Here is a 72089-nt window from a genome sequence, read left to right on the forward strand (position 1 = left end):
TTACACAGAGGATCTCAAAGAACGAAACAGGAGAAAACATAACAATTTTTAAGCGCAACAGAACATCTCTCATTTAGTTTAGAATTCAACATGCTCATACTGAATGATACCAGAGAAGCTATTTATTACAAGTGCTTAACAGTGGAGCAGCAAATACACATTTACTAAGCTGCCTCAAATATGATCTGTGGTACTCACGTGGCCAACTGTAAGTCTGAACTACCACAGTAAGAACTTGGTTTTTTTTTGTTTTTTTTTTTTTTTCATATCTGGAGCTGGAATGAGAGCCACTGCTGAGAACGGGTATTGAAAATGTGAGGTTGTATAGAAACTGTTACTGTTCTCTGAAGGGGCACAATGCCAAAAGTGGGGAAAAAAATGCCCCAAATGCCAGGAACTGGCTGCTGTAACTCCAGCATTACCTTCTATCTTCAATCTCCTATGCCTCCGCTGTATTTTGAATTATACACAAAAGGTGTGCAGCCAGAACTCATTACCTGCCAGATAGAGGCCCGCTGTGGAGGAAAAACACAAAACAAAATCTGCAGAATTCCAATTACTTAGCATTCTCCCTTTTGAATTGGTAAAAAAAAAAAAATAATAAAAAAAAATCACCTGCCGTAACTGTGAACAAACACTACTACAGGAGTCAGCACACAAGTTTTGTGCCTGTGAATAAAGGGAATAGTAAGGAATATATCAAGCATCAGTAGAACTGCAATGGTGTCAGTGTTGTGGGTGCAAATAAACCACCTCCACACATCAACTAAAACTACCTGCAGACACTGCCAAGCTTCTGCCTCAGGGACCAAAGGAGATGCTTAGAGGAACCTCCAGCAGTGTGAGGCTACCCAACCCAGTCGTACGAGCCTGGGAAGAGCCAGAGCAGGATGGGGAGAACCCACAGCCAGCTCTCCAATCATCTTATACAAAGGAATTGCCCTCAACTTTCTATATATATATATTTCTATTTCAGTTCCATAATCTTTGCACAGCAGCTGCCATTTCCCAACACAATGCAAAGAGCAACAGACTGCCAAACAGTGGAAGAAGAAGCCTGTGAAGAGCTGTGTGACTCTGAGACTTACAGCTCCAACTGCTCATCAACAGCAGAATCCAACTCCGGTATAATCCTTTCTAATACTGTAATTGCTGTGTCCTGCTGTCATTTCATTGCTTCATTTTTCTGTCTTTGGATAGTAAATGTGAATCTGTCACTCTTCTCTCCGTGAGCTCTACTTTTCCCAGTTTTTTTTTTTCCTCTGTTGTAATTTATTTTTGGAACAAATCTAGGAAAAGTATTCTAACTCCATAATTGACGCTCATATTGTAAAAAGCCTCTGGATTTTATTTAGACATCAGAGAATTATTTCTCAAGCACCGCCAGAGAGCTGATTATAACATAAATTGGTTGGGCTGGCACTGCTGAAGCTGTAGTATTACAAATTTTAACACAAGCTAAGCCACTTTGTGTGAACACCGACCAAGAACTGCAGGCAGGCATCAATCAAAATCCATGCATTCCAGAGCAAAATTGTCCTTTGCAGTTGAATGTAGTATCATCTATGCATATCCTGCTACTAGGCTTCTAATGGCTGCACAGTCATTATGTGCTCTGATTTCCAGTGAGTTTGGTTGGAGCAGTTAAGCTGAGCTATCCTGAACATCCACCCTACAAGCTATGATGAAACACATTAGCACTACACTACAGTGGGACTGACACTTGCTCAACAGCAGCATATGTTTTTTCAACATACACTGAAGAAGTGTTTCAGAACCCTCTTTTTGTAGAAGGGTTAAAAATTCAAGAAACCCAGCTCTTTTATTGAGCGGCAGTATAACAGGTTACAGCATAAATGGCAGTTACTCTTCTTTCTGAAACATGAAGCTTAGCATTCTGTATCTGCTGGCCATCTTCTAGCAGTAATATATTTAATGAACTTGATATGCCTATCTAAAAAGATTTGACTATTTGGTATCTGATTTTAAGAGTCAGTAGGAAAAAAAAAAAAAAAAGGAAAAGTACTTAAATCCCAACCATAATATGAGCTGCAGAAGGCAACTTCTCTGTATTTTATATTTTGGTATCTGTGAAGTGCCATGTAAACACTCAATCACAGAAACAACTTAAAAGCTTGTGCAGTTCCAGCCTGCCCCACCAGCTCAGGCTGCCCAAGGCCCCACCCAGCCTGGCCTGAGTACCTCCAGGGATGGGGCATCCATAAGTTCTACTGGACAGCCCGTTATAAACACTGCTTCTGCTCCTTCAGCAGCCAGACTGCCAACATCGGGAGAGCAGATGGTCTTGAATCCCATCACCTGACAGCTTTTCCAGTGCATGTGCTCATGTACAATATTCACAAACTCCTTCTCCTCCTTTAAAAAGCTGTGCATTAATACATGCATATAAAATACCCATTTCATCTTTTCTCTCTCACAGATTCACCAGTAATTCTTAAAATATTGCAGAACTGGGCTCCTACAGTTTCCCACTACTTTGACAAAGAGCATTATATTTATGCAGGCCAGCACATTGTCATCCAGGAATCTATAGAACACTTTGGAGCAGTGGTATGGCCTGGGGTAAGTACTCAGTATGGCATCCAGGGAGTTGACGTGACTGATAAATCAGAAATGACAATGGCAGACAAACTAGTATTTTTTTAGTTAACACCTATTTCTTGTGAGGAACTAAACTGTGAAACGCTAGAGCAGAAAGCTTTGCCTTACACTGATTTGGTAGTTTGCACCAAAAGAAATGGGGCATGGAAGTGGCATGTAGGTAGTAAATTATTTCCACTTACAGAAGTAAGAAAAAAAAAATGTGCACACACCTTCCTTTCTATTTGTCAAATGGATAAAGATATTGAGGAAAAAAATAAGTTAAAATTGTTTGGAAAAAATTGTTGCTTCTTCCACATTTCCAGTCACTCTTGGGAAGCAATCAATCAGCGTTACAAAAAGGAAACTAAAGAAGAAAATTGTGAAAGATAAAATAAGGTATTTTAAAATAATGAAAATGTTTCTTTTAAAGAAGAGCGTGGAAGTATTCCAGTGCAGTATGGAAAATCATACTTGCAAACAGGTCTTTTCCAATCTTCTTTCCTCTTGCTGCAAAAAAGAACTTTATGTAGACTCAAATGTGGCTCTGGAGGAAAAAAGGGTGTTTCTTCCCTTTTCAGATCTACTTTTATTTACTTTTATGGGAAAAGCTCACCAACAATGTCTGACAAAAAAAAAAAGATAAAAATAAAGTGTATGGATAAATGAAACGGTATCTTAATCTGGAATGTCAGAACATCAGTTCTCAAATTAACCAGGTGTCAGAATGCAGATGGTAAAACTTTCCAAGAAAAGCGCGAGGTTGTGCAAATTGGGCTGGTGATTCATGAGTTGTCAGCCTGCCCAGAGCAGGTAGACAGCGCTGCATTATGAGAAAGCATGGGAGTTAAAACCCTAACACCAATCCAAAGACGACATCTGTTTATGTTATTTATCAATAGAATGGTTCCCATCTGTACACTACCTATCTTGAGCTGTGAGAGGAATCATAAAAGATATACATGTCTGCTGCAAATCCATTACCTCATAAAACCTAAAATTAATAATAAATTAGTTTAGTTGGATTGCTTGACATAAAGAACAGGACACAATTTTTCTTTCCATATTATGTTTATGTTACAGCCATCAGTGTTTTCCACTGTATAAAAAAATACAGTATAAAAACATCAAATTAATTTTTGTGCAACTTAATTGATACCATCTTATGAATACGTGGTAACTATTTCAGGCACTGGCTTTGTCGCAGTATCTGGAATCAAATCAAGAACGATTCAACCTCAAAGACAAGAAAGTTTTGGAAATTGGTGCTGGAACAGGCTTAGTTTCCATCGTGGCTTCTATCTTAGGTCAGTAAACTATTTCCTTTCAGATTTCTTATGAAACAATCTAGAACTGTGACTGCCACTTGAAAGCAATGAAGCAACAGATGAAATTAATACATTCGTCACTGCTTTTTAAAAAATGAAAGCAAGTTGAACACTGTTTTGTTAATAAAGATTCTAGTTATTGTTGAGGGGGAAGCAGGGGAAGCAATATCAAAAGTTTGTATCTTTAGGTTTAACTATATAGCTCTGAATTAAAACAAATCTATGTGTTCCTTAGGAGCTTATGTTACAGCTACTGATTTGCCTGAAGTTCTTGAAAATCTCTCATTTAACATTTCAAGAAATACACACAACATGAATACGCACAAACCTGAAGTAAGAAAACTGGTGTGGGGAGAAGACCTCAATGAAGATTTCCCTTCATCAACTTACCATTATGATTTTATACTGGCAAGTGATGTTGTATATCATCATACTGCTCTGGATGCCCTGCTAGCAACAATGGTGCACTTCTGCCAGCCAGGGACAGTATTACTGTGGGCAAATAAATTCAGATTCAGTACAGACTATGAATTTTTGGAACAACTTTGCAATATATTTGATACATCCATCCTAGCAGAATTTCCAGAATCAAATGTCAAGTTGCTTAAAGCCACGGTAAGAGAGAACTGAAGAAAAAAACAACTGCTAATTTTGATTTCATGCCCGCATCTTGCAGTTTGGAATGTTATGTGCAATTATGGTATGCCCTCTGTGCATTTACATCTGTGAAGTTGTAGCTGTAGCTGAACTCTGCACGTTTTGTTAAGAAATCTGGCAAGACAGCAATATAGCTCATTTGTCTTGGGTTCATACTTACAACCTATTCAAACAGACCAATTCGCTCCACTGGAGGAACAATGTCAGTAAGTAGTCAGATAGCAGGGGGACATTAACAGAAGCATTGATCTTCTAGGCTGCACTGAACTTCTGCTGTTTGGAAGGTGTTCTCTTTCAGCAAATTTCATTTACATACTCTTAAATGAACCAATATTTTTAGCTTTATTTGTTTTTATCACTTATAAAATAATCTTTTAAAGTATCAGAGCGCACATGGTGTTTTTTTGATCGTCAGTTTTGCACATTTATTCTGTTGTGTTTTACATTTTTAACATTATTAAACATATATGTATAGCTTTACAATACCTGGTCAAGATTTAACTGTCTGGCACTTTATACATGTATCAGCCTCTCCTGATACTCAGGTTCACATGGATTTTTGAGTTTGCCTGAAATCACTCCAAAATGAAGATTTACAGGAGCACCTATGCATCAGCAATTCTGAGCTGCATGTATTAACAGTTTCAGAGGTTGAATTTTTCTTTTTTAAAAAAAAAAAGAACAAAACCACAAATGTAAACTCTTGCAAACAATACGGATAATTATGTCCCATTACTTTTGTCTAATAAATAAGATTTTAGCTACTCCTGAAGTAGCTTTAAGGCCTTCATACTATTGAAAATGAAACTAAGATCAAATGTGTTAAAAGTCATTTTACTGTAAAAAATACAGAGCTTTTACAGGTTTGCAGTTAAAATTAACAGTTAAGAACCTAACATGCATGCAGTAAGCTATATCAGCCTAATTCCAAATCTTTTGTGTTGGCAGTTCTGGCACATCCATTGCCAGCAATGGGATGCACAATAAGGTAACTCCCTGATGACTGGAGTCAGGTTAACAGGTATTAAGCTGTACCCAGGTGCCTTTACTGATAAATACACACAATTTAATGATTGACATTCAGTAATGAAAACATGCGTTCCTATAAAAAAAATCAAACTTATCTTTTCATATCCTGCCCTTATAGAATTACTTTAGGTTTACAATTTCCAGATTTCTAGAATACACAATAATCAGGGGGATACATAACAGGAAGCCAGTTTTCAGAGAAAGTTGCACAGTGAGTCCATCCCAGTAACTTCATTAGCTGAAGGAAGAAAGCAAACATGAAAAAAAAAGTGAGATGCTCATGGATCATATTCTTCAAATTAAGTCCTTCCAACACACATTGGATTGACATTAACAACTCACTAAGGATATCTGTAATCAGAAAGATAAGTCTGGAGAACTTGAATTTATTTAGATCTGAAAGGCTTTCAATTAAACATACAAATATTTGATGTGATAAAACTTTGCAGGAGGTACAGTAATTCCCATTAATTCTCTACCTACATGATACCAGTACTATTTGTGATTACTAACAGTAATGATAACAGAAGTTAAACACCCATATAATGATTTAAATATGCAGAAGAGTTTTGGTAAATACTCTAGGAAAAATGAAAGAAGAAACTGCATTAAAAAAATGGGACCAAACATCAAAAGCTTGAATAAGGTTAACATTTTGAGTCCTACAATATAAATATAACAAAGATTACACCTCCTATGTTTGAACATTTACTCAGCATTAATACAGACCATCGTTTTACTAAACACAATTTACCTGAATGCAGTTTTTCAGGTTGTCTTTTGTTGGCTTTTCTTCCGCAAGTTTTGTTGCAAACTTGAGACCTCTCCCATACATTTTGTTCACCAATGCATGCTTATAGGCAAAAGTCAAAACCTACAATGTGAAAATAGAACAGTTTAGATATTAAAATACTTGTCTCTTACAAGGCTTAACAAATAATAGCAGATTCTCTTCAGGAAGTAGAAGCGATTTAAAGCAAAACATTTACATGAAACAGATTACATTTTTTTTTGCAGGAAAACAGATGATGCCCAGTAGCAGTTATAAACAAGAACATCCTAGAAACTACTTATGACTTCATGAACATATCTGACTTCAGAACATTTTATGCAATACAGACATCATTATTCCAATTCTTTAGTCATCACATTTCTAGGTTCTTTGATTTTTCATTTGCTAGAGGCAACCGCATAGTAAAAAGTAGTTTAAACAAAATAAAATCATCAAGAACCAGGCAGACGTATCTTTGATCCACAGAAACAAAGACCCCATTAAGAGCGTTGGTTCGCAGGAAATAAACTTACTGCAGAAACAAATATGAACATATATATTGAATGATATATGTGTGTGTATATATATGTATACATACAGAGGTATGCACATAGTCATAAACAGGCAATGAAGACAGGTAAGCATGAAGACAAACCTCAGATTCTGGTCAACTCCTCAACACTATTAAGAATAGATTATAAGAAAACTTCCTCTTGATACTACAAATTCCAAAGATAGAGTTCAAATACCTGACAATGCTGCAACTAGCGTTTGTAAATTAATGTGTTTACTTCAGAGATAATGTGAAATAAATCAGGTTCTGAACACGGTAACAGTGTTCAGTTTTGCAAGGTGGTTCATACTATTTCACACATCATTAAGAACTAGTGATGAATCAGGACACTTTCATCTATTTCCTTTGGAATGCTCGCAGTAATTTTTTTTTTTTTTTTTTTTTTTAAGAGCAACAGCACCCAAGTTGGAGAACGTGACATTGCATTAAAACTGTACTAAAAATAATAGTAACCTGGTATTAGAGTTCGCAATTCATTTTCCCCTCAGTCAGTGCAATGATTTTCCTTTCCTCTGATTCCTCAAATGAAAGTCAGTTTTCCAACAATGTATACTTAAAATTCACCATTGAGAAGCCAACTAAAAAAATACCTCAAGGATGTTCAGAAATAAATATTTTGCATGATAAAGATTTAAAATATTTTCTACTAATAAAATATTAAGGAATCCAATATTCCTATCCTGCAAGGACTGAAGATCCTGCCTCATTTTAGCTAACTGAACACTACTCCTGAAAGTTAACTGACATGCAATATTTTGCAGTATCTGTACCTGAAAGACAGAGCTAGAAAAGGAAGTGGCACACCTAATTATCATGGAAGTGAAGGTACAGTTTTCAAGCTCTGAAGAGCCAAGTACTTCATATGCCAAGCACTCAAGCACTGTCCATTCTTCTTCTGTCTCCCACTATTATTTGGTTATGTTGAAGTATTCACTTAAGCTGCAATAGCTTTTGAATACAATTTGTACTAGTTAAAGCACACACACATATGCAACAATGAGCATAGAGCACCATTCACATACAAATCTTTCCAAATATTGCTATTGGAAAAGTACTTTGCATGCTGCATTCTCAATCCAAACACTTCTGAACAACTGCTCAGTGGATCCATCAGCAGACTCAATTGATTAAACTAAACTTAAAGAAGTAAAATGAAGAACAAAAATCCTTTCTGAAAGTATGATAGAACCACAAACCAAACCAAAAACAGAACAAAATTAAGTGAGAGATGCATTGGAGCTTTCAGCAAATATAACATAATAAAGGCTAACCAGAAATAATGTCACTGCTCTATTAAGAAAGCTCTTACCTGACCCTGTCAGTTTTGAATGGTTACTGAACATCAGTGATAAAGGCAGGATGAAAGCCACTTGACAGCATTTCTTTCGTAACAGGGCTTCCTAGAGTTTTTGTGGCAAGAAAACAAAGTATTTTACGAAACACCCTTACTCTAGCCAAATAAAAGTTTGGGTATTTCTAAATGAGGAAAAAAAAAAATCTCTCAAGGATCAAAAGGTTGAAACAATGCTCCAAGACCTTTTGATAAAAGATCATTTCTATGTGCTTGAAAAACAAACAAACAAAAAAAAACCCAGTCAGCTGTAAACAAGTAAAAATACTAAAAGTTTGCTAGCACTTCAGAAGTTAAGAATAATGCATGAAATGCTTTAAAATCAGTTAGATTATCAAGCAAAGATTTAAGAAATAATACTTCATTACTTGTGCATATATTGATCAAATTAAGCCTTATAAATTACAATATTGCAAGCTTTACAGTATCACAGAACTGGAGGTCATTCCTTGATGTGTGTAAACAATAAAAACAGGAATGCTATTAAGACATAACCAACAGCTGCTATCAGATTGTATACAACAGCAAATAAACAAATCTATAGTGTACAAAACAGCTGCTAGATGTAAGAATAGGAATGAATTCTAAATGCTTCATATTATTTTATAATTTCAATAAATACAAGGCCAGCTTTTACAGAACAAATGATATAGATGAGAAATTGACCAAAGAACTGTATCAAGGGAAACAAAAAACAATATGCACTTTTAGGATGCTTTGGGATTGGAAAATAAATGTTAGCTCCTACGTTCCCAAGCTAATGGCCTGTAATAATAAGTGTACTGAAAGCCAGACCCACAGAAATAGTTGGTAATTGCCTAACTTGCTGACAGCTACAAAAAGATGCATATACTTTGGAGGATAAAGTTCTGAAATGATCTCTCAAGACATTTGCATGGCTACAGTATTTTCAAATCTGAAAATGCTCCTTGAAAACCAGCACACTTAAGATCCACCAATACTCAACAATTACCTAATGAAAACCTTTCTGGGATCTTAATACCAATATTTAGCAAAAAGAAAAGAGACTTGTATAATTAGTTACTTCATTATATGAACTGTTTTGATTAAAATGTACCTACAATAACAAATAATTAAAATGCTACATTACACAACGCCTATAGACAACACAACTCACTGTAAGAATTATAAGCATGACAGCTTCAGTATTATCAGGGAGTGAGCTTCTTCAGGCTCAAATATAGCTATGGGAATAAACTAAGGTTTCTCAGCTTCTTACGTTGACTCACTGCTCAATCAAATATTACAAACAAAAGCAATATTCATACAAAAATTGACTTATCTTATTTTCAGAGAGGGAAGGGAGTTCATGGAATCAAGTGCACAGCAACAACCTTTTGGCAGTGACTGAGTATGATCTGCTGGAACAGACAGCTGCATCTGACAGTAATATGAAAAACACTCCAGGCCAAAGATGCTTAAAAGGCAGGATGGAAAGGTCTGGGTATTTTATCTGTTTGCTTATTTTTAAACATGACTTTTTGCTTAACCTTTGGATTAGCTGTTAGGGATAAGGGGAGTTAAATTCTATAGACGAGTCAATGTCAGCAAGAAATAGGTAAATCCTACTACTCTCCTGCAGAAGTTTTGTTTAACTCTGGTCATTTTGGCCTGGAAAGTGTACAGATACGATCAGGTAAATAAAAAAACAAAGTTTATACTTCAATACTAAAAAAATACTAAAGCACCATCACAAATGTGCCTGCATAATCAAACAAATACCTGCTGAACAGAGCTATCTCAACTGTGGTATATTCAAATTCCTTTTCTATATAGAATACATATTTTCTTTCATGCATCATTTAAAGTAAAACTTCAGAGAGAAGTGATCTAACTAGAACAGAGGAAGCAGGAGCAATGTACTTACTATCAACAGCAAGCACCAGCCTTCCTACATACTTGCTATAACAAGACAAACATGACACTTCAATGGAAAATAGGCAAGTAAGGGAACTTAACACTCTGTGGTAATGCACATACTTCAACAGCAGAAGAGAGGCAGCATACAAATAGCACCTGATTTACTAGAGGGTGAGCAAAACCATACAGAAATGATGATATTCTCAGTACATCTTATACACACAGAAGAAAGCATGCTCTCTCTCAGCTTTCAGAAATTCACTTAGCTTTTAAACATTGTCAACATCTGGAAGAACTCTGACCCAAGTGAAGCTTTGAGGTAAAAAAACTGTTTCTATCAATGCAATATTTTTATCTAAAGCTGTTAACATACTTGAAGCACTAAAGTACTGTACCGATTATTAACATCCATTCGTTCTCACCCTGTTGCTCTACCTTTTGAGTATCAATGACACAGAGTCATGTTCACGTACAGTAAGAGCTCTACATTTTCAGTTCTAACCTCGTATTAGAATAACTTAGCTGCCTCTTGAGGATTATGAGGATGTTCAACACAAGGCCTACTCCTGCTCCTACATCACTATTCCAAACTTTACCTTTCCTCTTTCCACATTTCTATTCCCCAAAAAAAGAAATTAGTCATCCAAGGCTAGGCAATACAATTAAGCCATAACACTTCATTTTGTTGGTCTCATTTAAGTCTTTCCAGAACACAGTCACAGAAATGCATTTTAGTCTTTTTTTTGTTTGTTTACTACCAATGGGAATTTTGTCAAGCCCAAGTCCTCTGTACTGAAGATTATCATCAACAAAAAAGACACTTTTGCCCTTTGTTGCAACAATACTTGTCTGTTCCTTACAATTTGTTTTGAAGGTTTAAATACTACTATGTCCTCAATGCTATTCTCAAACTTCCCTGCAGAAATCTTGATGGAAGATGGACAGTTGGACTAGGTGATCTTGGAAGTCTTTTCCAACCTTGGTGATTCTACGACTCCTTGCTACACAAACATTAAGGCTCCTCTGAGATGCTCAAAACCTCAGATTTTCCCCTACCAGTCTTCAAAACAAAATTACATGCACTAGGCACATTGTTTCTAAAGCAGTAAAATAATCCAGTAGTAAAACAGTAAAACTGTATGCAACAACAGTAAAACTGTATGCAACACTGAACCTGAGACTTATAGGAACAATTATTCTACATGGATAAAAAGTTAGAAAAAACTAAATGCTAATGGTGATATTTAAAACAAGACACTTGTGTTTATTCAAGCAGAAGGTTGAGAAAGTTTTAAATACAATCCCACCTCCTAAACTTGCCATGATAAAAATAGATGAATATTGACCAGGCAGCTTGAACATCAGATGCAGTTTGGTAGAAGTGAGTGGAAGGAACTGCAAATTGTTAAATTCATTTTTTTTTGTAGAAAAGCAACACACATATTGCTATTCTCACAGTACACAGCAATAGACAGTAGAACATAACTACGTTTTTCCTATCTATTTTCATGTCAGACTATACCATTATACAGACCTGTAATTTAGGACATTAATTGAGCTAAAAAAAGCATAATTGGATCATTGTTATATGTGTATGTTTTTGAATGACCACATGCAGTGGAATTGCCAGATCATGGTCTCAAACAATGGTTGAGCACTAGGTGAGAAGGCGTAGCTAACCTGAGGAGCTCAGGTGCAAGCAAAGCACCTGAGTGTCCAGAAGTAGTGGAGCCTGGGTCCACACCTCCTCACCCCCCATTTAAGGATTAGCAGCCAAGGGAACAGCATCTCTCCAGATAGCTATCACTCCCCAGTCAAGCTGTTACTGTTTATGAGAAGGGATGAGCCAATTTTCCTTCTTTGTCTGCTATCGCTCTATAGTGCATTTGAGAGCACTGTCATTGCCTTCTTTTGTCACAGACTACACAAAGAGCACTCCTTTGCTGGCTGGAAAGCATAGTGCTAACAGCTCAAACAGCAGGTATGAGCATACTAGTTAGTTCTAAAGGATTTTTAGGATGACTCAGAATTTTCAGAAGCCATTGGTCTAAAATACCCAGAGCATTCCACAATAGTTCTGCACTAAAAGTATTATTCCTAATCAGTTTAGATTTGCTCTTGACTAGTAACTCCAAGAAGGAAACAAACACATTGCATAACCGCAATAGAACTCACTTCCACATGAAATGCCACAACAATGTTGGCCTTTTAGTTACTTATTTAACAATACAGAAACATACATTTTCAGAGCAAAACCTGAACTTGCACACAGATAGGTCCCATGCTTGGATTCAAGAGAAGTTTAGATCCCTAATCTGCCCAAATCAAACCCAAATTGCTCATTCCAGACCCAGAGCACTTTTCTTGATACGCTTCCAGTAGGACAGCTGTGCTGATAGTTTTTCCATTGAAAACATTAACATCATGTTTATAATCCAAAGATTAAAGCAGAACAGGATTCACTATTACTAGTATTTTAGTTACAGATAAGCAACAAGAAAATTCCGTCCTACAAAGTATGATTAAAGCACAATCTGCTACCATGGGATACTACAATCAGATTAAGATCAGAAGAAAAATGCTTAAAATATGTATGTGTACAAGAATACATGCACTAAAAGAAGCGAGAGCAGTCACCAACAACTTTCTTGTTGAAACCTCCTGCAAAATCACAAGTTCTTACTAGGAAGACTATTTATTGTCAAGAAAATTAATTAATTTTATTATTTTCTTTTGTAACTATCTGAAGTGCTTTGGCAGCTTAACTGAAGTAGAAATAAACGCATTAGCCAATTTTGTCTTCCAAAGCCATATGTAGAGTTACACACAGCTAATTAAATAATACACAGTAATTCAACCATTAAAAAGTTGAACTCAGTGAATTAGAAGCTACACAAGTATAATGACTCAAGTAATTTTTTTCTTCTGGAATAGCTGTTTCAAACTGAAACAAAGTTAATTCTGGTCTTAGTAAACTTAAAATAACAGGAATTTTTCTGCTAATAAATTTTTCAGTGTAAACATTTCCAAGAATTTATTTTACTTCTATAGACATTACTGACAGCAAAACACAAAACTTCTGTCTATTTTGTAGATGAGGGAACAGAATGGAGGACTAAACAGAGTAGCTGTTTGTATTTCTGCGTACAGCTACAGCAGCTCACAAGCTAACCAAAAACAATGCCTGAAAGGTACAGAGAGAGGCAATTCAATAAAGCAAGCACTTTTTTAAAGAAAACCTGGTACACTATACCCTTCCTTTGAACTCTATGTTAACATACAGAGAGATGGGCTTACCACAGATTTGCAAAATCTCTAAGGAAAAAGGTCATTAGGGGAGCACAACTTATGGGGACAGCATGAAAATGCAGAAGGGAGGAACATACATGTGCACAAAGAGGTGGTGCATAATTCCAAGAGAAGCATAAAGAAATACAATATGCAAAAGGAAGTCTGCTCTGCACTCTTACCTTGCTGTCAAATAGATCGGTCCATTTTGTCGTTTCCCAGAATGTCTCTGTCAAGGCTTCTGAGCAACTCTCATGATCTTCATCTTTGCTTTCAGCATCACTGGAAGCAGCCCCATCTTGGGTCTGCAGATGAAGAAGCTGGTCAGCCAGTGCGCTTCCTTTTCGACAAAGTGCATCCACTAAAGTAGTCTTCTGTTTTTCCATTTCACTAGAAAAAAAACAGCATGAAAAATATTAAGGGCTATTCATAGACACATCATTAAGAACAGAATCAGTACTGACAATCAGCAGTTAGCACACACAGACTGAAAATAAGCACAAACATCATCTTGAAAACTGGGCTATTTACTATAAATAAAACTGAGAAAAAATACATATATTTCTGAGACATACTATACATTACAAAAACTCGATTGTTCTCCTCAGATTAAAACATCTTTGGTGTCTTAAGGCAAGGGCAGTTCAGGATTTTAAAACTGGGTAAGCCAGCATCTAGAAATAAAGCTTTATAGCTCTTGGCATTATAAACAGAGTAAAATCCAGCACTAACATGAGCAGATACAATTCTGCTGACTTCAAAGGAACTGCACCCATTTAAAGCACCATTACATCTGGTGTTCAGTTTCAGATGTTAGATTCAACCACATGATCTAATGGTTCAACTTACCAAGAAATGTTTAGAATGATATTTATTATAGCATAACTTTGTTTTTATGTCAGTAACTCTAAAATTACATACACACATTCAGGAAAGCTAAACTACTTTTACAACTGAAATCTGGTATATGATCTAACATAACAAATAAGTGTTCCTTCCTCCCCTTCTAAGGCCCTGATCTTCAAATCTGTGGCTCTTGTATTTGTGACTAAAACCACACCACAATAGTTCTCCAGTCTAGGGTATTAATTTGAAAATACTGTCTTCCTAGAGATGAATACTGGTAATTCAGGGAAACATATCTAAAAGTAAAAAGAAACATAGGAAAAAAAAAAATTCTCAAGAATACTCAGAAGCAGAAGTATGGTCAATATATCTTAAACAAATGAGATTTTCGGCAAGCAGTTACTTCTAAGACTGCTGTCAATTTTAGCTTCTAATCCAGTTACAAAAGGTTGCAAAGTATTACAAAAAGGAAGTTAGCATTCCAAATACAAGCCTCTACACATCAAGGTTATAATGGTTCCTCTGATGTGACATTAAGCTTGATACAACCTTAGTATCCCATTTTTTCAGATTCATTTACATCCTGAAAGCATCCTTACTTTATTTATCATTTCTAGGCAACAAATTGCAGACTTCAGTGTTCCTGTATTCTTGAAATATATTAAGGAAGAAAATCCTGCAAACAAGCTTGAAATCTGTGCTTAAAACAATAACACAAACCCTTCAAAACAATTACAGTCATTCCAATTCTAATATGCAGAAAAAGTACAGAGATTACAAAAATAGGATGCAAGAAAATTATTTACTGGTTAGGTACTTTTTTATAGTAGTTGCATCAGGTCTGGGATCAGTCTTCATAGCAAAATAAACTGCTAATGCTGTTTGATCAATATGAGAGATTACGGTATTTGCGGCTTCAACAATTTCATCAAGTCTTTTCATACGTTCCTAAAAGGAGAGGAAGAAATGTATTTAGTGATATGAAATCATGCTACTTGATTGCTGATTTTATTACCACCAGGATAATTGCAAAGGCATGCAGAAATAAGATTAAGTGATTCAATATGCCTTTTTCTACAGCTCCAACTTCTCGCATGGAAAAACCTGATGATAAGTCTGCATTATCAAGATACCCCATGTACGTAGTACATTTCACTCAAAACAGACTGTAAAAAAAAAAAGTAAACACACAGATGCAGATTTTACAGGAATAAAACACCTTCCAGAACAAACTGATGATCTCTCAAGGAATAACGGTAGCAGTTATTCACTTCTGACTCAAATGCAAAATCAGAATCAAACAGAAAAAAAAATTAAAACTACTGACATAAACATGAAGGTGTCCATCTTCAAGATGAACAAAAATAATCCATGCACACAGACGTTTCTGTGTTATAGTTTGCAGTTCTCATTTTTGAGGACAATTACAGATGGTAAATATAGCTGTATTATTTCAAAGGGTTACTGTTCTCACTTGTCTGGGCAATTTTGTTATAACATATTGTCAGTTCATAAGAGGAGCAAAATGGGAAATATGCTCTGCTCAGATACCATCTGAGTAATACTTTGTAGCCTAAAGCAGTAAGCAAGCTTACAATATGTTTAACTGAACAAGGAACAGATGAAAAGCCAACATACTGAAGGCACACCTTCTTTCATTATGGATTAAGTAATTCATGTTCAGTTAGCTTACATCACTCTCAATCTAATCTAATCAGGAATTTCTGCTTTATTGTACTGAGTACAGCTATGGTAATCAGTTCAAAGCCAAACATGTATAAAGATTCAGTTGTTTAGGCTAAATAGATGTAGTGAGACAAAGTTTTAAAACGTTAAATAACCTTTTCAGAATCCAGCTGATGAAGTCTCGCAACATATAGTGGAAGATGATTAGGAAAGGCTTCTTTCAACTCATTGTACACATCAGGGGTATCCAGCCTAGAAGAGAGGAGAACATGAAAATACAAATTCTGAAGTTCAAAGCAACGTTTTTCCTAGTTTTTTTTTTTTTTTTTTTTTTTTAAAGCTGCTTCAAGGTTCTGTAGTAACAACAGCAGACATACTTGGTCATCCATTGTATTTTTAGATCTCGTAAAGCTTCAGCAAATTCTTCTTTTACATCTTTTTCTTTTTCCTGTTCTCTTTCTTTTTCTTTGCTGCCATTTTTACTCTTGGAAGGTGATGGTATCAGATGATAGTGAACTGTAAGAACATCCTGGAAGTGGGAGAAGAGGCACATACTGAGGGGTATACAAAAGCTAAATAAATCACAGCAAGCAACTACTCTGAGCTACACATACACTGAATAGGAATTCCAAGAACAAAAAGTATTATTAGTCTTTAAGAACTATTTTTATTTTTTTTTTTAAGCGATATAAAGGTGCAAATAACAAAATAGCACACTTGGTACAAGACTAAGCTTAAAATTGAACAAGTTGACTTTTGTGTACTCAGATAATTTTATATAATACTAGTTAGGAAAACAGCAGTGGCTTTTTTTTGTTGTTTTTGTTTTTAAGGAGAGCAAATACCTTGGTTAAAAGGTAAAGAAGTCAGAGATCCTATCCTACAAATCTGATAATAAACAAGCAAACAAAGATGACTGAACTCTAGAAATACTACAATAATATACACATGAATTAGATCATACAATAAACAAGTTTATTTCTCCTGAATGAGCGTTTCTTCCCTTAACCAGCTACTGCACTCACAGTCTGCTATGTCCTAGCTTGCTGCTACAGATGTCCCAGTTTCACCTCTATTTGTGTTCAAAATAGATGGAAGATAACTTATTTACTACTATGAAAACTCTAAATGCTAGCACTGAAATATAACTACAGTTTGAGTTCATGATGGTCAACAATCAGCACAAGAAAATCAGCTACAAGATCTTCATTTTAAAAGCTAACTAACCTAACACCATGCTCTGAAAGCCAATCCTGAAATAATTTATAGATAAGTTTTCAATTAAGCCAATATTAGACTTCAGTCTTTCTCTCTAAGACATTACAGCTGCTGGGGGAGGTTATTTTGTTGTTTTTATTGATGCCTTAAAAAAAAAAAAACAACACAAAAACAACACTGGAAACTGAACGCTGAGGGCACATATCCAGCTATTTTCTATTTAAAATACTTCAGAAAGAAGATTACTTCAATTTAAATACTTCAGATACAGTTATCCTGTGGAAATATCATGTAAACTGTTGTGTTGCCTGAACAACTGCTCTGGCTGTTTATTTATTCAGACCAATTACCCCGAAACAGACTTCTGTGAATACATAAATGAAATCAGCACTGCATAATGAAATGCAATCTTGTGCACAATATATTTCAGTCATTTAAACAGAAAGTGTAAAGGTGACCATAAGAAATGACTACGCATAACTTTGGAATAATGGATTTTAACATTACACTTCTGAATCTATTCAATAATGCTGAGGCAGAACAATTTTATTTCAGATGACATTTAGTCAGACCAGCAGCTTGCTACGTAACCAGCACAGTTTTCAGTATGCCTAAGACAAAATGACATTAATATTTCCTTCTGACAATTATTCCTGCTACTTCTTATGCAGTTAAAGGTTGAATTACAGAAGTGACACTTACAAATATATTTTTAAAGGTTGTTTAGAGCACTAGTATACATGGCAGTTTTCATAGGAACTACCCTACACCAGTGTGAAGTGCATGACCTATGTAAACACACCTAAACAAGACTTCAGCAACACCAAAGCATGACTAAACAATTCACAAAAGGCAAACTCATGCAGAGGAGGATACAGAAGTCAGGAATGAGGTGCTGGGGCTTGCTACAGTAATTAGAAAGGTAGAAACTAATAATGTAGTCCATTAAAGCAAACCAAACATTTTAAGATGCCTAAGAAGTTAGTCCAGTAAGAAAATCTGAATCACTAGTTTGCAGTGCTTTTATGAGATACACTCTACTAACACCTGCCTGAGAAAGAATCTGTTTTCCTGGAAGGATTCTAATATTTCAGGATTTCCTTACTTTGCTTAGCTAAAAAAAAATTGAGGTTATCTATTCAAATGCTCTGGGCATTCTCAAGCCTCATCTATATCAGAAGGCTTTTCTAGTCTAGTTGAAGGTCTCAAACCAAGTATAATTACATTAGCAAAATCCTAGTTATAAGAACGAACATTTTCATTTAAGAGACTGAGTCAATGTAGGTTGCTCTGAAAGTAATCCCTTCTATTTATTTCCAGGGAAGCTACATTAGATACAAAGAACACAATAACACTATTGGATAGAACAAATTCTCAGCTACAAAACATTATTTTTCAATGTATTCATCACCATTAGTTTGGCATTTTTACCAGCAATGAATAAGAACCATAACAATCTGCACCAGCAGAAATAACCTACTGCTGCCACTGTTGAAATGCAGCAGCTACCACCTCATTGTGCTCACATTCACTGTTTGGTCTTCATAAACATCCTACAAGCATTGATGAATGCCAGTGGACACATTTTTTCCATCTTGAAGGAATACAATGACACCTCTTTTCTTCATGTGCAATTTGATGTCACACATCACTTTGTCAGATTGTCCTTCTGCTACCATTAGCTGCATGGCAACAAAATGGAATGCAATAGTGGTGGAAGGTTCAGCCTCCATTACCATATCACCAACCATTTTCTTCTGACTTCATAGGCCAACGTAATAAAATAGGAGGCATTACTTTCAGAGCAGCCCTTGTACATAGCTAAGCCATCAAAAAGGTAATAAAATCACTACTCTCTCAGCCAGCTGTTTTTAGTCTCATGAGATTCTACAAACACTACAAGCTATGACCACTGAAAAAAAAACAATAGGCCTCATCTCTTGGTAGCTCTTTCAAGAGTTTACAGAAAAATATGCATGCTTCTCTACAGAAATCAAATGCATTTCAAAGGGTAAATAAGGTGGTCTAATAAAACATGATAGGCATAAAATAAACTGAAAGCATCTGCATTCTCTTATCTCTATTCCATGAATGAACACTAGCATTACTTAAAGCTTCGCATCCCCCTCAAGTTACCAGAATATTTCAGAATGACAATGTTGTTGCCTTTACAGAAACTCTTATTGGAGATTAAGGAGAAGGAAGGTAGCTCTTAATGAATCACGGAACCACAGAATCGCAGGCATTTGAAGAGTCTTCAAGAGATCAAGAGATCAACCCCCCTGCTAAAGCAGCTTCCCTACAATAGGTCACACAAGAGCTACAAACTGAATGGCAGCAAGCAAGAATATTATACCTTGAAAGGATTACTTTAAGGCAACGTACAAATTAATGAGAAAGCTATCCTTTGTTTATTCTCTAAAAAACTTAAGCAGTATTAAAAACTTTGGAAGTATACATGGTATGCACTTAGGTCACTATACCCTGTGTACAATTTGGTAAGCCTCAGATGGTTTACTTTTAACTTTGAACTATAACTTGTATATATACAACATGTACAATGCCCTCACAAGACCTATATTAATAGTTAACAATTTCATTGAAGTATTTTAATTTATACTTATACCTGATGTTTCAACATCTGGAACTTTATATGGAAATTCCATAAAAAATATTTTCACTTCAAGGCTTTCCACAGCATAACTAAAACCTCCTTGAAGAAAATCATCTTTGGTCTTATTTTCCATTTAATAAATGCCATACACATGCACATCTACATACATTGAACGTGTCTAAGGATTTGTATGTGTTTTAAGATTGAGATAATTCGTATACTGTTGTTTTTATGGCAATCATTTTGTTTAACTGAAAATGAAACTCACAAGCCAGACTTAAACAAATTGGGCACTTCATTGTACTATTGAAAGCCTCCTGAAGACAAGTCTAAAGCTGAAAGGAAGTAATCTGACACATTTACTCTTACAACTCATTTCAGGATTGTATTTATAACGCTTCTACTATTATTTGTTAATATCTGCATAGGAAATAATGGCAAGCTAGGGAGAAATGCATGAATTCTCTACCTCTCAGGCAGGCGAAGAGTGGGAGATGATTGTCCCCCTTTACTCTGCCCTTGTAAGGCCCTGCCTGGAGTACTGCATCCAGGCCTGCAGACTACCTACAGCATAAGAAGGATGCACAGGTGTTTTTGAGTGGGTCCAAAAGAGGACCACAGAGGTGATCAGATGGCTGGAATACCTCTCCTATGAATAAAGGCCGGGGAGCTGAGCTTGTCCAGCCTGGAGAAGAGAAAGCTCCAGAAAGACCTCACTGAGGCCTGCAGAAGAGATCAGAAAAGACTTTATTTGGGACTGAAATGACAGGACAAGGTATCCAGTTTTACAGTTAAATAAATAAATAGCGATTTAGATTAGATGTAAGGGGAAAAAAATTCTTTCCTCAGAGAGTGGAGATAAACTGGAACAAGTTGCCCAGGGAAGTAGCAGATGCCCCATCCGTGGAAATGTTCAAGGTCAGACTGGATGAGATCCTGGCCAGCCTGATCCAGTAGGAGGTGTCCCTGGCACTTGACTTAGAATCAGAAGACATTAAGCTCCCCTTCTACCCAAATCACTCTGTACACTGCTGTTTAAAATCTGCATTATGTAAAATAACAAAACTGTTTCTTATAAACCAGACACTAGTGTCACTTCCATTCTATATTAAAAACAAAAGCTGGAGACAAGTAAAATGTCAGATTGTAAACATATAACAAAAGGTAGTTTGTGAAAGAAGAAATGTATATAGAACCAAATTTTTCATTATTATTTTTTAAACATCGCTGTTTAGCATGTGCTTATACACTGCAAACCAAGGATAAGTCAGCTTCCCATAGAGTTCTCTCTACTTCAACATGGTTCTCTCTACTCCAATGGAAGTCGAGAGTACCAAGAAAAACATCACTGAATTCTGAACTTTATACTTATCAAGTGATTAGTAGTCAGAGAAAGAGAGAAAGATTTTTTTTGTTTTGTTTTAAGGTCTAGACACACTGAAGACAGGAAGACATTTCATAAAAACCCATGCCTAAGGGTTTTTATTTTTGCGTTCAGATAAAATTAACACCCTTGGCATTGCTTTTGAACCAGAAAATTAGGGATTAGGTGCATGCTTCCGGGCTATGCGTCCAGTAAGACAAAGACTCTTGCTTATACTGTGGAAAGAACCTACTGTCCTTTTGTCCAGTTACAAGAGAATTAACTACTTTCTTTGGAAAAATCAGGGTGCTATTTCTTGGCACAACCACAAGCTGCTTTCATACAAAACAGAGGCACTTTCAAACTGCAAGAAACAGCCATCCTGGATTTCTGACAGTGTTGAGCATACAGGGACAAGCTAACAATGCCCTTTTCCCGTACCTCCTCTCTACCCTACCACTCCCCCTCATCCCCCCTAAAAAGAATAAAAAACACACAAAACAAGCAAAAAAAAAAAAAAGTCTGCAGACTAATCACGGGTATCAGAATAAACTTCTCCATAAAACTAAAACAGACACTGCTAATCCTATAAATTGGTCCTGGACTTATCTCTGCAAAAAATAAAATAAAAATCTACATATGTCCTTTTGACTGACCAGGCCACAAAAGAAATACAGTAGCAAGTTTTTGAGCATGGAAAAAAATATATATATCTGCACTACACAGAGACTCAGAGTGAGAGGGCAGGATAAACATGCAAAACTTGCCCAGAAGGATGTTGACAGACCCGTACTCTTGGAAAAAGCTGTTTATTAATGAAACTATTGTGGATCAATGCAGTGAAATACAGTGAATTTCACATATCTGCTGTTAGTGTGCAGATGCATCTTGTAAATAACAGGAAGTACCCAGAAAAGGAACAGTTTTCATTTTGGCTTGGGCATATATACTGCTCAGGTGTGAACACAAATCTGTTCTAAAAGTAAAAGAAAAAAAGAATAGCATAACATGCAACCTTGAGTTTGTTTTGTTAAATTAAATTACGATTGGAGATTAACTCCCTTTACAGGTCTACTTAATGAGGACTTCATATCCTATCCACTGGAAATTATGCATTCAGAAGGATTTTTAAAATACCTTTCCAAAAAGCGATCTGCATAATTTTCAGTCAAATTACAACAATAAAATTGCAGCAAGTTAATTAAATTAAAATCTTTCTGAAGTCTAATCACACTCCTACAGTTACTAACTATACCAATACCAAATTAAATTAGCAGGCCTAGTTACCAGCTCACTTAAAGAAACCAATCAAAAAAAACCCCCAAACCAAACTGATTATTGCCATCAGCTGTGGTATTCACAACTCTCATGCCCTATTTCTAAGAATCCTAACTAATCTGGATGCTGTTCCAGAAAACAGTACCTTGAAAACAAGGGAATGAAAATAGCCTTATAGCTTCAGAAGAACAAAACAAGAAATAAAGATAATCACAAACCTCTCCCCACAAACAGCAGCCCTATAGAGGTAGCCCATTAAAACAGACCTTATTAAAAAAAAAAAAGAAAAAGACAAGTTTCAGTCTCTGTCTGCTGAGAGACCACCATTGAAAGTATGAGAAAGTGTAAAACTGAACATCACTTAGTCACTTGCTTTGTCCCACTCCCCAAAATGCATCTTATTCCCCTCCAGTTCCACCACCTCCTACACCACTGTATGTACTCTAGACTATAGCAAGTTATATTTGAATAACTGAATAAATATATTTGAATTGAATAAGTGAATAAATATATTCGAATTGAGATACTTCTCAATCAAGGTTATCCTCACTAACAGAAGCTGCTTTTTTTTTTTTTTTTCTTTTACAACTATAACAAAGCCCTCATAAGCAGACAGTTGTTCCAGTATGCAGTCTGGTATCCAATACTATGTAAACTGTAGGTTTGTATTCAATTCCTAATTCTGCAGGCAGAATACAATGGATAGAAACACTTGCCACAGAAAATCTTCACTACAAACACTGAAGATGCCTGTGTGTCTCACAGAAAGTTACAGACCACTAATCACATGCATTCTTACGGCACTTATTGCAGAAATATTCAGATGTTCACATGCCTCTCAGTTACAATGAGATGTATTTACAGTGCTGAAGCAAATAACCCAGGACTAAGGAAGTAGATGAGGGAGACAAATTAAAATTCAATACTGGCAGACAAATTCTTTAAGTCATATGCAAAAAGACTTATATAGATATATAGATATCTTTGTCAAAAACTAACAGTCAGTACCTTTTTAAATTTTCCTTGTCGCTTTGCTGCAGACTGCCCCTGGGAGTTAGAATAACATACTGTAAGAAAACATGCACACACCACACAGGATGGAGACACCTTCTCTGTACAATTATGGTTATATTTTCAACCTACTTATTTTTAAACTGTTAGAGAGTCACGTCTATGACCAACCATGCTCTTAAAGCATGCTCTTTCATTTTAAAATTAATAAAACAGTACATTGTTGTGTGTAGTTCTTTATTCCTGTAAGACAAGCAAGTGTTGTTAACCACTTAGCTTACATTAATGACATTACAGAAATTCATTTTCCGAAGCAGAGATCTGAGGTTTTAACTGTTTAGTGGCATTGTACCATTTTCTAGAAAACGTACAGAACACATTTCCCTGAAACTGCATCCCACTTGCTGAACTAGAGATAACTCCCCTGACTACTCATTCTTTTGTTTGCTATTACATATTGAGATCCACTAAAGGCAATGGAAATAAGTTGATATTATTTGATATCATCATTTCTTCAGTGAAATATGAACATCTAAGCCTTAGAATATGATACACAACAGGCCTCAGCTAGAATTTCTCTGAATGTTTTCTCTGAAAAGCTCTTATGTATTCTTCACCATCAAGAAATGAAATTCAACAGGCAACACCTATTACATCCTACTTCCCAGCCCAGAAATCCTTATATATAATCACTTAATCTAGTTATAAAATAACAATTAGAACCAACAGCTCAAGAAAGTGCAGAATTCAGGTTGAGTCAAGTATACTACACTGTTACAATGGATTTATCATGGATTTCAAGGAAGTATGCTTGCAAATTTGCAGGAACCACAAATATAACTGAACCTTTATATTTTAAAGAGCTTAGCTACTTTTTTTTTCGTACCCCTCATTCATTCATTAATACTCTTGGCAGATATCATCCAACTTGTAGTTACACATGAGATTAATATGTGCAATTTTCTTCAGAAGTTCTACCAGCAACACATTAGACTGAATGAACCTGTCTACTCAACAAGATCTAAAGGTGTGTCACACTCCTCACAGAGACTTACTTCCTTCAAAAAAAAAAAACTATATTTCTAAGTTGATCAGTCACATTTAGTGATACATGAACATGGATTACTTCTAAATACTAACCATCAATCACCAGAACTACTCAAAGTTTATTCTTCTCTTTGCCAACTATTTAAAAATACTTGAATAGCTAAAGGAATCACAAGATACACAGACGAGTGATCTAGTCACTTGTAAGCACTGCTGCACTACAGATTCATTCAAGTTAGCAAGTAGCTTTTATAGGATACTACATCATGAACAAAAATACCACATAGCTTTTTTTCCCCACCACAACATAGAGATCTTATGTCATTCTGTTGGAGCATACAGTCATATTAGTGGTTGACAACATCAGTCTGCAGCAGGTAAAAATATCTGCTTAAGTATTTGAGTCAACAAAACGTCTTCTCTGTAAAAATAACATGTAGGTGTTAAAGAAGGACTTGGATTTTTTTTCTGCAAACTCTATACATGCAAGGAAGAGTATGGTTTACTCGAGAACCAACATGCACAAAACACATACGTACATAGTTTTCATTCAAAAAAAATGACACCACATAAGGCATTTTAACAAAGTCACTTTCATAGGCTGCCACACCAAAAAAGAAAAAGCAGTTGCTTCTAGAAATAAGGATTCAGAAACAAGGAATTAGAACTCAAGATTTAGAAGACGCAATTAAATTTGAAATTTTAAGATGAGAATAAAATTAAGAAGCTACTCTGACTTTATGAAGAAACAACTGCTTCAAAAATGCGTTTTGTCACTAGAGGTGGTGCACTTCACAGTACTAAAACCATAACATACAGAGTGCTTCCTTGGCATGCTATTTACCCGCTTCAAACATTTCCAAAAAAGAAGCTATCATCCATTAAAGATACTCACAGCTTTCTTTCCAAGTTCTGTTTTAGACAGTGTAAGAGCTCCTGCAAGATAACATCCTGGTCCTGCTCCTTTTGGTATTCTATTCAGAGAAAGAAGACTCAGTGTTAGAACTAGGTTCAGTAACGTTCTGTTTGGACTACAATAATTTGAACAGCGTAAGAAAAATATAAGAATACCAAGTATAAACAGATAGACACTATCAAACAAAGCATGATTTTATTTAGGTGCAGAGGTTGTGGTTAGATGTAATTGAGAAAACAGAACTTCAGAAACTTACTTGTCATCAGGCAGAGATGTAACAAAGAATGGCTGACTGTGTTTTGGTGGTAATGTCAAACTGTTGGATTTCTTCTTTCCTAAGAGAGCAAGACTATGGTTTTCATAAATATCTAAGCTCAAGGTACTAGACAACCTGTGTGAAACAATAAATGGAAGGTCTTTGATGCGATCCAGCTCGCTGTTCTGTTCGTGACGAATTTGTAACCGAATAGTGTAATCTCCTTTTTCCAGTTTCACAGAATACTGAAAGAAAGAAGCACTTGTAAACGTCAAGATTAAGTACTTCACAGTATTTAACAGCTAAACACAATTTTTGATCAACTGAAAATAATTAATCATTTTAAGACCAAAAAATAGGCTGACATAATGCATTCCCGTTCTAACACTGTATTAACTGCTCAAACAGAAATCAGACTTCTTGTCAAATGTTCAGTGCATAACCTCTGGCAGGTTTGCCTTAGTAAGCATTTTGTTTACTACACAACTTAGGGTGTTCAGTGGTTAAGATCACAGTACATTTTCTATTGTTCTATCAGTTTCACACAGCAGGGTTTAAGGCTGCACTTTAAAGAACTGGCAGACTCTTTAAGCTGACTGTACAAAGCTTTTTATACCTGCCATTAGAAATAGGCAGATGACATTGATTTACAAAGCAAAGTGAAAAAAAGAAATACATGGATTTTTAGTTATGAAAATGTTCTTTAATTTTTACCAACTTAAAAAGGCACCATAAGGATATTCTGAGTAGCAGTATGCTAAGTTTCCTTTAGGATGTTTCTGGTGTTGTTGCTATAATCCAAAAAGGTAGTCCTGAGAGGGGTTAATTAAGGACTATCCTTCTCCCAGAATCTCCTTCTTCTGGATTAGAATCATGCTTCTTGTTAATACAACATTCTGGATTAGAAAATTTTGAATTGCTTTGGTATCGTCCTATGACGCAGAACATCAGAAATGCAGTGTGGTGGTGCACCAGGTGCAATTCACAGACTACTTTGGTACTTTTCAAGACACACTTCAGAAGCTATCTTTCATATGCTTCCAGAATGATCAACCTTCCTTTGAAACTCACATTGAAAGGCAGCAACAGGAAGTAACTGAGCGTTAGCATTTAGAAGGCTGATTAAGGACAAACAGCATAGATAACAGTATTCATGAATGAAACAGCATCTGAACTATCAGACTACAGAAAAAAACATAATATGCTTTTCACATAAACAGAAAAGTTTATGGTATCATCTTTGTAAAACAAACAAGAAGTCACTAAAGGCTACTGAACTTCATTTCTTGAGAAGCCCTATCAAAAATGCAAGAGATCAAAAGATAACTGCTTTTTGTAGAAATACAACATGCCAGAGCTCTTACTCTTTTCTTGGAAAAGTGAATCAAACTCAGAAAGTTTGAGTTCACAGAAACAAATCTATCAGTTATTTTTTTCATTCAAATATATTACCACTGAAAGAGAGAAAGTACTTTTTCCTCATCTCTTCACAAGATGACATTATGCCTATGCATCAGGATCTGTTAGGAGCTAGCAGCATGCATGGAAGGGGAAAAAAAGTCCAAGTTTCACAGTGTGCAGAAAACAGAAGATATAAATATAGTACTCTGTACCTGGTGTGGATAGGCATCTCCTGACCCCATTTGTCTTTTGTTTTGGTCAAAAATAATCCACAGTTGGCTATCAAATTCAGATTCATACAATAATTCACAGAGAAGCGGGCAGCTTGGAGTTACTTCTCCACTCTTAGGCTATTAAAAGAAAGTTCAAAACATTTCAGCCACTGTTGAATAAAACAAGTATAATTCCTACACACATTCAAGAAAAAAATTTGATCTGAAGCCATTCGAAATCACAGTAGCTCCTAAAGAGAACCAGATTAGAATTCTGAAAGTATAGAATCTAAAACACTTGTTTCTGACAGAAAGGTAAAGTAAAACCTGTTTTTTAAAAAACAGGCTATATCTATCAATGACTTACAAAAAACAACAAGCATAAACTCTACCTGATGGAAGTTGTAGGTCAAAATCATCTCATACAGTTGACGGTTATTTGGTAAAATATCTCTGGATCCCAAAGGTTTTATTTTTGCACTCACTGGTCTGCAGTTAAAATAGAAACAAACGAAGAAAGCACTGCTAAGAAACACATATCTGCTGTAAAGCCAACAGAACTCAGTAAGCACATCTAAGCTCAAAACTAAAAGCCATTAAAAAAAAAAAAGGAAAAATGAAAGAATTTATTATTAGGAAAAAAATTAAGTTGCCTTACTTCTCACCTGTGCTTCAATCAGCACTTTTATTCACAGACTGGTTTACTGGCATAGTAACTAGAGGGCAGACTACACAGTTGATAACTGTTTGCTATAGAAATTTATGTTAGAAAAGAATTTGTAAGAGAAATTGGAGTAATACCACAAAGGAAGAATTTTAATGCATACTGCCTATGTAAAACTCAGTAACATGAACTCTTAGAGTCCAAGACTGCCACTACAGGGCCCAGAAAATGGAAAACATTAGATTACTGACCATTGTGAAATTGTCTGGCCAAAACCTTAGAAGTACTGCTTAAACTGTACAGCATCTTTTTCCTCTCCTGGAACTACCAATGTTAGTGACTGCTGCATTGATTAGTAGCTTTTCCTCTACGTCAGCATGTGTCGAACTGACACAACCAACAACAAAAGAAATACAACTTTTCACAGAAAACATAGTACTAGATTCTACAGTAAACATTTCCAACCAAGCAAAGGAGAGAAAATAATGTTCCAGGTGAAAATTAGGCAGGATCTGAGGCAGCTGCTTCAAAAAAAAAAAAAAAAAGTGGCACCAAATAACTCTTTATTTCTTTAGATATTAAAATGCCTTTTTACCTCTGCCTCCTTTGGAAGCACTGAGAAGTTTTTGTATTTGTTTTTTCCCTTTCAAATTTAGATTAAGAAAATTTTTTATGGAAGAAGTCACAATAATTGTCCAATTCTGTCAAAGCTAAATGGAACTAAAAAATAACATGCTAGCTAACAAATTTAACAAGATTCCTAAATTCACATCTCCAAACCCACTTAAAGTTTTACAAGAATACTTTTGTTACCCTAGATTTCACTGTTCATTTGTGACTATTTTAGACAGATACTAATAGTCCTTTTACTCTCGCCATACAGCTCCTCAGAAGCAGTACCTGAGAGTTTGAATCCAGCTTTTCAGGTTTATGCACGGAGCAATATCCTCATACTTCAACATGGACTGAACATCAAACCGTACAATTCCTTCTGAAGCATGCTAAAGAGAGAATACATAACAATTATGCTTCTGTGCATTTGTAACATCAGACATGGACCATCTGATTTATCCCTCATAAATATAACAGCTGTAACTATCCACATGACAAGTAATACTGTGAGTTTCAAAGCATCACAAGCCTATCTCTATTTGAGGAAGGCAGACATACTGGGACTCGATACAACAACAAAAAAAAACTACAACAAAAGCAAGAAAAGTTACTGATACGGCCAGAAGTCTTACTTATATTTATTTTTCCAAGACTATCCACTATTAATAACTTAAGAAATTTGTACAGAACTGTATAAATCACACATAAGGCATATGTGACAGTTTCCTCTGAATATGTAATTCAATAAATGCAAGCATTTTTTATCTAGAATCTTAAATAAAGAATTTTATAGTGTTTCTGCCTAAGATTGTTATCTTAATGAAAGATTCTTTATCTTAATGAAAAAGAAACAACACTACACAAAAGTTTAGCGATGATTAAAGTCATTTTGGAAGTCTGCTTTTTCTAGCAGTATTTCATGACAAAGCCACAGGTATATCAGCTTTATAAAAATATATCTTATTAAATTTTAAAATGTTCAAGAAAGGGTAAAAACGTATCATCTCATTTTTAACTCCTCACTTTTCAGTTCATCTGACACCACTGGTGTGGCTTGAATCCACTTCAGTAGAGGCTGCCATGCACAATACCAACACTTCTTCCCCCTGCCTTACTGATTCAAGACCTGGTTCCTTAGCACAACACATCCTTTCTCCCAGGTTACTCAGCTCTTAGAGCCTGAATGCATTCAACTGCAATTTGTTCTGGCCCTTAGATGAAAAAAAAAAAAAAAAAGGGAGGAGCAAGAAGAAATCAGTATGGTACTGCTTCACTGCTTTCTGCAGAACCATTGCAGCCCTTGAAAAGGCAAAAATCAAGCCAAGGCGGGTTGCACAGGACAGCAAAGAACACTGTAGCAAGCAAAGTACTGTAAATACGATTCTAATGTTCTTAGTAACTTCCCAGTCCTTTGGTATCACAGAGCCTCAGCAGCCATGATGCTGCCCATCCATCATGCCTTCAACCAGCACATCTCAACAAAAGACTGAACAGAACAAAGTAAATTTTAATGACATTTTATTCTGAAAATGCTATTTGGAGTATTGCGTTTCAGTAATTGTGGCCTTGCAAAGTTTCTTCACACAAAAACTCACAACAGTTACAATGTGAACCTTTCAATATGCCCCTTCTACTGGTGTCGTGGGTATTTTTTTTTTCTGCTCATTTTTCCCTCGCTGATTCATAATGAAAGGCAAACAAAATTCAAAACAAATGGCATTTGTGCAGGACTAAGTTTCTATTTACCTATTTTTAAAGGAAAACATAAACATCTCAGGTAAAACCATGCTTTTAGTCTGGTTGAGTACAGAAAAGAATAGAGAACACTTTTTTTTTTTTAATCTTAGATATCAGAGAACTTCAGAACGATTCCAGATAAACAGCCTGGAAGACTTACCATGTTCAGCTGAGGAGTAGCACAGAGTACACCATGAAAAGAAACTGTGTAATTAATGCTAACGTCGCTAAGGCTTGCCCACCACCGAGCAACACAAAATTCAATTGTTTTTCCAGCCTGAATAATAAAAATGCAAAGTTAGACATAAACTCTCATCTCTTTCTATTCAGCCCTGCCTTTCTTACCCCAAAGCCAAAAAAAAAAAAAGGGAGAATATAGCTGGAGGTATACCCTATTATGTCCAGTTTACTCCAATTATATTGATTTGTATGGTAGCAAATAAGACACTACACTTGCTTCTCATCAAAAAAAAAGTGTGCCATGGGTATACACTACAAAGAAAGCTACAGCTTTTAAACATTACATATTCCTTTCCCACTCTAGGGTAGTTTTTAGAAGACATTAATCAGAATGCGTATCAGAAAATAAGATAGTGTTCTCTACCTCAAGAAGACATGAAGCTTGGGAGGTTTTTTGTTGGTATTGTTTTTTGGCTTGCTTTTTTTAAACTAGCATGACAAAAGTTACAATCAAACCATGTATCTTACTGCCCCCACTTGACATTTTCACACAGTGCAGGACTGAGCAGCACAGAAATCACAACCTCCCATAGGCAGGGAAAACTTGATTAGTGAACTCATTCACACACCTGAATATCCTGGTTCTGTTTTAGACTCTTGAACTAGAATTAACTAAAGTAAGTACAATTGTAAGCCAGTCAGTATTACTTGGCTTCAACATTGAAGAGATTTCTCAGATTATCACATTAAGCATTAAAAGCAAAACGTGCTGAACTAAATATAAACAAGCCTTAGTCCCTGTCTGAAAGGGAAACAAATCAGTCTGTATAAACAAGTACTAATAAATTGATGAAGCCATCTGAGACCTTTCCAAAGCAAGAAAAAGGTTTCATTCACTACCATAAGAAATAGGTGATTTATTTGGTTTTTTTTTTTTTTTTTTTTTAAATATTTATTTTTCCCCTTAAAAAAGGGAAAAAAAAACCCCACAAAAACCCAAGATCAACAACAGCAAAAACCCAGTGTTCTCTTTCTTCTACCCCCCAGCATAACTTACCAAGACGGGAAATGCTTCAGTCACTGATCCTTTTTCTGGTAAGGACAGAAATTTGTAGAATTCATGACTTCTATATGCTTTCTGTTTCACTAGCTGAACAGCATGAAGCACAAACTTGGCAGTCACATCAGAGGAACATGAACATATTGTCACTTCTAGACAAAAGAAGAAACAAAGTTTAGTTACAACAGTGAAGAATTTTAGACATGAAATGGAGATTCAACAGAAGAAAACCATTTTCACAAGACAATCATAATTTTTAAAAGATTAGACTCATATGAACAATGCCTACATATCAGTTATTTATTAAGACCTTGTCAAATTAAGAAAAACTAAGCAGGTTCAGAGATCAAATAAGAAACAATACTCAACTGTAAAAACTAATTGGACAGTACACATTATATATATCTGTACAGCATAGATTACTGCTGAATTTCAAATCAAGAGTCCTATCCATAAATTTTAGTACATATGAATGATTTTTATTTATTGATATCACATATGTAGAAGAGGAATTCTCCCTTTAGGATTACAAGCTTCTTGTCCAGCACATTTAAGTCATCATTCAAAACTATGCCTACAAGTTAAAAATTATGCACAATTCAGACAATAATATTTTTCTATAAATAGGGGATATGCCTCCAGTAATTGGCCATCATTTCAGATTGTATTTGCTAGTTTCTAGAAGACAGAGTCAGTACTTCACTATAACAGAAGTCATAAGATAACCCCTCCAAAAAAAAAAAAAAAAATCACTCTTACAAGAGCCTAGAATCAAATGAACATTTTTCATATTCACAGATCAAATGTTTAAATTCTTACTCAGGCAGGAAAAAAAAGGAATATTTCAGAACAACTTCATCAAGTTTGATAGATGTGATCTGTGATATGCTCATGTTCCTTACCAGCCCATGTAGCTCCCTGGGGAACATCAATGAAGTGCCTTCGGATTTGGCCAGGTTTAAAGTGAACATCTGTATATGCAAGGTCATAGCTTGATGATTCATCTACTCTGTACACCAAAAAGCAAATACAAGTAGTAATGGAACAAGCTGTGAAATTTTTTTAGACTTTTTAAAATACAGAAATTATCTCCAAAAAGAGTATAATGAAGATATTCAGTCCTCAGCACCAGAAGTATTTTGATCTGCAGATTTGCTTCTTACTTAATCACACTACTTAATATGACAGAAATAATCACAAAAATAAGACTTTAACCAAAATGGATTTATGAAGGTAAAAAAAAAAAAAAAAAAAAGGAACCTGAGTTCAGTGTTAGATGAGGCTCTGAAATTGTTACTGACACTTACAAATATCCAGAATTGGAATGGACCCACAGTGGCCACTGAGTCTAACTCCTGGTGCCCCACAGGACCACCCCAAATCCAAACCATATGTCTGAAAGTGTTATCCAAACACTCCTTGAACTCTCTCAGCCTTAGGCCTTGACCACTACTCTGGTGAGCCTGTTCCAGTGCCCGATCACCCTATAGTGAAGAAACTTTTCCAAACACCCAGACTGATCCTCCCATGACACAGCTTGATGCAATTCCTTTGAGTCCTGTCACTGTCACCAGAGAAAAGAGGTCAGTGGCTGCCCCTCTGCTACCTGTATAAGGAAGCTAACAATAGAAACTGTAAATTCTCTGTACTAAAGTTGAAAAGGAACTCTGTCCCAAATTCCATCTGCCAAATAACACCCACTACCCTTAAGGACACTGGTACATCAGCTAGAAGTGGGAAAAAAAAAAACAAAACAACCAAACTTCAGCTGATCTACACTTAAAAACACCTTGATATTTTGTTCAAGAAGTCTGAAGTCGTCTGTATTCTGATGGAACAGAAAAGCTCTGCCACTGCAGTCAAGAATATTCTGCCTTTTGGCTTCCAGCACCAAGATGAAAAACAAAAGCTATTGCAGTCTAAGTGTTGAAAGAATCTTTTCAGAGCTCTACTCCCCTATCAGTGCTAGTTCAAGAACTTGCAGAGAAAGAAGGTGAGACAAGTATGTCAACACAAATAAACTTAGTATATGAAACTAAACATTAAAAAAAAAAAGCCAATACAGTTTGAGTTTACTGACCTTGTTGGTATAACAACAGTTATTGGAACTCTGAAGAGTGGGCCTGCATTAGGCATTGCTATATCATATCCACAAACCTGACAAAATAAAATATAGCTGCTTAAGACCTTTGATCATAATGAAATTATAGAAGACAATGTTGAACTTGAACTAGTTGCAGAGTGCTTTCAATTGTTGTAAATGAATATATACAGAGAAGAAAAAACTTTATATATAGTTACTTCACTTATATTTTCAGATGCTTTTATTTTTCCAATAAAGATACTCAAAAATCCCTTGGAATCTACTGTACAAAGTTGTACAGCATATTTGCTGCTGAGCCCTGGACTTAGCCTGTGTAGTACTGAGGGTGGCAGTATTTTCTCATTTGTACACCACACAGCTTTCATCACCTTAAAAATTAATTCCAAAAAAATTTTGACAGAGGCGGTATGAAAAGGGAAGGGCATACAGTCTTGCATAGATTACTGATCCTTTAATACCTCTGTATAATGTACTCCTTCTCTCAGGCCACGTGGATCCACACGAACGTTAATGTGTCGACACTGGTTCATAAGCTCTAAATGACTAGGACACTGGACCCATGGTGCATTTGAAGTTAAAGCTAAATGAAGCTGAAGAGAGATCCTTTCAGTGTTTTCTGTCAAGAAACAACAACAACAAAATCAATACCAGATCATGAACTTGCATTCCACTGTAACACAGAATGTGCCATTAGAATTTGCCATCTCAATAAAAATTGGTTGTAGGAACCAACTCCTTAGAGTCCCTTGAAGTCAAGACTTGCCACCAAAGGACACTGTTGTATATGACTTCTTTTAACTTCAGAAAACAGCAAAACAACAACATATAATACAATAAAGCCTATATCTAACTTCAATTTTTTAAGCACATAAAACAGGCAAACATAAAGAGGCAAACGTAATATAGCTATCAATCCGTCAGTTGCCCATAACATAAGCCTGGAAGCAGGTAAAAATATTTTCATATAGATGCAGAGTCTTGCCTAATTGTGGTCTCCAAATACCCAGAGATTAGTTTCTCAGTAAAGTTCTTCTCCATTTAGAATAGCCTACATTCTTTGTCAAGAGTTATCTGCAACAAATCCCTAGAAGATCAACAATTTCTTGAGATATTAAAGATGTTTGATGATTTTTGCCTGGGAGCCACAACTTCATTTTAAAGTTGCTTAGAGCAAAAGGAAGCCTGAAGCAACAGAAAAAAATCAGAAAAGAAGTTCTGTAATTATAAATCTGAGAATAGAATGAACAAGCTGTTTAGATTCTTGCCTTCATTTACCAACAGCTCTGGAGTTGCATTTATTTCTTCTGTGGTACAAGACTTGTACTGCTCCACATTATCACAGCTTTTCTATTTAAAGTTTACTCTTCATTTTTAAATCATACAAAAGAAGCTTTCCTACCTGTATTCTCAGGAAAAACAGGCTCTATGCCAACTCCATGATCAGAAGGTGCTGATATCTGGGCAGGGTCTCTGAGGTAGATGCCACGATTGCTTCCAACAGTAATAGTAAAGCCTATGTTACTTGTGAACGATGAATTCTGAATGAGGTAGTCATAGGCTTTATCAACCTGTTAGAACACATTCTAAATTAACACAATTCAACTTCAATAGTCATTCATGCACATTATCCCTTCCATGAGGCATTCAGCAAATACAGCAACAAGCACTGAAGTTACCAACATCCTAACTATTAGAGTCATACTAATTTTGAGGCAACTCTTCATGCAACAGCCATATAGAGCGATAAAATAGTAAAGAACATTTCAAAAAAAAAAAAAAGGACAAATTCTCTTTGCAATAGATTTATCAGAAGACAAAAAACAAAGGTTTCCACAGATGACTTGGAAGTAAAAAGCCCAGGTCTACAATATTACTTTAGATTCCTTTCCCATAAACGGGGCTAAACTAGTCACAGATTTAAACCTTTTATACAGCAGCAGAAGTTAAGCAGTTCAAAACATATAAGCAAGATGGAATGTCAATGCAAGTTTAATACATATAGATATAAAAAAAGGGCTTGCTTGTTTGTTCCCTTAAACTCTGATGATAAGTCCAACCTTTTGTTTCAAAAAGGCATCCTACTATTTCGCTTTTTTTTTTTCCTACCAACCCTCAAAATCTTACATTCCCTTATATTTCAGCAAGCTACCTTCACCTATAAAAATTAAGACACCCTTCTCCGAAACAAGCAGATGCAGTATAGTGTCAATCTCCCAGGTCAGAATTTTAACCATATTTTTTTCTATACTCTTTAACCACAGAATATTAAATTCTACGATATAACTAGTACATTTCATTTCAGTTTTGGAAATGCTTTTATTTGATATGGTCACTACCCTGTTGCCTTCTGTATCAAACTCAGCATTACAGATGTATTCAGAAGACATCTACTACTGGGTTCCAGAATCTCAAGAACAAGAGTTTAGAGCTAAGCATTTCATATGAAATGTCTTTAAGCAGGACAGCAAGATCTCGGTACCTCTTTTTGGCTAGGATGGGAGTGACCACAGGAAAAAAATTCAGTTAAATCTGTAACAGCTTAATGTTATGCAAAGGGATACTGTCATTCATGCTGCCTTTCTCATTAAAAAAAAAAAAAAAAAAAATCACACTGGAGATCTCCAAGTTACTTAAAAGACAACACAATGAATGCTTAGACTTTTCAGTACAGGCCCACCCACAGCAAAATCACCCCACTACTGCAGATGTACTGTTTTGTGAAGCAAAGGTGTCCTTTGCTTTAGCGTGGGTACCTCTGCATTTTCATTGCTCAGAATCTACTGTTCCAGCTTTTGTCTGAGAAGAACAAGTTCAGCTCTCTGACAACAGTATAAAAACATTTTCTGACATTAAGACAGAATTTACACATACAAATCCATATGTGGGTGACAAAATCCTACATCCTACTTTTATGTCCACACACCCTTTTCATCAGACAAGGAATGTGTCTAGTTAACACATATTCAAGAGAAACCAACTGCATGCTGAAGCAAAGAGAAATATTTCATTCTTCCTCCCCTCCCACTACATTCCCTTCTTTATCCTGAATCAGATCTGCTAATTAAGTAGCTTGGGAGCAAGCTGAGTGAGCTCATCCAGAAAACATTTTTAGGTAATTTTCTACTGGCAGTTATTTAAGGGTTCTTTTTGTTTGTTTGCTTGTTTCACTGGCAATTACCTGAATAACACCATGTCCTTGTGCAAATACTTCTATATTTTCAGCTTTCACTGCTGTATTTTCTAAGGCTCTTCTGACAGAATGAACAGTGTAATGAATATCGTTAGCTTTGAGCCCTGAAATTAAAAGTAAGGAAAAAAAGTTAAAGTTGGAAAGCTATAGAAAAAGACTTTATCTTTTATACTATGCACTAATGTTACCTGACAGTACTAATGCAATGCCTCCACATGCATTGGGAGAAGACATGGATGTGCCATTCATGAGTTGTGTTCCTCGCAGAGTCCAGTTTGGAACAGAAGCAATAGCACCTCCTGGGGCACTGATACTTACTCCAAGGGCTCCATCAGTGCTAGTGGAAAAAACAAAATTGTTGAAAAACAAGATTTTGTTTTCTGCACACTTTACCTTGAAGTTACTCCTGCACATAAAAAGACAGTTTTAGCTTTGGCACATTCTCAAACAGTACTTCACATTAACCCATTAAATACAAGATAAAGCAGTACATTAAGTAGCAACTTAATGTCAAATTAATCATCAGCTATGCCTGTTTTCCACAGTGAAAGTTATCCAAACTTTCATTCCTTAAATACTATACAAAGGGCTACAGTTTAGTCAGCTGAATTATCTATCCAAATTCGAATTAGAAAAGAAACAAGTATACTAAAAACTTAACTATGTAAATAAATATTTCACTGAGCCTACTTAACCACTATTATTTTTAAAGAAAATATACTATATTTTAAAGCAAAATCAGTAAAAAAAAGAGGCTAGGAAAAAAAAAATGAATCTAGAGATCTGGATTTTGCACGGCCATTGCACAAGAGGTCAGATTTTGAATTACAGTACAGAAGTTGATACATTTAATCCTCTTCCCTTGCTGTTCTTGTCTCAAGAAGTGGTTCAGAATCAGTTGGGCCCACATCACCTTCAGTTCAGTCATCCTCCCTCCCACTAAGAATTCTGGAGGCCTACAGACACAGACCTTCCAAGAACAGCAGACTACTTAAGTTCTTCCTGGGAAAAGAAATGCTTTCATTCTGGTTATCAGAGACCAATTTTTAGACCTGCAATTACTTAATCAGAACTGCAAAGTAAGGAATTCCCTCCTTTTGTCATAACTTACCTTGGTCCCCTGGATGACCAAGTATATTGATTTGCTGGCAGTTTTTCTCTCAAAGAATATTCAGCAACCATCATATCAGGTGACACATAGGCACCAACACCTATTAAAAAACAATCATCTTAGATGCACAATGAATTTGTAATAAAAAAACTGTTTTAAATACACTACAGAATATTTTTAAAAAGTTTTAAATGGACTTTTTTTTTTCTGTCTCAGTAAATTCAAGTACTGTTAAAAAACAAGTGTAAGAGCATGCTACACAGTTACAATGCTGATAGTGCTACTATGTAATATGTAAATCTCCCATAAAATGGATAACTTCGAAGTGTCATTTGAGTTCAACTGGAACAATTTGTATCCACTATCCGAATTTGTTTGACAACACATCACCCCCAAAAGTCACTCCCAAAGGTGCTGTTAAAGCACATTTCCCTTCCTGGGGAATTTTGTCTGTATTTACATTGACACAGACTACACTAAAGCTGCTGCAAAGGAATCTATGTGAATTGCTTCATGTTCCCATGACTCAGAGCTACACTACCTTAAACAGATGGGCGAAACTACACTGCCCAACCACCACAGTGATGAAAGTCAGTATTTTCCTGCTAATCAGTGCAGTTGGCCCAGAGCATATAAATTACTATGCCAAAGCCTGCTAAAGTTGCACTTTTGGAATGTGGTGTCAAGGAAGCATCCTTGGAGTTTACCTTCCAGTTGTGCTGAGCTGCAGATGGGCCCCAGGCAGCAAGTTGGACATGCCTGCAATAGCTAATGGTCTGAGAGGCGTGCTTAGATTGTTAGATTCGAAAAGAATGACCTCCTACTCTTTAAATAGATTTCTTCAGCAAATTTTATACAAACCCACATCAAACCTACATCAACCACCTCCAAAACCAGTTTTCTGCATAGTTTTTGAATGGTAAGAAAATAACCTACATCTTCACAAGTGTACAGTAACTTCCTCCCATAAGATTAATCTCATAGGCCAGTAATCTTTGGAAATATTTTGAGTTTAGTATAGCAAACAACTTGTGATCTCAAATATAAAAAAAAGTACAAAGCCTGAAAAGAAAGAAAATGAATACTGACTTTATGTTTTAGAGGTGAAAAAAAAAAAGAAAGCCCACCAAAAACATTCATACCTATTACACTAGATGTAGTGCCACCAGGACATCCTACTGTAGAAAGGCAAGGGCCGTTATTTCCTGCACTTGAAACATAGATTACATTGTGTTTCCATACTGCTTCATTAATCACTTCACAAATTCTCCTGAAGTAAGGAAAAGGAGGAGTTATTTAATCAATGTGCTTTTTCTCTCTATGTGGGAAAACTCCCGTTCATATAAGGACCAGTTACAGAGGAATATTATGCAGTCAGCTTTCCACATCAGGCCAGAGCTGGTCTCATGACCACACACAGCCACACACATCAACATTAAGTCTTAAAACAAAATAACTCAGAAAACAAAAAAACACCCAGATTGCATGGCATTTCAACTACAAGAATACTTCACTGCTCTAAAATATTCCTAGTATCACAATTAATAGCACTTTCAATCTGTTTAGGTAGTTTTTGTAGATATTTAAAAAAATAAACTGCAATATTTTTATGTCATTGTTTGGGCCTGGACAATTCATTCTTATTGACAGTACATTTACAGAAAACCAACACCTGAAATTACACTTGTGTAACGTTGAAAAACTTTATGCTAAATGCAGTAGCACTTACCCAGAATTTGGCCAATGTGTTGCTTCTCCATAGCTATAGTTGACAAGATCACATTTGTATTTTATTGCTTCTATCATCTGAGAAAGCAAAAATAAAAGCCAACATAAGTAATTATGGAATGCGAAAAAACATCTGCTTAAAATTCTTTGCTACACATTTATAGAAAGAGGAAGCATTTTTTTTTCAACCCTACAGAGGAAATTGAATGAAGTAAGCTACATTAAAGTGGTATTTTCCTAGTAGCCCTGTTAAAAAAAAAAACAAAACAAGCCATTAACATTCCAAATACCAAGCTATAAATTAAGACATTAACATAATATAAAACCACCAATCTCATTAGTCTTAAATATATGTCCTTAATAAGACAAATTTCTCCTTTCCTGTGTGGTTTGGTTAAATTTCAAAAAACAGTAGCATTAACACAAATCTTCACGTTACTATAGCAATATATTCTATGACCTACAAATAATCATTTTCTATTTTCATTACTTCTCTTACATACATTTTCCTCAACCACTTGCTGTAGAGCAGAGGCATCGGGTCTTTGATCATGAGAAAGTTATATTTTTTTCTCACTCTTAAGAAACAGTCAAAATATGTTCAGCCACGAAGTTAGATACCAGTTGCTACTCTAAGTATTATAGTTACATAGATAAGCATAAAAAAACATATAAGTAGACTCATGACACAGAACAAATAAATTTAAATAAGCTTACAAGTCACTTCTACTACGGGCTAAGTTAGACAAACACCTCAACACTATCATCTGAAAAAAGTACAAGTCTTACTAAATGTTTATTCTTATAAAACAGAAGTCTTACAATAAGCTTGAAACTATCGTTTCTTTTTATTCATTTTAAGGCTGATGGTATTACAGGACCATAAAACCACAGTGTATGAGTTATTGAAGCAGTCCTCATTATTCCATAATAAATGCAAACTACTGAGATTAACATTTGTCCAGTGAAATACCTACAGCTCTTATTAAACCAGTGCCAGTTTCCATTGTACTTAGTCTTGTATCACCAATCTTGATTGCAAGAATCTGAGCTCCAGGAGCCACACCATTTCGCTCTGGCTCTTCAGGAAAGTATCCCGCTGCAATACTAGCCACGTGTGTTCCATGCGCTCCTAGGCAAATGAAAATTCAAACCACTGCGTGGTTAGTGAACTACTTTTATACCAATTTAATACACTATAGCCCTATTACTTTTCATTTAATGAACTACATTAGCAACCCCAGAATTTTACTACTTATTTAAATAAATGTCATATTATACTAAGAGATGAAAAGCCAGTAATTAGGAGCAATTTGCAAAACAAAACAGCTTTTGAGGGCAGGAAGTAGCAGAAGAGAAAGGAAGTATTAACTAATGAACTCCACTAACAGACATTATCAAAAAGGCTCAATACTTCCCACTCAAAGTAACAAAAATTATACCAGAATTAACCAGACTGTGGAGATCAGGGGGAAGAAGAAAAAAAAAATGCAGCCATAAAAGGAATCCCAAAGTTATCACTGATTCAGAAGCCAGAACTGTTCCTGTAGTTCTTCTGAGACAGGACAACTTCATGAGAAAACAAAAGCATTAAAAAAAAAAATAAAAATCAAATACATTCATACCACCTTAACCACTCAGGATGTTTCCAAAACAGAACATCTTCATACTGAGAACACACAAAAATAGGATCAGAGTAGCCAGCGCTACAGCTATTATGAGACCTAACATCATTAAAGAGTGGGGATAAACCAAGACACTCTTTTGTTGACAGACGTTTTAAAAAAAGATTATTACATTATGAAAGCACAAAGAACAGTGACAAAATTCAATAACCAACCTATATTCAAAAGCAAAATAAAAAAGCTGCTTTGAATTAAGGTTCATTGGCTAATGCCAGTAAGATGCAGGAACATCTTAAAGAGTAACTAAAGTGTACTATATACACATACACATGAATATGGATAAAAAGTTGACTGAATTTCAGGCACAAAAATGTAAGCAAGTTCAGTGACAAGACGTTTTTATGAGTTTACTACAGGAAATACATATAATGATTTTTTAATGCCTTTAATCCCAAGTAACAAAATTGAGAACCAAACTGCTACTTCTCGTGATACCAACTGAGCAACAAAACTTTTCTTAACATTACTTTCACTTACCTCCACTTGTCACAATTGAAAGAAGGTTTCCTTCATCGTATATATTAACAGAATAATTCAACATTTCAGATGTTCCAAAGGATCCGTATTCCTGAGCCTCTTTGTAGGTTCTCAACACTGTACAGCTAGTTAAGTCACCGCTCTCACTTGTATCTATGCAGGCTCTGTTGATGACAACAATTAAAAAAAAGATAATTTTTCAACTGCTATGCACTTCCAGTTATTGTTCCTCCCCCTACAGAGAAATACCACAAAGACCTCAACATGTCTGGCCCTGGGTTGACAGTATCTTAGTTCATTACGTCAATACTTTAAAACTTGGTCTTTTATAGTTAGATTCAGAAACTACAAAGATCTCTAAGTTAAATGATTTTCAAGTGCTACTAAATTCAAGTAATGCTTGCTTTACAAAAAGAAATGTAAATTCAGGCAATTCCTTCAGAGAAGGAATTGTACTTAAAGCTAGCAGCTCAGTACTTGTGCACAAACATCTGAAGTCTCAGCTACTGGCTTGTATGATGCACATTAATAGTCAGGAAAAGTGACACATTCCGAAGCATGCAATTTCTATTTCCTCCCCTCTTCAGTTTCCTATTACCAATGCGTACTCAGAGCAATTTTATTCTTTGCCTTAAAAGAAAAAACTACAAGCTTAATAAAACCAGAGTGATACAAAGTGTAAGACTTCATTCTATGCCATCTTCATTTAGAATCAGAACTTCGTCATGATATAGGACCATTTCAAAGCAAGTAATATTTCAGAACTCTACAGAAAAGCAGATGTAAAAATTAACATAGTACTTAATGCAAACTATTGTTTTATATGTTTAAAATATTTTGTTTCATAAGTTTGGGTACTTACCTCCAGGTCTCACCATCATACCATACTAGACAATCATATACTGGACCAGGATCACTGTATTTTTTCTCAAAAGAATTTAGCAGTTCCACTTGATTTTGAAGTTCCTCCTTCATTAGCTTATTTACCTGACACAGCAATAAAAATTAGAGTATTACTAAAACTATTACTAAGTAGATATGAATATAATCTTAAGCCCTATTCCTTTCTGATATTAAATATTTGCTCCATTACTTCACTGGAAACAAAGACTATGACAGAAGTCACAGACATCAACAGTCTTCAACAGTGTTCTATCTATTCTTGGCCTATTATGTATAGCTCTGACTTCTGTGATTATTGTATTTCATATCTTTGTTTTTTCTACAGACGGTTAAATGACACAGAAGCATCCCAAGAAATTTCTGGTATTTCAATGAAATAGTATCTAGTTTACAAAAGAGAGGATATGTTTAAAAGATTCCAACTTTGAGCACAACAAAGATGATCAAAAGCTAAAAATAAAACTTACTAAAAATACGGTATGAAGTATTTGAACTAATAGCCTTTTTATAATCAGCAGCAGTTTAGAAAGTTAACATTTGGCAAATCAAGTAATCACCCACATACTGTGTCGTTTTTTTTTTTTTTAAAATGAATCAGAAGACGCAGTGATAAATTATCACAAACATCCTTCATTCACTCATATAATAAAATATTTTAATCCTCTCAATCAGTATCAAATTGTTACAAGCTCACAAAAAAGTATACTAACTTGGGAGGGAGAGCTATGAGCAGCATCAAATTCTTCTTGTTTCCTACAGGCCTCTGCTAGAGCTAGTCTGTGAAGAGGATCCCAGAGCTTCTCCTTGCGTTCTTTCTGTAACATAAAACTTGGTTCTTCAATATATGTCATTTGCAAGTTATGATTTCAGACACAATGACTAAGAAGCTCAATACAATACTACAAATAAACAACTGCTACCCTGGAAAAGTAAATAGATACCAGTAGTACTAGACTTTCTGACTCAAGGAACCTGTGTAAGGAGGACCATTTGACCATCTTAATGGCTGTTTAAGAGGGCACATAGTGATAGGACTAGGGGGAATGGTCTTAAACTGAGACAGGGAACGGTTAGGTTAGATATTAGGAGGAAGTTTTTCACACAGAGGGTGGTGACGCACTGGAACAGGTTGCCCAAGTAGTTGTGGATGCCCCATCCCTGGAGGCATTCAAGGCCAGGCTGGATGTGGCTCTGCGCAACCTGGCCTAGTGGTTGGCAATCCTGCACACAGCAAGGGGGTTGAAACTAGATGATCATTGTGGTTCTTTACAACCTAGGCCATTCTATGATTCTATGATCTGCTGTGACTCTAAAAATTCACAGAAGAAATGGATTGTGTCAAAATTAAGCAACGATCAACATATGGCTAACAGCCTACATGTGTTAGTAAAGCATATACCATAGTTTTCTAGAAAAACCTCTACATTAAAATACTGAAATACCAACACACCAGAAGCAAAAATATGATTTCTCACCTGAATCCTCTCCTTCAGAGCTTTAGGATATATGTCATAGCCATTTTTTATCCCAATATGATATTTGCCAGAAGGATTTACCCAGTTTGCTGGAATCTACAGAAAAGTATATTAAAGAATAGGTTAATTAATAGCAGCAAACAAGAAGTTCAATACTGAGCAAGGGAGTTTAGCAGAACAGTCTTGAAAATATTAGAAATCAGTATGAATTCATGTGACGCTGCAGATGAATACTTTTCAGTATCCGTATTTTTAAAACACAGCCCCAGTTAGCTGTGTTTTCTGGTAGAGGTCTAAGCATATAACTACTATCAGTGAGGACAAATGTCCTATTGTGATGAGTTAATAGGATGATAAGGACAAGTATCTGAATGTTTAGCTTCTTATCTTACTGTAATTTAAACCCTCAGTACAATAAATTCATTACTCTTAATAACAACAGGAAAAGAGAGCTGGTAGCTGCCCAGGGGTCTCCCTGTAGGACCACACAAATTCTCACCTTTAAAGTTCTTCCCGAGAGACCAATGATTTCTCCATCTTTAGCTTCTACAACAGTACATGTAGTTACATCACCACTGCCAGTTGTATCAATTATATCAATTATCTTGGGCTTCCCATCAGTTGTAATCTGAAAACATAAGCAGAGAAGAAAATTAAAGTGCAGTTGAATAGCCCCTAGCCATTTTTCCTTTTTGTTAATTAAAAAACCAAAAAACCAACAATCTAGTAACTTTGTTAAGCTTTAACAGGATGACAGAAAAATACCTTGAAATCAGTTTAACTTTCAGTGAACCAAGAAAAATACATCTATCTTCCTGGCTTATAAGTCTTTCCTAATTTCACAGAACTACTATTTGCAAAATCAAACATTTATGTTTCAGTGACTGGCAACACTGCTTTCACTCTTTTTTTCCCCCCACTGTTCCAGCCCTATTTTGCAGTAATGATAGCACAAACCTAGAAAGATGAAAGGTGCTGAACTACATGCAGTTACAAGCTTGAGTTTTAACTAAGCACAAATCTACAAGGAACACAAATTACCTCACCAATTATTTTTCTGTTACAGGGATTCTGTATCATGTTTTAATAAACCTGAAGTGCTAGGAGCTGTCCTCCAGTCCCCTGGTAAAAACAGGTTTAAATGGTTAAGTAAAAAAAAGTAGTAAGTATAAGCAGGACACTGATTCCTATATTCCAGAATGTAATAAATACTGCTTTTGGAGAGGCTAAGTAAGAGAACCCATTCCATAAACCAACACTGTTAATCCGTCCATTGAAGAGTGCTAAGAAAACTGTTGTAACAGTCCTCCGGTGGTCAGCACTGGGACCGATACTCTTTGATATCTTCATCAATGACATCAACAGTGAGGTGAGTGCACCCTCAGCAAGTCTGCAGATGACACCACGCTGTGGGGTGCAGCTGACATTCTTGAGAGATGGGATGCCAACCAGAAGGACCTAGACAGGCTTAAGCAGCGAGCCCAGGAGAACCTCACGAGGTTTAACAAACCTAAGTGGAAGGTCTTGCATCTGGGTTGTGGCAATTCTTACTATCAATACAAGCTAGGGGATGAAAGAATAGAGCACAGCCCTGCTGAAAAGGACTTGGGGTAATGGGGAACAGTAAGCTGGACATGAGCAAGCAATGTGCCCTCACAGCCCAGAAAGCCAACGGTATTGTTTTGTGATCAGTAGGTCGAGGGAGGTGATCCTGCCCCTCTTCCAATGAGTCTGGAGAAAAGAAGGCTCCTGGGAAACCTGAAAACAGCCTTCCAATATCTAAAGGAGAGATAAGTAAGAAAGGGTCTGCTGTGAGAGGACAGGGAGAAATGGTTTCAAACAAAAGATGACAGATTTAGATTGGATGTAAGGAACAAGTTTGCTTACAATAAGGGTGGTAAGACACTGGTTATCCAGAGAGGTGGTGAATATCCTGCCCCTGGAGACATTCAAGCTCAGGCTGGACGTCCCTGTTCATTGCAAGGGAATTAGATGAGATGACCTTTAAAGGTCCCTTCGAAACTCTATGAGTCTATGATTTTAACCTGGTAATACACCTGCTGAAACATTTAAGCAGCAGTAAAAACTTACTTGAGAAACAGAGCACCAAAGCACTCACACAATACAATTTTCTTGTGCTAATAATTAATTCTTTCAGATGCCAGTATCCACTGACAAAGAAATCAATAGTTACTCCAATCATAAAGCAAGTGAAAGTCAAAACTGAGACTATCCAAATCAGACACTTCAGTTGGAAGCACATGGTAATCTAATTTATTTACTGATCACGAGAAAACAAGAAGGAAAAATAATCCAAGGTGATGACCTGTTTGAAGCAGACAAATTGCACAGCAACAGGTGGCCCAAACACCAATTTATGCTATGGTGAGCTTACGTAGTTTTGAAAGTTGTTCTCCAGCCAGTCCAGAAAAGCCGTGTGCAACTCCTGCACTTTGCCTTTTAGGTGAACAGTAGGTCTACACTCACACGTGAGTTTGTACGTACAATTAGACACAACAATTCAGAGATCTACATCAGACAAAAGAAACCCAGCATTTCACTTGCAAAGGTCCAAGGTTCAATTCCTAGTGGCAGAGATCCAGCCAGAGTCCGCCATTCAGTGCAAGTAACTGATATGGCTTCTGCTGCTGACACAAACTGTTTGGACTACTGCCCACCAGTAATAGTGCTACAGTGAAACTCAGATTTCAGCTTGTTTTTCCCTTCTCAAGTCCTGCAATTCTGAGAAAAACAGAACCAAGTGACCTTGGTTAATTTCCTTGTTTGATCAGAAGGTCCAGAACTAATTAATTTATTACAGACAGGAGGCATCTGCATTGAAATTCAAAAGTAGAGAATTTCTATACAGTGAAAAGTATCTTATAGAATTATTAAGGTTGGAAAAGACTTAAGATCATCTAGTCCTACCAGTACTGCCCACTATGCCCACATCCCTTTGTACCACATCTACACATTTTGTGAACACCTCCAGGGATGGTGACTCCACCCCCTCCCTGGGCAGCCTGTGCCAGGGCCTCAACACTCTTTTGGAGAAGTTTTTCCTTATTACAGGAATCACTGAGGTTGGAAAAGACCTCCAAGATCACAAAGCCCAACCGTACACTTACCATCAATATTTCCCACTAAACCATGTCCCTTAGTACAATACCTAAACGTTGTGATGTTATGATTTATTTACAAAAAAATATAATTCTACTTTTTTTTTCTTAGTTGTTTGAAAAACTAGTTTACAGCAGAATTATATTATTGTTTATACATATCCACGTGCTTTCATGCTAACTCTGACTTTGCAAAACACAAAGTAGGTTATTTCTGAAATGCTCAATATATCTGCATAATCCTGGCAGTTGATACATATAGTAGTAGCAGAGTAGCACCACTATCTGTGACAATGCTAATTAAAGGGCAAAGACAGGTGTATTTGAGTGTATTTTTGCGAGATCATACAACTTTACTTCACAGCAATGCAGAAATGACAGTGTAGGGATGAACAAAGACAATACATAATATCCAGCCACAACCCTATCAAACTTATGGGCCCACTCGAAAGTTCATCAGGATTTCACAAATAACAACAGGAAATAGACTGTACCAAAAAGGCTGAGAAGGGAAGAAACCAGCATGAAAGAAGCAGACAAACTGAACTGTGAGTTGGGAGCACCAGGTGGAGCATAAAGCAGTGGTAGGCTAGGAAAAAGAGTTCCCTAGAGAGCACTGTCTGCAAAAGGTTCAAAAAAGAAAGGAAAATTTGTACAAGGTTAATGTTTTATCCAGAAAAGAAAGCAAACTGGCAGAAAAAAAACTACTGGCTTAAGTTCTGTTAAGCCCAGTAACTACTGTCTTTATAGCAACAAATGTTCAGGTAAGAAAATAAAAATGAAGGTACTTCGTTGTTATACTGCCCCCCAGCAAATGATTGCATGTAATACGTTTATGGTATCAGTGTTCAAAAATCAAAGCATAAAATAACAAACAAAGTAAAAACCCCAAAAAAATGAGACACCAGGGAGCAACAAAACACAAACTTCTTTGATTTGACTAAGATCCCCACTACACTCAAAACAGGGCAGGCTCACTCTGGCCTTTAAACAGTACTGACACTAACTTCAACTAAAAGCTGTAATGCTTATTAACCTTCCAGGATATACTGTCCTCTTCACTTTAAACAAGACATTCAATTTGTGGCAGCTGAGAACTGATAGTAAGTCTGACAGCAAGAAAAAGCAGGAGTAAAGAAAGTAGCAGAGAGGCTGACATCCCAAAACTGGAAACTGCCTGTCCCAGTACAGCTTCTCTTCCTGTGCAGCATGCTGTTTATCTGCAAGACGGTCTTACTCTGGAGAGGCAAGACTTAAACTGCCCACTTCACTGAAGAGGGAGGACATTCTCTTTCTGAAGCAATGTTTACAAAGCTATGCTACATTTTGTGTGTGGCCCATGCATCCTTTATAATTTCCTGCACTTGAAATTTCATCTTCCATACAATGAAAACAGGGCATCTCAGGCTCATATGGATTTTAAATCCTCTTTGTCTTAGACCCAAGCATATCAATTTGCTTGAAATTTACACCAAAGCAAAGCTTCCCCTACTGCTCATGCTATTTTTGGTTCACCACTTCTTGTTTACAGCATCTAGAAATTTAAGTTTTTTGCTTCCACATGGAAAACTTCAGAACTACGCACGTCCCCTTTATATTCCTGTCTACATAACTGCCTTTTTATAGGATGGTTTGGGTTGAAAGGAATCTTAAACCTCATTCAGTCCCAACCCATGCCATGGGCAGGGCTGCCACCCAGCAGCCCGGGCTGCCCAGGGCCCATCCAACCTGGCCACATGTGCCTCCAGGGATGGGGCACCAAAGCCTCTCTGGGCAGCTGTGCCAGCACCTCACCGCCCTCTAAGTGAAAAATTCCCTTCCAACACCTAACAAATCCCCCTTCTTTTAATTTAAAACCATTCCCCCTTGTCCAATCACTATCAGACCACGTAAAAAGTCAGTCTTCATCTTATTTATAAGTCCCATTTAAGTATTGGGATGGTATTATCTTGCTTACTTTTTGGCTAGGTTCATTCCAGCTTAACTCAAGTGAAGTGACAGCTGCCCAGTGCCACTTTCCAGCCTATCTGTCCTCTTCAATTATCCCTTTACTTGCTTGAACAGTGTAAGGAATCAGCGGGGAACACTGGGCTAACAACCTGCCAAAGTGAGCTCCCTGAATTGGGTTATTCAAGAGTAAAACCTGTGCCAAGCAAAGGGTAGAAATCAGCAGTGCTTATTTAACATACAGGACGCAGTATCCCAACAAGCTGCGTGCAACTTTCCCTAAATCTCTTCTCAAGGCTGCTACATCTGATGGTAAACATGGTGACAGGAAACTGGAAGTGATATAAGAAGTAATACACGAGCCACACGATAAAGACCTGCTAGCAGACGAATTGAAAACCAACAAGAAAACGCCGAGATGGGCCGACATTTAAATCACCCGCACAGATTTACAAAACGTAGATCTCGCAGGAGCAGCCATTGTGTAACAGGAGGTGCAGACAAAGCCAGGCGGGCTGTAGTCCCCGCAGGGAGCGTCGGGACCGGGCCGGCAGCAGCCAACCGCAGATGTCCCCTCAGTGCCCGCAGCCGCTCGTGTCGCCGCCCGGCCCGGTGCCCGCCCTCCGGCCGCGCAGCTGCCCGGCGCCCAGGTGCGGTGACTCAGGGCCTCTGCCCGTTACCTGCATGCCCGGAGCGCCCGGGTCCACGCCGGTGTCCAACACGGCCAACAGCACCCCCCGCCCGTCGAAATCGGGGAAGCGGGAGAGGAAGGCAGCGGCTCCGGTCTCCTTCTTGGGCAGGAGACCGTGGAAAGGGAAGGGCTCCTCAGCGGCGGCCGCCATGGCGGGAGGGCAGACGGGGCCGCGAGTCAACGGGCGCTAGGGATGGGGCTCGGCGCATGCGCTTGCGCACTGGCCCGTGAGGGGAAGCATCCCCTGGAGGCACACGGCGGGGGCGGGATCGGGCTGCAGCAGCCAATCGAAGCGCGAGAGCTGGAGCGCGCAGGGAGACGTAGCCAATCGGAAAGTCGGCCTTCCCCACGTGCCGGGACCGCGGTCTTAAAGTGACGGGCAGAAATACTTCGGGGCCGTACGGCCGTGGAAGAGAACAGGCGTAGGGTGGGGTGGACGCGCTGCGTAAACACAGCGTAACGCTGCTGGATCGGGATGTTAATGGAGGGCTGGGGCTTCGCTGCCCCCACGCGCCTCCCAAGGGACGTGGCTGTAACGCAGCGTGGGGCTGTGCCCGGTTATGTCGGTCGTAAACAAAGTGAATGTTTACTAGCGTGTCAGAAGCCATACGTATATAATAGAGAAAAGCTGGAAGAACCCTAGCAAAAATGGCCTTCTTGTTGTTTGTGCGGCTCATTTTGTACCACTGGCTGCATCCGTGGCCTTAGAAACCTACAGAGTACTGCAGGATTATTGTGCGTATAAAATACCAAAATGAACCTGAAAGTGCTGCTTTATAAATGCATATTATGTATTTAAGAAAAGAGAAGAAAAGAAAAAAAGAAAAATGAAAATAAAGAGCCAAAGCTGTACCATATGTGGTGCTCACTGTGTGACTCAGTCTGTTCCCTTCCCTCTTTGGCTTTCTGTCATAAATCAAAATTTCACATTTTGGTATCCTGTGCTTGATTTCCTTGGAATACTGCTGGTATCTGATAGTCACGTTTGGTGTCTTTTGGGATTACATAGAAAATGGCCTGGTCTTACTTCAGGAGAGAGAATTACTCTGACAATGTCATTGTTCACTGATGTATTATTTAAGTCATATCCAACTCGCTGTCCATGTGAGGTTAGTTTTCTTCTGTGTATTGTTGCCAGTACGTCTCAATAGAAGAATGCTTGTATTTCTGGAAGCACCTTGAGATTGACAGAAGCCTAACGCATCCTATTCCCAGTACATTTTGAGACATTGAACAACGTCAAATTCTCTGAATATTTTATATCCCATTCAATACACAAGCTGTGTGTTACAGACTGGATATATACTTGCTGCTAGCTGAAAATCTCTGTTCTGTTGCCCTGGGTCCTAGAGGCAAACAAACCGTCTAATGAGCAGTTCCATTAGCTGTACCCTATAGCTCAGTGATGCGCACTGCCAAACAGCAGAACAGGTTCTGCAGGAAAAATCAGGCTCTGAGGAAGGTGTGCCAAACATCTTTTAACAGATTAAAACAATAACAAAGAGAAGAAAGAAAATTTAATTTAATTTACAGTCTTTAAAACTCATAACCCTATTTTAATATAATTACTGTGTGTGATGACACAGAGTTAAGGTTAAATCTGTCCTTCTTACTGAACCTTTGCGGATCTGAACACGCAGAATTTTTTTTTTTAATTTTATATTTAATCCTAAGCTTCTCAAATTTCTTATATTTACTTTGGCTATACAGCTTGTTCTACTAATTCTGGAATATATTTGTTTTTTAATGGTGATATCCACCCTCAGCACTGATTCACATTACTGCGTCTAAGTTTCTGAATTCTATGTAATAAATAGAGCTTTGTTTTGTTATGAGTAATAATGTTGCTATTTCACAGAAGTAAAGGCTGCCATACTGAAAACTCGAAAGAAGAGTTTTTCACAAAGCTTCTTGATACAGTATGGTTTGGTCATTAAAATAATGATTTAACTTCCCTTGGGATCTAAGTATGTAGCAGTTCATCTGGATTTGCTGTATTAAGTAGGCTCACATCTCCATATTAGGAGCCATTTCAACTGTTTGTATGGGAATCTGGGGACTGAGCCAGAAGGAAAGAGTACGCAACGAAGCTGTCACATCCCAGGACCCTGATTTTCAAAGTTGCACATGATTTGCAACTTTGCCTTTGAAATCAGTGAAAGCTGTAGCTTCTCATTTTCCCTAAACATTACTCTTCTATTGTGAAGTACGTTCTAGCTCTTGCAACATCTAAACATCTACAGGTAACTAGATTTCGGTAGGCAGGTGGTGCTCCATCCACTTCAGTTCTGAGGATGGCAAACTTCATGCATGTTTTCCAGCTCCAGAGTGGCTTCCAGGACACGATGATGATACGTGTGATAGATATTTCTCAGAAAATTACTGAGTATGGTGTGCCATGTGCTTCAGCCAAAATGTGCCACCAATGTCACAGCCACTGTTTATAGATTCACTGCTATGGCGGGACACTGGGATTCTGAGATTAACATTAAGGGTACCCCAAACAGTGCTGATGGTATTCTAGGTCTGATTCTGGGAATCAGCAAAGCTGCTTCAATCTCAAAAGTACAGAACCATTCTCTACCTTGCTTGTGTAGGCCTGCCAGGACAAACAACAAATCCCCTTTGATTTCACATGCAACCCTAACATTCTTCGGACAAGGATGTTGAGGATACTCGCCATCTCTTCCACCTGAAATTTAACCCAGAGTTGGATGCTTGGATTTAAGTTTCATTTCTGTCTAAGCTTGAATCTTTCTGCAAACTAGAAAACTCCAGCTGTGGCTGAAGGCTTTTCTATCTTGTGTGGAAGCATCCCAAAGTGAACAAGAGACAGCATGACCTAGTATCTTACTAGTGCAGGCACTGACATGGATAGAGTACTGAGATTTTCATTCTTTCTCTAATTAACGATGAATTATTCTATGCAAAGTATCAATTGGAGTTAGTACAAGACCTCTTGCAAGCAATTACCTTGTTCTCTAATTGCAGATTTCACCCACTCATGTCTACTTTCAACCTTGCCTCAGTTACAACATGTTTAAAGGAGGAATGAGTATACTAGTTAGACTGGGGGCAAAGGCTTTTATCAAATCATATTAGGCAGTGGAAGGACTTCGGTATTCTGAGTGAATCTATTAATTACCAAGGTGTTCAGTAAATGTCCCTTCTCATTTCAACTTAATGAGGGTGGTTTAGCTTTGGTATTTAACTCTTTAAGTTATAGTGAGGATAGATGGTAAGAGGTGGACAGCAAGATGTACCTGAGTCTGGTTGTTTTCCTTTTTATTGTCTTCAGTTGGCACTGGCTCTTGTTAGTCTCATGTGAGTGCAAATCAACGAAGGTCCTCCAGAAAGAACAGTTTCCCACCTGCACATTCAAAGAACTGATTCGTTGTGAAAGACTAAGAAGATAAAATTCATTTGGCAAGACAATGACCTGATCAAAAACCTGAGGCTGATATTCAGTACCTGTTCAACCTCAAACATCTAGCAGTAACCTGAAGTGCCCTCTGGTACAAAATTGAAGTTACAGTTGATTTTTTGACCATTTATTTCCTTGAGAATAGAGACAGAAACATAATGGAATGCTCACCTTCTGTCATAGAATCATAGAATCATTTGAGTTGGAAGGGACATTTAAAGGTCCCTAGTCCAACTCTCCTGTAATGAACAGGGATCAGGTTGCTCAGAACCTGATCGAGACTGACCTTGAATGTCTCCAATGATGGTGCATCTGCCACATTTTAGCATTCTCAGGCTATTATCAACTCTTTCAGCCTGTTCTCACAAGGGAGGTGTTCCATCCTTTGTATCATTTTTGTGACCCTACTCTGGATGCACTTCAACAGGTTTATTAAACTTCTGTACTGAGGACTCCAGGTCTGGATGCGGTACTCCAAGGGAGGTTTTACCATTGCAGAGTAGGAAGAAGGCTCAGAGGAGATGTGCATGGGTGATGAGCTCAAGGACAAATATAAGAAATAACCACCTGTTGTCTTTAAGAAAGTTTAACGAGCTTAACTTGTCTCAGCTCGAAGAGTGTTGAGAAAGACCTTTATTTTAGATATCCAAGTGTACCAGTGGGTTTTGGGGTTGTGTAAACAGCCTTCCTTGAGATAGTTAGTGGAGAGAAGCAGCACGGGTGGAGAAGGGTGTTGTCAACTCAGAAAAAACTATGGTGTAAAAAGCTGGACAAGCAATAAATAAAAATTGAAGAGAGCAACAGGCTTGATCTTGTTTCAACCCCCATATTCCTCCCCTGTGGTAGGGACACCCAGTGTTGTAATGATGACCATATAGAGACCAGTAATGGGAATTATGTTTGTGTTGTGATTCAACAGTATATTGCAAAAGCTATATTGCACTTGTGATTTCAGTGAAGTGCTGTGCCACTCTGCTAAATCCAAATCCTCTGTAACATGAAATATCTACAAATAAGGAAATGTGCTATTAAACATGAAGACCTCCTCATGTGGAACATCTTAAAGAATTGTTCTGAGAGTATTGGGCTTTGGCACACCTCCAGCCATAAGAGCCTTGAAGGCCACTGCCAAGCACAGCTGGCAGTTGACACTATTGGTAGCATTCCTTCCCAGGAATTATTCAAGTCATTGGAGATTGTAATTCCAATCACAAAGCGATTTCTTGAAATATATGTTCCCTAAGAAAATTAGAAATGCATTTAGTGAGAAACAATGCAAGCATTACAAGTAATCAGAGAAAATTATAAGTTTAACTTATGGCTGAGGTTTGCAATGATGTTAAACAGAATAATGAGTATCTGGCAAATGTGGCCTCCATGATCAGTTTTCTAGCTGGAAAGCATTCAAAGCCAAGGTAACACATTCTGTTTAAGAACATAAATGAAACTGAGACAGCCATGCCTTCATCAGTATAAGTCAGATGTGACTGAGAGCTGTAGGGTTTTCTTTAACTTTGCTGTGCAGTTGAACAAAGAAATTGTTGGACAAAAAAATATGTACTTGCTATTTCTAGAGCTAAGTGCTCAGATTCATTTTTCATGTTTCTCTGAACCTTGAAACAGGACTTTTTATCAGATTTTGTCTTGCATAGGATGCAGAAATTTGTAGCAGAAATATAAAAAATAGTAGAACATATTTAAATGGAAATTTATGTATGTAAAAAAATCAACCAACCAACCAAACAAAAAACAAACAGAAACAGCAGTGCTGACCAAAAGATGAAGAACTTTATATATTGATAGCAAAGCCCGTGACTAATGGCAGGCAATGGTGTAAATAGCAAGGAATGGGTCTGGGACCAGACAGCCAAAGCTCTGATGTGTCCACAGCATGATGATTCTTCAGAAGAAAACTCAAACTTGTAAGATGAGGATGACAGCAAGGTTACAGCAAGGCTGTAGTCACAAAGATAGTCACACAAGGAAACCAGTCATGGTTAGCAACCTTTCCTAAAGCTTATGGAGAAGGAAGTAAACAAGATTCTCAGGCAAAATTTGATACCGCTGTAACTAACTCATGAAGTGTATAAAATGACATCCAAAACCCACTGTCAGCAAGAAGAATCCAAGAGGTTTTGCTGGGGGTTGACAGCTGATGTCCTTTGTTCCTTGCGTCATTTATACATGAACTCGGCGTAACCACTAGGGCACACGTGTTGCTGCAAGTGAATGTGTGGGTGTAACTTCTGAGGTAATTAATGTAATGATCAAAATTAGTTTTGTTTAATGTAAGTACCCCTTTCTTCCATGCAATTTCACACTAATTTTTGTTATATTAAATATATGCAATCACAGGAATATTGTATTAACAGAGTGACTGCCAAAGCAGTTCAGCCCTGCAGCTTACTGTTTTATATGAAAGCCATTTGGGTGTTTTTACACTTTTAATTGGTTGGATTTTGTAAGACATCACAGCTTTGTTTCATTTTAAATTTATGAAGGTAAATACTCTTGTGCAAGTTGCAATATTATAGACTTAAGTACAGCAATTCAAGATTATTTGTGCTGGAATGCAAAGCATATATCCTTACAAGCTGCTTAAACACTAAAGCTTCTGAAGCTGAAAAATGTATAACGTATCTGTATGCATGTAAGAGATATATCTGTATTCCTTATGGTGAAACTCAGGAGCTTCTGTTTTAGAAATGATTCATTTGTTTAGAAGTAAATATACAAAGTATTTGAGACTGTGTTTTCTTAGTCAGAAACTATGCAGTAAGCCAACAAAGAATATGTGCAAACTTTCCTTCTTATCATAGATGAGCTTGAACTTATTAGACATATGATCTGAACTCTAAGGTTCTAGATTTTTTCTCTGTAAGTGGCAAATCTGATCATCAACTTATTTTTCTTTTGCTCGCACAAATAGGAAATGTGGAGCAGCTATTGGGTTCCAGGAGGCTGGACTGAGGTGTTTGCATATAGTAACAGGATGTCCTGAAAGAAAAAAGTACTCATCAAGGTAAGAGCTATAAGGAAATTCGGGGTCTTTTGTGATAATTTTTTTCAAACAGGAGCAGCTCATACCTTTTAGACACTAGTGTCCATATCTCCCAATTAAATCTTTGGGTTTTGTTTTGTCATGTGTGGTGGCAGAAATATTTTGTGGAAGTTTACCTTAATTTTGAAATGGAAGAAACTGCAAACCTCACACAAACTAGTGGCAGCATGTAGAAACACTTTACATCTTGCATTCATAAAAAATATAGGGAAATTAACTAAGCATATTAGTAGCCCTGAGTGGGGACTTCATTGTCTTCAAGGGAAATAGTCATGGCACATTATGGAGAAAAGGAAGCATAGGAGAAAACTACAGGGTCCTGTACAATGTAGTGTACTCTTTTCTGTTTTCCAATGAGTAACAAATTAACAACATAACCTATGACTTCTATGCTATTGTTTGTTTAATCTCCAGTGATTTATACACAGATGCACATAGCTGGTATATTTTCAGTGGAGGTAAAGTTGTGTTTTTGGAATGGGGCATCAAGGAAGCATCCTTGCAGCATATGTATTGTAAATTATACAATCTATTCTCATTACAACTCAAGGACTAACTGGATGGTGATATACCACCTTACCGAGCTAGCTAAATTTGGCAACATCCACATTGTCTGAATCATAGAATGGGTTGGAAGGAGCTTTAAAGACCACCCAGTTCTAACCCTCTGACAAAGGCAGGGTTGTCACCCACAAGATCAGGCTGCCCAGGGCCCCATCCAACCCACCCAGCCTTAGAACACCTCCAGGGGTGGGGCATTCACAGCTTCTCTGGGCAGCCTGTTCTAGCTCCTCATTACTTCCTGAGTAATAAAAAATTCTTGTAACATCTAATCTAAACCTATTCTTTTTTTGTTTGAAACTGGACTTCTGTTGTCACAATCCCAGATAAAGAGGTCCCTCCCCATCCTTCCTGTAAGTCTCCCTTGAAAGGCCACAACGAGGTATGCTGGACCCTTCTCCTCTCCAGGCTGCAGTGGCACTGCAACTGAAGGAATTATTCCCCAAGAAGGATTTGTCTAGGTCATGTTACATGATCATATGATATCCAAATTAAAAATCCGCACTTCACTACAGATTTTTTATTTTTGATGAAATTTTACTCTTTCTGTACTTCATCTTTGGAAACAGTAGGAACGAACACTTCTCAAATGTATTGGTTCTCAAATATATTTAAAAATTGATGAATTTTTGCAGAAATCTTGAAAGATCTTCTCAAACTCCTTTATCGAAACAGAAAGCAAGACTGTGTTTTTTTCACTGTTCATAGGACAGTGTTCAGCCAATGTATCAAAATGCATACAATTATTTGCCATAACTTGAATTGGCATTGCACTGCATGCTTTCTGTGTCATGGTTTCAGCTCAGGCAATGTTAACAGCACATTGATGGTTTGGCTGTTGTGAGCAATCAGTGGGTACCCATGACTGGCCCAGGCCACTCAGTGGAGCAGAGCTGCTGCCATGATGATGTGAGACAGGGGGCAGCCTCAGGGTGGGCTGGGCTGGGTATATGAGGGCCCTGGGTTTGACATGCCTGAAATATATCTACAGATGAGCTCAAGTCTTTAAATTAACTTTTCTTTGTTGGTATTTTTTTTTTTTCTTAAGTTGCTCTCTAATTTCATTTTTATTACTGTTCTACTTTCTCAGAAAGGCAAAGATGCCTTTGAAATATCAATTTCAAAGAAATCTAGAAATCCAATAGTAGAATATTGTTAGAAGAACAAGCTAGCAAGAATCTCCAGGAAGCTGTTTTGACCACTTCTAGGAAATACCTTTTGGAAGAGCTGCAAAACTACTTCCAGAAGATACTGAGAATAATGGATTTCTCAGAGGTGTTCCGTGGCTAACTTAATGCCTGAAAAATGTATTTTAGAACAGAAGGCCAGTGGGTCCATCTGATTCTGTATCCTGTCTCCCAGGGAAGGCAGGTGACATCTAGGGAAGACCTAGGCAAATGTAAGCATTATTTGTAAATAGCCTCCTATCCTTTCACGATTTTCAAATCAGGCTGTTTCCTGTAACTGATAAGGCTTGTATATGAGGTAAGCCTGCATAGACCTATCTTTCAAATATTTGTTTAGGCCCCACTTGAAAGTTTACAGTGATGGTGGCATTTCAGCTACCTACCCAAGGATTATCTTTTTATCTGATTTAAATATGAATAACTTCAAAGCTCTATGTTTCAGATTCTAAAACAAAACAAACAAAAAAACCAAATATGTCTCTTGGAAGACATATTCTGACAGAGATATAGTGGGTAGGATGTGGTTGTGTTTTGCAGAATATAAAAACCACACCCCTAAGTCATTACTTCTAATGGGAGTAATGTCACAAATTAAATGTATGTTCAAATTCTCCTCTTGAGGGCAGCAAACATTCAGAACTAAATATTCATGTTAATGGTGTAATAAAGAATATCTGGAAATTGAGACAGTTCAGTGTTAGCTTGCTTATTGGCCCCAGTAGTTGAGAGGACAGCTGTTGTGGTTTAACCTCAGTGGGCAGCTTTACTACACAGAGCTGCTTGCTCACTCCCTCCAGGTGATGGGCAAGGAAATCAGAAAGATAAAGGTGAGAGAACTTGTGGGCTGAGATAAAGACAGGTTAATAGGTAAGGCAAAAGCTGTGTGCTCAAGCAAAGCAAGACAAACAATTCACTTGGTACTTCCAAACAGCAGGCAGATGTTCAGTCTCTTCCAGGAAAGCAGGGCTCACATGTGTAATGGTTTCTTGGGAAGACAAATACCACCACTTGGAACATCTTTCTAGTTTTCTTACTCAGTATGATGCTATATGTTACGGAATATCCCTTTGGCCATATGGATCAGCTGTCCTGGCTGTAACACCTCCTGGATTTTTGTGCACCTCCAGCTCCTCACTGGCAGGGCAGCATGAGAAATAAGAAAGTCTTTTGTCCAGTACAGACACTGCTCTGACACAGCTGAAAACATCAGTGTGCTGTCACCACTATTAACATCAAAAACCCAAAACATAGCACCATACAGGTCCTCTACAAAGAAAATTAAATCTATCCTAGACAAAACCAGTAAAACAGCTCTACCCACTGCTTTACAGCTCTTGCATTAAAGGACAAAACATGAAAGTTTAAGTGAAAAATACAGCATCTGAAACCAAGGCTTAATGTTATAAACCAACAGAGTAACTAAGAAGTAGAAAAGTACCCATGGCTGTAAGGCAAGGTGAAAAAGATGTGGACATCCTCTAAAAATTACACAAGGAGTATGATGTGTTCATTTTCTGTGCATTGCTGCAACTAATGTCAATAAAGTGTGGTGAAGTTTAACATGAGCTTTCAAAATGTGGCTTGAATGCTAAGAATATGCATTGGCATATTTAATTTTACTGTTACACTGATCTTATTGATAGGAACTGCAACTCAGAACTTTAATCCATGCTTTTGACCTGGAAAGTAAGCCTAACCTAGGAATGACCTGCTTCTCTGAAGATTTATTTCATATGCTAGAAAACATAATATCCTGAAACCTGGAGAGAGAGCAGAGCTCATAGGAACAGTGGAAAAAGTTTGATTGCCCTCTGTTCATTTTGTGTTATTTCCAGATGCCAGAGAAGCTTATTTCCAGTGTGGTATAGCTGTTTTGTACTCAACTACGTACTACAGAACTAGTAACAAAATTTGAGTAAGAAAATGTAGTCCAGATCAATTATCTAAATCCTCTCTCAAATACTTAAGTTATATACGTGTACTTCACTCTTGGTGATAATGATCTTAAGTTCTTCTTAAGGGAAAAGGGATTTGGATAAGTGATCCCCAAGGAGTATGATGTGTTCCAAAAAAGTTCATGCTGCTGTGAAGGTTGCATGCCCTTCCTGGCAAAACTGTCCAGGGACTTAGTTGTTAAGGAGACTTGACCATGCACGGTTGTTCTGTATAGTGTATCAAGTGAGCTGCATTCAGGTTGGTGAAAGAGCACATGATGTGACACTCCATCCATCTGCATGGCTGGACTTACTTTCTGGGATGGGAGACTCCTATTAGCAGCCACTTCAACTTGTTCCTTGCCTGTCTGTAAGACTCTGCTGTTGGATCATGGAGAGTCCTCTTCTGCTTAAGTCATCTCTTGAAAAAGTCCTTTGGATTGGTAGCCTAGCAGCCTGTCTGATCTAGGGAAAAGTTTCCTCTTTTCCCAGACGGATCTCTATTCCGCTTGAAGAGTGACTTTTCCTGGCTAGACAAGAGGAAATGTATCATGTGTCAATCATACACAGCAAACCTAAGGATGGTGCTTCTGCTTTCCAGGGCATAAAACACACAAAACCTTTATATTTCTGCATATGTTATTGTCTTACATGTCACATTTGGCAGGGTTCATAAATGTCATCACCCATTGTTCCCAAGAAAACACCAGAAGTTTTTTTTGGCCCGTATGAACTTCTTTAGATCTTTTCTGAATGCTTATTCTCTCTTTTGCTATTGTAGTTTTTTGTAGTTGTAATATAACTTGGAATTTTGAAGTATATATTTTTACACAGAAATATATATGCATATTTCTAACGTGTATTTCCAATCTTATCAAGGGTCATACAACTCAAATAGGAAAAAATAGGTAATACTCAATATTCAAAATCTTTCAGATTAGCCATGCAAAATATATATAAATGATTAACTTTCTGGCCACTAGATGTGACTGTTGCTCTATGTAAACACAGCTGAATTTATTGCTATGAATTCTATGAGTTCTTTGGAAACATTATGTGTAGTAGCTATAGCTTTCTAACATTGTCTCTAATTTTATAAATCAAATGTTCACTGTTTACTTTAAAAATTACACCTTAGAAGTTTCAGAGCAATGAAAATACATTATTTAATCATTCTGAAGTCTAACAATTAGGACACTGTATTAGAATGAAAAAAATATTTTTCTATACAAAAATATAGTAGAAATAAATTAGTAGATCTTTGGACTGAAGTTCTGCTAGATGCTCTTTAACACTCAAAATATTTTACAGTGGGATATTAGCCTTTTCATTCACTAACTTCATAGAATCATAGAATGGTTTGTGTTGGATGGGACCTCCAAGGTCAACTATCTCCAACCCTCCTGCTATAGGCAGGGACACCTGCCACTAGACAAGGCTGCTCAAAGCTCCATCCAGCCTGGCTTGAATGCCTTCAGCATGGGAGCATCCACACTCTCTCTGAACAACGTGTTCCAGTGTCTCACCACCCTCACAGTAAAGAACTTCTCCCTAGTATCTAGTCTAAATCTACCCTCTTCCAGTTTAAAGCCATTTCCTCTCATCCTGTTGATACATGCCCTTATAAAAAATCCCTCCCCACCATTTCTGTAGGCCTCTTCAGGTGTTGGAAGGCTGCTATAAGTTTTCCCCCTGAAGCCTTCTCTTTTCCAGGCTGAAAAGTTCCAAGTTTCTCAGCCTGTTCCTGTAGGGAAGGTACTCCAGCCCTCAACATTACCAAAAATTCCAAAATTGCCATTACACTTGACTCAATAAATAATAAATTCAATAAAAATGGTGATTTCCCCCCCCCCCCAATATAATATAAATGAAATACCTAATACTTGTATGTTCTCTTTAATTAAGTAGCTCTAAATGTCCCCTGGGATCAAAGCCTGGTACTTATCCTTGTTCATGAATTTGTGAGGAATACGAAGAAAGTAGAATCACAGAGTAGAATCACAAGTAATTGTGAAGTGAAAAAATGAGTCCAGAATGGGACTCTATGACTTTTGAATCCTCAAAAACAAAGTTCTTGTCTGTGAGCAGGAAGAGACCATGAAGCACGAGCATAGCCACACATAGACAATCTGCACGTTTTGAACTGGTTTGGATGACAGAAAAGACAAAAGTTCAGAGAAGAATAAACGTATGCCTACTGTCCTATCCTCCCACCATACATCACTTTGGACAGCCGGACTCCTATCTCCTTGATGACATCCCTATTGACAGCAAAGCGGCTATGAGGTGCCCCTAATCTGTCTCACTCCACACTGGTCAAACCACACTGCTCTGGCCTCTTCTCTAGGGCAACTGCTCCAGCCCTGAACCTACTTCAGTTTATCAATGTCTTTTCTGTATTGGAGGGGGACAACACTGGCCACAGTACCTACATGTGGTCTAGTGAGCACTGAGAAGGGGATAACCGCTGCCCCTGATGTCCTGGCTGTGCTCCTGCCAATGCAGCCCTGGATGTTGTTGGCCACTTCTGCTGCCAGGGGATGCTGTTGTCTTGTGCTCATGTAATGGTTTGAAATAGGAAACACAGCACAGAAACAAGATTTCAGCTTGTTTTAAATGGAAGAAATTGCAAGTGAGTTCTACGTGGATCTCTGCTGGGAAACATGCATGTGCCTGGAGAAGGGATCAAAGAGGTGAGTGCAAAAATAAGGGTGTTTGGATCTTACTATGCTATTCATGAAAATGAGAGTGAGGGAATATCATGGAGAAGAATGTACATATGCAGAGAAAACCCTTCGTATGTGCATATATAGTTTTTTCTTAATATATGATGCATATTAACACACATTATTATTGTGTATAACTTGATGAAAATATCAAATCAATTCCTAAGTGGGGTCAAAAAACAAATTAAATATAATTTTTTTTTAATAAAAGTAGGAGAGAACAATACAGAGCATTGTTATGCTATGGCCCCATGTTTCATCTAGTTCTTCTTTCTTCGTCTCAAAAAGGGAACAATGCAAAAGATGTTCAGACAGGAGAAATAAGAATGCAGTACAAGAAAAAGTTTAGAGAAGAGCTACAGGAATGAGGAGGTTCATGGATTTCTCAGTAAAATGGGACCCTGGAAGTGAAGTAGGCTAGAAAAGAGAGAAATGAGGGGGATAAGGAAGAAGTCTATGAGTGGGTGGGTGCTGAAGGTGAATAGGATTCAGTTTCCCTCTTTATCTTTCAGTATAAAGCCTAGTGTACAGTATAATTAATCTGCAGGACCCTTTTCATGAGATTTTACGACACTGAAAATGTATAGGTTCACAGAGACCTTACAGTTCTCGGTCAAGTGATAATTATTAAATATACTTGCAGTGGAATTGCCAGGTCACAGCCTGAACCAATGGTTGAGCACTAGCACCTCCTCACCCTCATTTAAGGATTAACAGCTGTGGGAACAGCATCTCTCTGGGTAGAGATTGCACTCCTCTTGAGCTGTAGCTAGTTGTTGAAAGTGGGAAGCTAATTTGTCTTCTTTATCATCTGTGATTCTGTGATTCTCTTGCTCTATAGTGCTTGTATCTCTGTAGAAGGCACTGTCATCACCTTCTTTTGCTGCATGATACTATTAATTAAATATGTGCTGTTATTATGTATTAAATGTACTAAGTCTGCAGGTCACAAATAGTTGGAGAGCTTATTATTTATATGAGTACTGAGAGCCCCAAAGAAAAAAATCATAAACAAATCAAAATTGTAAAATATACATTTGTTTGGGAAGTGAGATATAATATAGCATCATAAACAGAAATAATTACTAATTTATTAAAAAATACTATTTCTAAATAACCCCTAAAGAGCTAATGCAGATTGTGTAGGTTCATTGTCTATGAATGAGTTACCGTCGTTCCATATGCCCAGGTGCTGTATTTTGATTTGCCAGGCTTCCAGCCAACAGCTTCAGCTGCTGTTATGCTGGTGCTCTTATAAGGCACCTAAAAATGAAACCCTGACTTTCATGGGGTTAAATAGCCTATTGGCAGGAGCAGTAAGTTGTTACATCAGAACAGCCCCATCTGGAGGAGGCAGCGATCACTCCTTTCCACATCATATATGCTCCAGTATCCTCTGCTGTTCAGAAATGTGGGCAGAAAGAAAAGCCAGTGTTATCTTTGCAGTGGTAACATCAGTAATTTCCTTCTCCTTTTTATGAGCTCTCTTAATACTGCTTTTTCAAGAGTCACACTGAGGATCTCCCAGCCTTGTGTGCAGCTCCGTTACCAGGTCAAGTCTTTCTCCTTTTCTTCTAGCAGGAGAAATATCTATAATCTCAGCACTTCCCATAGTATTTCTCAGTCCTTCAGACCAGGCCCATTGAAGCCGTACCAGAAATGAAGTGATTCACCATCCAGGGCAACTTTCCATCTGTGAACAATGCTTAAAGGCTTGAATGAATTTTTTAAGCACTGCTGGGTGTTTAAAATATCCAGAGATCATCATGTGGAGCACTGAAACCCAGGCTGTCAGTTGAAATGTAAGGCACAGCCAGCTGTGTAGAGGTTGGGTACCATCAACTTCTGCTAGAAGTACGCTCAGATCGCAGCCCACTGCCTCGTGACTCTAAGATGATGCACAGGCACATGGCAGCTGTCCAGCTTGCACCATGCAGACAGGGCACTGCTTCATCAAGTGTAGTCTGCCAGCAACCTGTAGGTGCATACTGCTTGCCTTTTCTCTGAGAAAAGACGTAAAATGAATTAGTAGTTACAAGTGCACATTTCTTAACCCTGAGATGTCATATAAGATTTCTTTCCATTCCATCTGGCCTATGTAAAATTCAATTTCTTGGCTTTAAATATTAAAATTATTATTTTTTTAAATATTAACATTTACATTTTGAAAATGTTGGCAGTACTCATCATTCTCAAGAGCCTAAGTAGCTTCATGTACAAATCAGTGACAGTTGTCCTGATGTTAACGGTACTCACAGACCTACCCATCACCTTCACCTTATCTCATAGTCTGTTTAAAATAAAACCGTGTCTAATGAATTCAAGCAAAGTTTCTTTTCTTGTTTGATCAACCCTATTATCCCTTCTTCCATGATTTTACTCAAAGTTACAGAGAGTGATAGCAGAGGACAAAAAAAAAAAAAGGCTGGAAAATAGCAATGAGATGCGCACTAAAATAGATTTGTAGGTACTCATATTGGGTACATGAAGTTAGTTGTTTTATGTTCATTAAGCATAAACAGCCTGGTTTTGAGTATATTTAGCCAGTCAGAATTCCCATGGATTATGAAACCTTTGTGCTCACAGTATGGTGCAGTTACACATGCAGGAGTTGCTATCAACCACAATTTTCATGATAGACTCCAAGTGAGCAAAGAATCCATCCCATGAGAATCTCCATGGCTTTCTTAAGAATAAGGGTAACTTATGGGACTTACCTGTTTCTCCATGACTCCAAAAAATTACAGAAATCAACTATTTTTCAGAACTTGCAGATCACCAGGCCTCCAATCAAAATCAGCTAGGCTGGAAGGATTTCAAAGGAAGCGAGTTCATTGGAAAGAGTGAAGTTTCCAAACATTTTTGGCTAAGCAGACTGCTGTAAGAAAGTACTTCTTTCCTGGCCTCAAGTTCTGCTTCTTCAAAATTACCTAGCCTAGTTTAGCAGAACAACTGTGGAGCACTAATTCTGGCAATATACACACTTATAAGTCTTCTGGATTCTTTCCTTCATTGAGCTGTGGCCCACTGCTGAGCTTTATTTGCATAAATCTGTAGAGTGATGGGAAGTTAAAAAAAAATCCACCAAAAGTTTCATGGAGTTCTCACCACTCCCAGTCTTGCGTGCTTAGATAGATGAGAGATTAGATCCAACTGAAAAGCTCAGCATATCTAAGCAGGGGCAGAGAGGTTCCCTCTGGGTTTGGAATTCGTGAGATGCTCTGTGCATCGCATCAGAGTCAACATGAAAATGATCATACATGAAGAAGCTTATTCGACCACTGTAGGAAGAGCGACTGGAATAGTACCAGCTAGGATCCAGTAGCTAAAAATGTGCTGTATAGATTTATGTTAAAGAATGTATGAGTAACAGAATTATACCTCTGAGCCATCCCAGTGACTGCTAATTGAGCCCATCTAGTGTGGCCAACTTCTCATGTTGCTGCACATGTCTAGGTGAATTTGCAGTTAATCTTTGAAGTCCTTTTCTGCCCGCACAACTCTCCTTTCGTCTAAGCCAGACTAGCACCACTGCCTGCTCAGTGCTGCTGGATCCATTAGCTCTTCCCTAATTCATCTGAATCACTGTTAATAATACCTTGGTACTTACACAGCGCTTGTATATTCAATACACTTTACAAATATTCTCTAATTAACTTTGAAGTGTTTCCTGGCAGCATCATAGAAAGTAGAGATGAGAAATGCTTAGAGATAGAAAAGTGTTCTACTCATCACAGTTTCCAAAATACTCAAAGACAGGGGCATCAGTTGCTTTCCCCAGTGTCACGGAATTAACTAGATCAGTTTATGCCCGTGACAGGGCATAAACAAGTCTCTGGGAGACATTTGGAAAAAAAGATTACCAATATCTGTTAGCACCCTACCTTCTTTTACTCTCTACCCCACCTTCCAAAATTCTCCTCAGGATTTCACAGAATGTCAGCTAATTAGAGATCGGTGTATATCTAGACCAACCTCTATAATTCCTCTTCCTCCTTCTGGCTGATGGAGTGTCATCTGTGCTGTAATTTGACTGATAGTATTTTGTCTGATTATACAGTGTTAAAGAAAATGATTGGAGGAAAGAGGACAGTGAGCAAAGCGGATGAGATATCTTTAGAAAAGCTGCTTAAAGAAGCCATGGGAACAACTCATTAAGTGAAATTATACATTGCTGATGATAACCAGAACAAATAAAGCTTTTCTTTCTTTTTTTTTCTTTCTTTCTTTCTTTCTTTCTTTTTTTTTTTTTTCCAAAGGAAAAAAGGAAAAGGAAATTTAAAAACATCCTTTTCTGAGAAATGGATTTTAGGGTGTGGATGGATAGGATGCAGCACTGACAAAGCAATCCTAAATCTTTGATGCACTTTGCCTTGAGGAATCTCAATAAATTTAGTATCTCTTTGCATTTAGTTTTTTAAATGAATGCACTGAGTTGTTAGTTAAATTGGCTTAGATTGAAGTTAGGTGAGATCCTTTTTAAAACTGTTAAGCTAGAAGTCACTTGTCTCTTTCCATTCGCAACTTAATTTTCACAGGATGGGGTGGATGTTTTTAAAATCCTCCACTGTGGGGTCTTTCTCTCTTTTCTGTCTACCTAATTCTCTTCTCCAGCATGTATGCTCCTCCTACTGAGCTTTTGGAAACAAATTCAGCTTGCTAATCCAGCACGAAGTTAGCCATGTTACTGAATTATGGTTTTTTTTTTTTTTAAATTAATTTCATTATATTATTATTATTATTATATTAAATAATAATAATACGGGAAAGGAGCAGAACAGAGAAGTGAACTCTCTCCTTTCTGATGGTGATAAGTTATTTAGCTAGAACAACTGCCTGTGAAACTACAGCTTAGCATAAGGGATGAACTCTTGAAGCCAAGTGGGATATGGTAGTGAGATGTTCAGTGGGATAATATGGCAGGTGCTGATAAGAAGCCCTGAGACCTAAAACTCCTGACCCCTCTCATCAAAAGGAAAAAGAAAATTTTTGTTGCATAGGTGGCATTTCATGTGGTTCCCTCCAAAGCTTGTCTGTGATTGAGTCTCATACTACTGTTCATTAAAAAATTGTTTAAAATTGCCAGATGAAGTATAACCTTGAGTTCATACTAAATGATAACATGAAGTCTATGCTGTGCTTAAGCACGATCTCATGTCCTTTTGGTTGTGAGTACGTCTAGTGTCTAAATTTGACCCAGTACATGACCAAGATTCTAGACATGAGGTTTTGAGGAAGTTTGGGGTAGGCTAAAGGAGCAGACCTTGCCATTATTCTTATGCTCCTGGACATCAGTAAAGCAGTTGTAGTCTGTCAGCAAACTGTCACTGCAGGTATGCGACATGAGGAAAGCCAAATCTTACACTTGGAACAGCTTTAAATGATTAAGCACTTACATACTATTAATGGGTCCATCTAGAAGATGTTATTATTAAGGGCAAGGACAGATGAATAACGAGTGGTGTTCTCCAGGGGTCGGTGCTGGGGCCTGTCCTGTTCAGTATCTTTATCGATGACCTGGATGAGAGCACTGAGTGAACTCTCAGTAAGTTCGCAGATGACACCAAGTTGGGAGGAAATTTCAATCTACCTGGAGGTAGCAAGGCTTACAGAGTGGTCTGGACAGGCTGGATAGCTGGGCTGAGGCCAATGGGATGAAATTCAACAAGAATGAGTGCTGAGTCCTGCACTTTGGCCATGACAACCTCAGGCAATGCTGCAGGACTGGAGCAGAGTGGCTAGAAGACTGTGTTGAAGAAACAGACCTGAGGGTGTTGGTCAGTGCTTGGCTGAACATGAGCCAGCAGTGTGCCCAGGTGACCAAAAAGAACAATATCATTCTGGTTTGTATCAGAAATGCTGTTACCATCAGGAGCAGGGAAGTGATCTTTCATCTGCACTCAGCAACGTTGATGCTGCACCTTGAGTATTTTGTTCAGTCTTGGGCCCCTCACTACGAGAAAGACATCAAGGCTCTGGAGTGTGTTCAGAAAAGGGCAACAAAGCTGGTGAGGGGTCTGGATCACAAATCTTTTGAGGAATGGCTGAGGGAACTGGGATTATTTAGTCCGGAGAAGAGGAGGCTCAGAGGAGACCTTATTTCTATCTACAATGACCTGAAAGGTGAGGTGGGGGTCAGCCTCTTCTCTCACATAACTATTGATAGGACTAGAGGAAATGGCCTCAACTTGTGCCAGGGGAGATTCAGGTTGAATATTAGGAAAAATTTCCTCTCCAAAAGAGTAGTTAGGCACTGTAAAGGGCTGCCAAGGGAGATGTGGAGTCGCTGTCTCTGTAAGTATTCAAGAGATGTTTACATGTTGTTCTGAGGGACATGATTTAGTGGGAAATACTGGTGATAGGTAGATGATTGGACTAGATCATCTTGCAGGTCTTTTCCAACCTCAGTGATTCTATGATTCTGAATCAAACATATTAGCTATAGTTTTCAATGTTTTCTAAAAACGAATGTTTTTCCTACCTGTGGACAGCTCATTGCCACTCACACTGATTAAGGGCTGACAGAGCACATAGCACAACAGCCTGGGTAGCTAGCATCATGATTTAGTGGCTCACAAGACATTCTGAAATCTATTTTATCTTAAGAGTAATGCTAACAAATGCTTTAGATTTTATTGGAATTTCTCTCAAGACTTGAGAAAGCTTTCCCTCTTCAAAATAAACCAAATATCAGCTCTGAACTCATACCCAGTCCCTGCTCTTCAGCATGTATAGACTGTTAATCCTGAACTGCAGGGAATGTAGCATATACCATCTCTGAACCACTTTTAAGAGAATTCTTACGTTATACAGTGTGCTTCTGCTGAAGCCAGTAGCAAAATAAATGACTGAATGAATAAATTCTCTTTACATCAGTGGAGACCAAATTATCTCACAAATTAACAACAAATACCTTGCTAAATTAAATCTTGTTTTCTTCAAATAGCCACAAGGAGTTAGAACGCAGAGCAGCAAGCTAATTGCATAGAAACAAAGACATCTTAGGCAAATGCCAGTTATAACAAGCAGAGTATTGTTTAACATCTTGATACTCAGATAGGAATTTATGAATACTATTCAGACTTTATATAAGCACTTTTTTTTCTCTGTAAAGGAAATTAAAGGCAAGATTCAGGCCAAAACAATGCTTCAAGTCAAAATTATTGTATTATTAAAATAGGATTTTATAATGAAAGACGATTATATCTTTCTCTTAAGTACCAGCTTCCTTTTAGTAAGATACAACCTACTTCCAATGCTACAGTGCCTGTAGCTTTTTTCTCTCTTCCCTTATGTATACGCATATGCATGCATATGTGTATAAATGAATTCCTAATCATAGAGAGAAACAGTCTCACACACCACTTCCACACATCCTCTTGGGCTTTTTTAACTAATGGAGCACTCTAGCTTCTGTAGGCTGTGATGAAATATTCAACACCTTACAGAGGTTATGCAAGCCTTTTTTATATGTAATTAAACTATTGTGGTTTAGCTGGATTAAAAAATTCATAAACACTTCAGTCCTTTTGGTTAAGTCTTCTGCTGGTACAATGGAGGCACTCCGAGTAAGTCTTCTGTACAAAGTTTTTTGTGATTATGAGGAGAACGTTCTTCCTTTCCTCTAGAATAAGTAATGTGAGGAGACTGACATGAAAATTGTAAATCTTTTGTATTACTTTTCTTTATTATGGAGGCAACAGGTTCTGAAACATGTTGTCTGTAAGCAATAATACAACTAATTTGCTATATCCTTTCTCCCCTCCTTTGTTTTTCCCTAGTATGCTTGAGCCCATGATATTTATTCACATGAAGCAGCAAGTACTTTATTTCCTACATACGTGCTGACTGGCTCCCAGGGTGTTACAGATCTGAACACATTACAGCTGAATTCTACTAGCCCTTTTCTTGGTGGAAACATTAAAGTCCCATTCTTGAACCAGCAATTTTCATATGATTTATCATGTAATTGTCTTTCATAGACTTCTTTTATTTTTTCAGATTTTGAGAAAAATGACCAGTGGGTTCAATGGTTGCTGGTGGGCAGGACAGATACCTAGACATGTGGGCAGGTAGGCAGAGCAATCACATAAATTCCTTTTTACCCTCAGAAAGCCAACACAGAAAAGAGAAGGGATACAAAACATCATGTTTCAGACGAATCTACAGCTATTAACTGAGATGGCATGGCATCTTGTTGTGGATGGGCCATTCTGTGCTATACAAATGGTTTCTTTGTTCCATTTGTTGCTAAGTAGAATATGGGCTAACCGATTTTATGGAATGATGAAGGGAAGAGAAGGGAAAGGAAGGGAAAGAAAAGGTAGAAAAGGAGAGGGAAGGGGAGGGGAGGGGAAACAGACCACACTGTTCTGACCTACTGTCCTGCAGGTACTTACTGTTTGCTAGGGGATGGCTGCTCCTGTGGATTGATAGAAGGCTGAGAAATCATGCCTTTCCTTTCACACGAGAATTCAGCTGGGACCCCAGCTGGTGCTTTCCCTGGAGCCTATAATATTTAGTATTTAATATAATATTTAAGACATCAACCAGTCTGTCAGATTTGATTGAAATTGACTGATGTGCCCCAAAATTATTAGGCATTGAACAAATGGAGACAAGAGAACACATGTGGATAGGCAAAACAAAAATATTCTCTTCTCGAATCTATACCTAATCAAAGTTTAATTAAAGTTTCTCCTGAAAGTCACCTGGATGAGTTTCCTAATTTATACTTCCATTATTTAATCATATCATCATCTGACTGAGAAATCTAAGCATTATTCTAAGAGTATATAAGCCCCACCATTTCTTTTTACCTAGGAATCAGAAGTCCTCGTGTGCTGGATTTCCAGACTCTGAATATTATGATAATACTAAGTATACCATGAACTTTATTTTTCCCCTGGTGTTAATGTGTACTATTACAAAGCTATATGAATGAAAACACTGTTTTTATAAACAGTGTTATTCAGAGACCACAGGCAAAAAATCCATAATTCAGAATGAACTTCTGAATTCAGTTACTAGTAGCTGCTTCACTCTCATCTTTTTTCCATTTATTTTTTACTCTTCAGATACCTTTTAAAATAACTTATTGGTCATTTGAACTCTTGTATAGTGTGTTTACAAGAAGAGAACTCTGCTCCCCAAGGGTGTTGATACGAGAACTTCTTGCAGCACT

The 72089-nt window shown here is 37.3% G+C and overlaps 2 protein-coding genes across 4 annotated transcripts; one reads left to right on the forward strand and one right to left on the reverse strand.

The window, feature by feature from the left end:
• The first annotated feature begins 976 nt into the window (after positions 1–976).
• On the forward strand, positions 977–4758 carry METTL21C (methyltransferase 21C, AARS1 lysine). Its single transcript, XM_031613755.2, has 4 exons — positions 977–1125; positions 2441–2583; positions 3791–3908; positions 4165–4758. Exons 1-4 carry the CDS (start codon positions 1017–1019, stop codon positions 4557–4559), a joined length of 765 nt encoding a protein of 254 aa, XP_031469615.2. The 5' UTR covers positions 977–1016; the 3' UTR covers positions 4560–4758.
• Positions 4759–5404: 646 nt separating this feature from the next.
• On the reverse strand, positions 5405–50240 carry TPP2 (tripeptidyl peptidase 2). 3 transcript variants are annotated; one of them, XM_031613751.2, is made up of 30 exons: positions 50002–50239; positions 44755–44883; positions 44256–44351; positions 43491–43595; positions 42740–42864; positions 41878–42041; positions 40693–40847; positions 39717–39793; positions 39130–39257; positions 37988–38087; positions 37065–37213; positions 36865–36980; positions 35086–35254; positions 34145–34302; positions 33663–33739; positions 32485–32591; positions 31580–31734; positions 30503–30619; positions 28894–28994; positions 27722–27818; positions 27330–27467; positions 25717–25961; positions 25440–25518; positions 23495–23533; positions 16391–16542; positions 16169–16265; positions 15145–15275; positions 13664–13871; positions 6370–6489; positions 5405–5853 (listed from the first exon to the last, which is right to left on the reverse strand). In XM_031613751.2, exons 1-30 carry the CDS (start codon positions 50161–50163, stop codon positions 5764–5766), a joined length of 3786 nt encoding a protein of 1261 aa, XP_031469611.2. In that variant the 5' UTR covers positions 50164–50239; the 3' UTR covers positions 5405–5763. The 3 variants fall into 3 exon arrangements, with proteins under 3 accessions (XP_031469611.2, XP_031469612.2, XP_031469614.2); XM_031613752.2 differs by lacking the exon at positions 23495–23533; XM_031613754.2 differs by lacking the exons at positions 5405–5853; positions 6370–6489 and having other exon boundaries at positions 13705–13871; positions 15134–15275; positions 50002–50240.
• Positions 50241–72089: the final 21849 nt, after the last annotated feature.

Source organism: Phasianus colchicus, chromosome 1 (assembly GCF_987193195.1).
Source record: "Phasianus colchicus chromosome 1, bPhaCol1.hap1.1, whole genome shotgun sequence".
Taxonomy (NCBI): Eukaryota; Metazoa; Chordata; class Aves; order Galliformes; family Phasianidae; genus Phasianus; species Phasianus colchicus.

Bases quoted from the DNA above. Each gene is read 5' to 3' on its own strand.
- METTL21C (XM_031613755.2), top strand. From the start codon at position 1,017: ATGCAAAGAGCAACAGACTGCCAAACAGTGGAAGAAGAAGCCTGTGAA. The intron at 1,126-2,440 runs GTATAATCCTTT...TCTCTCTCACAG, and splicing joins AACAGCAGAATCCAACTCCG to ATTCACCAGTAATTCTTAAA. The intron at 2,584-3,790 runs GTAAGTACTCAG...TAACTATTTCAG, and splicing joins GAGCAGTGGTATGGCCTGGG to GCACTGGCTTTGTCGCAGTA.
- TPP2 (XM_031613751.2), bottom strand. From the start codon at position 50,163: ATGGCGGCCGCCGCTGAGGAGCCCTTCCCTTTCCACGGTCTCCTGCCC. The intron at 40,848-41,877 runs GTAAGTGAAAGT...TCATTTGCCTAG, and splicing joins TTCAATTGTGACAAGTGGAG to GAGCGCATGGAACACACGTG. The intron at 37,214-37,987 runs GTAAGTTATGAC...TTTTTCCACTAG, and splicing joins TGGTCATCCAGGGGACCAAG to CACTGATGGAGCCCTTGGAG.